The 71,087-nt window shown below is 50.3% G+C and overlaps 1 protein-coding gene across 2 annotated transcripts; it reads left to right on the forward strand.

The window, feature by feature from the left end:
* Positions 1–16,160: 16,160 nt before the first annotated feature.
* On the forward strand, positions 16,161–60,036 carry CAPN9 (calpain 9). Of its 2 annotated transcripts, XM_078434234.1 has the most exons (20): positions 16,161–16,448; positions 22,636–22,705; positions 26,714–26,832; positions 28,301–28,434; positions 32,742–32,910; positions 33,806–33,889; positions 38,859–38,944; positions 41,267–41,344; positions 43,314–43,474; positions 44,489–44,646; positions 44,803–45,011; positions 47,929–47,965; positions 49,008–49,088; positions 50,810–50,867; positions 52,382–52,446; positions 52,922–52,990; positions 53,311–53,389; positions 54,502–54,618; positions 57,254–57,312; positions 59,848–60,036. In XM_078434234.1, exons 1-20 carry the CDS (start codon positions 16,236–16,238, stop codon positions 59,872–59,874), a joined length of 2,073 nt encoding a protein of 690 aa, XP_078290360.1. In that variant the 5' UTR covers positions 16,161–16,235; the 3' UTR covers positions 59,875–60,036. The 2 variants fall into 2 exon arrangements, with proteins under 2 accessions (XP_078290360.1, XP_078290361.1); XM_078434235.1 differs by lacking the exons at positions 53,311–53,389; positions 54,502–54,618; positions 57,254–57,312; positions 59,848–60,036 and having other exon boundaries at positions 52,382–52,491; positions 52,922–52,982.
* Positions 60,037–71,087: the final 11,051 nt, after the last annotated feature.

Consider the following 71,087-nt stretch of genomic DNA (forward strand, 5'->3'; position numbering starts at 1 on the left):
TATGGATGGCCCTAAAATATTTATTACCTGGCCCTTTGCAGAAAAAGTTTGCGGAACCTAATCTATGTCGTTAATTCAGATCGTCAGTGACAAAGGTAATAGATCTATACTTGTCTGTCATCCTTTTCTTTGAATATTAGCGTTGGAAACATCTACTGTGCTTACAGCACCTATTTTGTGTATAATTTTATTATTTTATGCCGGCATGAATGGAGGACTATCCAGAAAATTCTGAACAAAATGACTCAAAAAAAGTTGGATGACCTATTTTATCCACCCCATGATGAAAAGGACAGGTAGAAAGGATTTACATAACCTATCCAGACGATGGCTAGGACTCCCCATTACAAACTTTGTCATCGACAGAAAATTTTTAAAAAATACCATTGGCAAATTCAGATCTGCCTGAGACATTGGACTTGACCAAAGGGTGAGTAGGGGAGAGAAAAACAAAAGGGAACTCTGGGTAGCAGCTGCCGTAATCAAGACAATTTGATGAGGACCAGAGCGAATTGATTAATCCGCTCTTCACGATAAATTTTAAATGGAAAAGAATTTATCCTGATGAAAATCCCTTTTGAGAAATAAAAATGGAAAATGTTTCATTAACTTAAGAAAAATAAAGATGATTTAACGATGCTATATAATAGAAATTGATTAATGAATTAAAATTAATGGCTTAATGGAATAAAGCCATTAATGGAATAATGGAATAAAATGATTAATGGAATAAAATTAATGGCTTTTATTCCAGAAAATATGTTTTCAATGAAAAGTCGCCAGTAGTCACGGCAGTTTGACTACAGTATTCTTATTGAAGAGGGAACATTCTCGGGTGTCCTAAGTTTGTTTTGTGGGCTCCTCTGCGTTTCGGAGATGGTTCTGGACAGGCTCCGTTTCTGTGTCAGTAGACGGAGGTACCATGAACGAACATACAGATGGTATTACTTTCTAAGTCTATTTTCTCCCTGCAGACCGTCTTGCGCCTATGTTACTGCAGCGATGTGGCCGGACTCCAGTGTTTCTTTTGGCGCCCGTGTGGCTGGGAAAAGTCTACAGAACCCAGTACTGCTCCCCATTTAATAAGTTTAGATAACGAATGGCTGTCCAATGGAAAAATGTTGTCACCCTTTTCCCACCAAAGCGCCAGAGCTATGATGACAGAAATGCTGTCCTTCTGGGCCTGAGACTATCTCTTGCGAAAACCGAGTGCCAGAAATAGTATTTGCTTAATGATCAGCTTTTCTGCCATGGAAAACTTTGCAAAGAAATTTGGGAAGAGAACGATTAGGGAGCGACTTCCAGCTGCAGACAGGAAGGAGGGGAGAAGTCAGAGTGTGCGTGGGGGGGTGGTGGTGGCGGGGGAGTCAGGCACTGGAGGAGCGTGGGCAAAGGCTGCTGGCCAGAGCCAGCCCTACAGTGGAGGCCGGGACCCCTGGGTCACCACTGGGGCCTCCCCCCAGCTGTCGTGGAGAGAGCTAAACCTCCTTAGGAAGAGACGTACCCACCGCAATTGCTCTGCCCATCTCACCAACAGCGGGGCCAGTGGCCTTGTAAAAATAGCTCCCTGGCAAGTGGTCAAGCTGTCTGGACATAAGGGCTGGGTATAAGATGTCATGCGATGAGCCAAAGAAGAAGAGGGTTCGATCTGGTTTGTACTTACAATGTTTACAAACAAACAAACAAAAACATTTCGCTGGGCGGACCATTTCCATTACTTTGTTGTATCCTTAGTCAACAGAAGGGAGTCGGACAGGTGCATGAATCTCTTCTCACACCCTTTCCAAACATCCCTGCTCCATAACTCAGTCAAGAGTCATCTGTGTCTGTTCTTCAGACTGAAGGAATCACAGAGCTCCAAGCAATCCCCAGGACCAGCCATCTCGTTTTCCCTCTTGTCTTCAGGTTTCCTCCCCTGTCCATTCCACAGAGCCTTACTGAGGGAACTCAGCCACTGTCTCTCCCCCATCCTTGTTTTGCCACCTCATGTCATTCCCTTGGATCTCAAGGTGTTTTCCTAGAAGACGCCATGGCTGTCCAAGCAAGGGATAAGGAATTTGGATCAGGCATCCGGAAGTCCTCCCTTCTCCCTTTCTCCTAGATGGTCATGACAGTGGCGGCCTTCTGGAGTCAAGGTGGCATTGTGACTGATGAACGGTCGGACTTTCCGGCAAAGTTGCATGAAATCGGCACCCCTGTAGGCCTTGGAGGGCCCTAAAATCCCACTGTGGTGCTCAGGTATGACTCTGATGCCCAAAAGAGGATGATCTCTCTTCCTCAAGATGGTAGGCCAGAGAAAAATACAATTCTCTTCAACTCCTTGTGCCAGTCTTCATGATCTCCTGTTCCAAGAACTGCTTCTCATACCTGAACCGGTTTCAGTGATTTCCCAGGCCAGAGCAGAAAGACCATCACATAACACCAAGCATCCAAGCTGTGAATCCCAGATATCTTCCCCCGGAGACAAATACCCAACTACGCTTGCTGGGTTCTTCCATGATCATAAGCCAAAACTATCGATCAGACTGTCAGTAAATATTGACTGAACACATATAAACAGACTGCAGTTACAAAGGACATTAGGAAATTGAGAGAGAATACTGTATAAGGGTTTATGCCCGGAAGCATAAAAACCTAAGTGATAATGACAATTCTCTAGCAAAATTCAAATAATCAATACAGGCTCGAGAAGTAAGAGAAACCTTAAGTAAATAACTGAGGAGGACATACAAAGTTCTGTTGAATTTTATCCTCCAGAAAGACACCATGCTTTGGCAGGGTGGCGGGGGGGTGGGGGGGTGGGGTGGGGTGTGGGGGGTGTGGGCGAGGAATGGCAAGTTCTAGCCATTTCTAAGGGACCAATAACCCTCATCCTTTGTGAACAACTATTGAGCACGTATTCTGTATGAGGTCCTGACCTGCCACTGGGAGGCACAATACAGGAAGTTCTTCAGCCTTCAAGGGTCTTATGTCAGGCTGGCGAGGTCCTATTTATGCACAAAGATGTCACCCGTGAATCATAGCAACAACTCTAAGATGTTGCTGCTTGCTAAGCACTTTTAATGTACAGGTCACCCTTCTAAGACTTCACATCTGCCAGTTCATTTCCATGATCCATAACAGGGCACCTGGTAAAAGGATAGAGCATATAATACGTGCTATGGCGCTTTGGGCACCTGCATTAGTCTTGCTCTCGTGTCATATACTCTTTACTTAAGGTTAGGGAACATAGCAGGCTGATTTTTACATCCTCTGCCGTCCCCAGTAGAAAAATTCCTATCTCAAGAGTCGTAATGAGGATGAAATGGGCTAACATATGTGAGTGTTAGGCACGCAGTGTGCTACCAATCATGAAAGGGCAGCTGGGGATGTGGTTTTTAAGCCAATAGGCTGGAGAAGGAGCTAACTTGGCTGGGCTGGCTGCAAACAGAAACGCAAAGCCAACCTGACCCTCTATCCGACCCGGAGCCCTACAGGGCTTCTGTCTCGTGCACTTTGCCCACCATCTACCTCGCTGGGCTCCCACACTGCCCTTTGACCTCTATTTTCCATCTGTCCCTGGACTTTCGTCCATAGCCAGCAAGAGCCTGATGGCGCCCAACTAGTCCGCAGCCCAGCCGCCCTGCGCTCCACACACCGAGGGCCCTGTAAGGGCAAATTCAGATTATAAATAAGAGACCCCATTCTCCCTGCTGAGAATGGGAGAAGAGATCTCCCCACCATCTGTTTTCTAGAAAGCTTGTCATTGCCAACACTTTCTCTTCTTTTTGAAATGCAAACATTAAGGGCCACAGAGCCCTGGTCTCCCAGGCCCTGTGTGCAGTCGGAGACTAACGTGTGTGGCGCCTGGCTCCACGTTATGAAATTATCTCCCGTCATACAGACGTGAGAAGCGTGTCTTTCCTTTGGATAAAGCCACTTAGCTAGCACAGATGGTCACCCCAGTTACCAGGGAAAGTTAGATGAACTCTGCGTGACCAACAGTGCCAAGTCCTCTTACTTGAGGACCAGTTATCGTCTGTCTTGAGAACATGTGTGTAAATGGTCGTGTCTGCTCGGCAATCTTTTCGTGGATTCCCTGCGATGCCCATCACATTCGGGCTTAATGCCTATTCTCTCATCAAAGTATTTTCTTTCTCCACTGCTCTGCGGAGAGAATTTCTGGGTTGGGAGCAGACCCTGTTTCTGATTCAGTGTCCCCAGTGGTGCCCCATCACCGCTGGTCGAATGCATGCATGGCTCCCCCGGAGGTCCCACCGGCCACCTTCCTAGACTCCCTGCTTCCTGCCATCTGTTATTCACACGGCACGCAGTGAGTTCTTTCTTCCGTGTAAATCACATCGTATTCGCTCGAGGAGCAAGACTCTCCAATGGCAGCCCTTGCATTTAGTGACAAATCAGAATCCTTGCCACGCGGAGCCATTCACACAACCTGACTTCTGCCTTCCTCTCTAAGCCCCACTACATGCCCCACCTTGTCCTCTGGGCTCCAACCACTCTGACCTCATTCCTGAACCCCTGGACACGGAAACCATATATGGCCCGCTATCGAGCATGAGGTCTCCGTGAGCACCCCAGAGAAGCACCCTGGCCCCATACGTCCCTCCCCACCTTATCCCACGACACCTCTTTCCCTCCTTTGTACCAATAAGCATCACATGAAACTATCTTGTTTGTGTATTGCTTTATATATGATGAGCTCGCCGAGCATTGAATTTGTTTGTTGCAATATCTCCAACACCTAGAACAGTGTCTGGCCACAGGGAGGTCTTAAAAATCAGTGTGCTCACCAAGGGGGATCAGCCCTGGCTTTCTCGGTGGACAGAATGAGCACAAGGAATGCAGGGAGGTACCTAAAACCACCCCGGGCGTGGGTGGGCTCAAACAAATAGTTGGCCTATTAAAATTCAGCCCTTTTTTGTGAAAATTCCTTCTGATTGAAATGATAGGATATTTCTGCCAGCTCCTAAACCCAGGTCGTTACTAGTTGTTTCCAAGCACACTTTTACACGTTCACCTAGTTTAGTTTAGTTTTTAAAGTTTATTTATTTATTTTGAGAGAGAGAGCGAGAGCACGCCTGGGGCAGAGAGAGAGGGAGAGAGAGAATCCCAAGCAGGCCCTGCGCTGTCAGCACAGAGCCCGAGGTGGGGCTGGAACTCGCAAACTGTGAGATCGTGCCCTGAACCGAAACCAGGAGTCAGATCCTTAACCTACTGAGCCACCCAGGCGCCCTGTACGTGCTCACCCAGTTTAAAACAGACAAAAGATCTAAAGGCTAAAGCTTGTGAAAGCAAGTACCTGTGAAAAAATACCATCAGGAAACCCCACGAGCCCCTTTGGTCATAAGGCTGTTGTTCTTACCAGGAGATTTGTTTGCACCCGCACCCCCAAAAAGCTGTCTCGTTTGCTACAAGGTAATAAACCCGGTCATGCCAAAATGGCACCTTTACTATTCTGTGAAAATAGGAAGCATTTGAAGGACTGACTTCTCCTCTGGAAAACGTGGCAACGAGGCAAGACCGGGTGAACTCTTCTGATCACGTGGATTTCCACAACGGCGTCACCCCAGGCTCTGCCCGCTTGTGACATCTGGTTTGGTGGGGCCACTGGAGGGCCACTATGATGAAGACTGGAGTCTTCATCTTGGCTGGCCTCCCACTGGGTCACCCCCGTGCCCTGTCTTCTATCTTGTCTATCGGAGTCCACCTTCTGAAGACTTACTCTACCAGGCATTCAGGGACACCACCCTCCCCCGCGAGGTGAGAGACAGGGCTCAGGCAGCAGCCTGGGATCCACTTCTATGGAGCTGAACTCAAATCCGTCAAAGCTTCTCATCCCGTCTCTTACACACGCGGCCCACGATTTTTCTATTTCTCTCATACGGATGATCCTTCGTCGTCGTATGGATGACCTCTGGTGGGGTCACAGGCACACACTGGACTTTGTGTATGAGTGTGTTTGCATTATGTTTGTTTCCTTTATATTCCCTGTGCTTGGTTCACAACAGCCAGCAGGCGAAAGCAATCCAGGTTTCCACCGATGGATGAATGGATAGGCAAAGCGGGATGTATGAGCAATGGAAGATTGCTTGCTTTCAAAAAGGAAGGAAATTCTGACATAGGCTACGCATGGATGGACCTTGAAGACATCGTGCTGAGTGAAATACTGTCATTCACCAAAGGGCAAATACAGTGTGATTCCACTTATACGAGGTCAAGTTCGCAGTAACAGAAAGCGGGATGGTGGTTGCCAGGGCCTGGGGGAGGGGGAATGGGGAGCTGTTGTTTCATGGGCACAGAGTGTCAGTTTGGGACGATGAAAAAGCTCTGGAGGTGGATGGGGGTGATGGCCAACACGGCATTTTGGATGTACTTTAGTTTGTTTGTTTATTTTTGAGAGAGAGAGACAGAGAGAGCAAGCAGGGTGGGGCAGAGAGAGAGAGAGAGAGAGAGAGAGAGAATCCCAAGCAGGCTCTGCACTGCCGGCATAGCCCGAGCGGGGCTCGAACTCACCAGCCACGAGATCACGACCCTCTGAGCTAAAACCAAGAGTCGGATGCTTAACCAGCTGAGCCCCGCAGGCGCCCCCTGGTGAATGTACTTTAAAGCCACCGAACTGTACGCTCAAAAATGGTTAAGACAGTAACTTTTATGTTACACGTATTTTACCACAAAGAGTCTCCGGTGAAGAATGTAACTCTTACATTCTATAAACAATCCGCTAGGCTGTTTCTCCTTCGTAGAGCAGACCCAAGGCGTAATTGCTTACCTCTAACTAAATGATTTCTAAGCCGTGTTTACTAATTTTAACTTTTTATTTTAAAATCATTGTCAGAATTCATCGACGGTCCTTTTGAAAACCTCAGTACAGAGGTTACGTGAGGGGAAATTGCCACCCTTGTCCCGCTCGGCCCCCCACCCAGGCCCTGCCCCACTGTCGGAGGCCCGAACCCCTTTGAGCCATTGGGTCTTGGGCTGGCTGATCCGGTTGTCCCTCTAGATGGACTTTCCAGCCTTCGCCGCCCTGCTCTGTCCCCCGGGAGGCTGATCTACATGGATGGTGTCACAGGGCTCCCTTGGCCAGGCTTCCAGTTGGTCGTTGCCAGCGGGGGAGATGATCATTATTTATCCTGCCCACCACCCCCATCCTGGAACTACCCCCCTACCAACCCCCCCCCAGATGTGGAGGTTCCAAAGGTGCCCCCGCTGCTCCAAGGTTGAGCCCCAGCTCAACCTATTGTGTTTTCCCTGCCCACATCTTGGTAAATAGTTCATTGATTAAACTCTTCTCAGTTGCCCCATTGGGTATATTGCCTATTTCTTCCCAGGACCCTGACTTTACCATTTAAAAGAAAAATGCCACGGGGCGTCTGAGTGGCTCAAGTCAGTTGAGCATCCCACTTCGGCTCAGGTCATGATCTCACGGTTCGTGGGTTCGAGCCCCTCGTCGGGCTCTGTGCTGACAGCTCGGAGCCTGGGGCCTGCTTCCGATTCTGTGTCTCCCTCTCTCTCTGCCCCTCCCCTGCTCGTGCTCTGTCTCTCTCAAAACTAAATAAACATTAAAAAAAATAAAAATAAAAATGAAATAAAAATGCCTCATGTACGTGTAGGGGAGTTTGGAAAAGGGTATCAAAACTCAAAGAAAGACGATACCCTAAATCCAAAGGTTTTGCGTATCTTTCATCTATTGATGCAGCTGAGAAAACATGTGTGTTTAGTAATACTCAGCCCCTAAAATAGTTTTCTGCCTCCGAACTCTGAAACACATTCTTTATATGTAAAGGTTTAACGCAAAGTTGTTGTTTTTTTTTTTTTAACTTGATTGATTTCTCATTGTTTTGGTCTCGATCAGAAAAATTATTTCAAACATTTCTGTTTCCCCAGGATTTTCACCACATCTGGAGCATGAACACTGGTCCAAAATACAAACAGGGGCTGAGCAAGGAGGGAGTATGTTACTCGCGTATTCAGGGTTTAATTAAATGTTTTCTCTGCTCCAGATTTATTTTTCCTAAGTCAGCCACATGCCTCTACACTATCTAATGGGATTCTGTGAGCAGTACTTTGGGGCCAGTACTTTGGGGCCAGGAAGCTCTATTTCCTGATGGGGCCGCAAGGTTCGCCCTGGACCGAACCAAAAATGTCCCTGGAGACTGCAGTGTGCTCCGGTCTCTTTTCGGCACCCGGACCCCTGTGGTTCTTTGGTAGCATCTGGAAGGGTCTTTAGTTGGAAACTCTGCCCTCCTTAGGCTAACGGGCAGTCATCTGAAGCCTGAATCCAAAGCACAGGGGTGTGAACGGTGGGGACAGCTGGGTCCCATTCATCCCGGCTTCCAACCCTGCTTCGAGAATGTTCCTGTTCCCTGCTCTTGGATCTACCCCACCTCCTGCTCACCTCTGTGTTCCGTTCTTAGTTTTGCCAGCCATTGTCTATTTTCTTGGCTTCCCGAGCTCTTCTGGTAAACGCTTTTCTGCCTGATTTACATGCATTGATCTGCATAACTTGAAGGAGAATGTACAGGACTGCGTGCAGGGGATGGCCAGGAATCCTATGTGCTGGTTGTTGCTTGTACCACTTTTACTGTTGTTATTAAAACCTAAATCACATTTGCAGCACATAACTTTATAAAACAGTATCAGGGGCAAAATGAAGCACAGAAGTCACACACACCTTTCACAAACGGCTTCATTGAGATACAATTCACACATTACACAATTCACCTACTTCAAGGACACAATTCAACAATGTTTATTAGGTATGTGCAACCATCACCACAGCCGGTTTCAGCACATTCTCATCACAGCAGAGAAACCCCGGATCCTATAGTTATCACCCCCACCCCCTGCTCTCCCCTAGCCCTGGGCACCCGGTAACCTATTTGCTGTCTCTACAGATTTTCCTATTCTGGTCATCCACAGGAACGGAATCCTAGAATATCTTGGTCCACTTGGGCTGGTAACAAAAATGCCGCAGACCGTGTGGCTTGAACAGCAAACGTTTCTTTGTCACAGATCTGGAAACTGAGAAAGTCCCAAGTTCAAAGCACCGCCAGATCGGGTGTCTGATGAGAACCCATTTCTTGGTTCGCAGATGACCGTCTTTTCACTGCGCCCCCAATGGTAAAGGGGACGAAGGAGCTTTCTGGAACCTCTTGCAGAGGGCAGTGATCCCATTCATGAGGGTTCCACCCTCATGACCTAACCATCCCCAAAGGCTCCACCACCAAATACCATCGCATCGGGGGTTAGGTTTCAACACATGAATTTGGCAGTGGGGGGGCGGGGGACACGCAGACGTTCGGTCTATAGTATATAATATGTGGATTTTTGTGACTGGCTTCTTTCAGTTGGCACAACATTTCCACGGTTTCTGCAGTTGAGCATGAAGTGTCCTCACTTCATTCTTTCTTATGACCTGCTCATATTCTACTGTGTGGCTATACCACATTTTGTTTATCCATTCAGCAGTTGATATGGATTGTTTCTACCTTTGGGCTATTGTGAATAATATGGCTATACCCACTCATGAACAAGGTTTCGTGTGGACATATATTTTCATTTTGGGGGGGGGGAAGATGCCTAGGCGTGGGGTGGCTAGGTCCCACGGTAACTGTGTTTAACCGTTTGTGGAACTGCTGGACCATTTTCCGAAGTTTTACGTCCCCAGAAGCTCACGCATTTTTTAATTCCCTAAGTTAAGCAGGAACCTCTATTTATAAATCAGACATCGTAATCGAACTTGTTACCGTGGCAGCTCCTACCACAGTACTCTGATGACAAGAGCCCCATCAAAACGAAGCGATTATTATATTCTTTTCTGTCCTTATAGCTAGGACTGACAGTCAGCGACTTTATAAATTATCTTTCCAGGGGAGCCTGAGCTAATAAATCCCCTTTGCAAGTAGGAGCACAAGGATTGCTCTGAGATTTTATGAAGGCCGTTAGCTCAGAGGAGACAAATAGTTCTTCTCCTGAGCCATTCATCCTGCGCAAACGTGGCATGTGTTTGCTGCCTCATGGTGCCCTTCCCAACGTGGGAGAAGACAACTTACGAGAATCTGAACACGATGTGTCAAAAGACGAAACGAAAAGTGACGAAAGATGAGACGCAGGAAGATAAACCTCTACCACGGAAAGAGACGGGAATTAAATCAAATCCGTGCCAATTACTAAAGATGCAGCTGGGTGTGTGATGTAAGAGAGGGCGCAAATGGGGGTCTTTTCAATTAAATTAATTATTTTAATAAACGCGGCAGCATTGTGGAAAATGTGCAAATGCCTACGATGAGAGGATTTTTCTTTTTTTTATTCCTTCCCTTTCAGCTACAGAAAAGCTACACGAGCTTTGACCTCTGGTAGCAAAAAACCTTGTTTGTCAGCAGTAATTCACAAGAATGATGCTGTGGTCACTATGCTCCTGCTTCTCTCGGGCCATGATTTCATCAGTGTTCCCTGTAAAACAATAAATGCCCAGTCATATGATATCGTTGATAATACTAAGATAGATGTGAGGCGAAAGTATCTTTTTGGTTCTGATTATTGTTTTGTGTTACTGATTCTCAAAAATCACAACAGCAGTAGATGTGGATGCCACATTGGAGATGAGTGGTTTTTAACTCCAGGGAAACAAGCTCATTGGGGAATCCGGTGAAAACTGGATTTTCTACCTAGAAAAATGAGCAGGGACCATAGATTATTTCGGGGTTTCCGGTTTGGCGTCCCTGGGCCAGCCTAGCCGGCAGGGTTGCGAATGACAACCAGAGAATCTTAGCTGTAGATTCTCACACAACAGATGTCTTTGGACTCTGCTGACTGGGCAGAAAAAAGTCCCAGGTGACAGGAACCTGTAGGACAGGCACGAAAATCGCCTCCGGTGGTGGCTACGGGTGACTGTCCTTCCTCCTACACGATGGGAGATGCTTTAGGACATTCCCGACTCTGCATTATTCATGCCCAGAGCCATGTGACTTGTTCTCAAAGTCCCCTGGGGCTTCGGGCCTCCCTAATTCCAATCTCCCTAAAAGTGAGCTCAAAATAAAATCAAGGTTCATGATGTCTGATGTTCCAGTAAATCCAAGGGCTCCTCAAAGCTAAGCTGGACGCATCCCAGGACCCTGGGACAGGCTGTGTAAGTAATGGTGAGGCGTCCTGGATTTGGGACGATCGAGGACAGTTGAGTGTTCTGCCTGGATGTTCTGGGATAATTCCTCTGGTGCATCAGAGGGTGCCTGATGTGGTGCTTGGACTTAGGATAGAAGGATCCTTCAGATCCTTGCAGAGCAAATCCCCCATAGTATCTCTGGAAACGAAGGAAGGAATCTTCCAGACTCACCCCAATCCAGGTTTCCGGGGGGGGGGGGGGCGGGGATTAACATCTGAGATAAGGGATCTTATGCAGAGGAATTAGGGTCAGGACAATTTACACCCTCACAGAGCCAAGGGGATCAATGCCACAGGGGAGAGTTTCTCTAGCTCTGGCGGTGACTGCCCTGAGAGACCCCCAGCCCTCCTGGGTCGACCTGTGGAGACCTTGTACAACCCTCAGCAGAGCCCTCCCCAAAACGAACTGAGCTGACCTTTCTCATCAGTTCTGCAGACTGGGAGCTCAGACCAAATTTATTTATTTATATAATGTTTATTTTTGAGAGAGAGAGAGAGTGAGCAGGGGAGGGGCAGAGAGAGAGGGAGACACAGAATCCGAAGCAGGCTCCAGGCTCCGAGCTGTCAGCACCACAGCCCGCTGCGGGGCTCGAACTCACGTGAGATCATGACCAGAGCTGAAGTCGGACGCTTAACCGGCTGAGCCACCCAGGCTCCCCAGACCAAATTTATCCGATTTAGAAAATGATGCGTAACAGGGATTTTTCAAAATTATTTATTTACTTGTTTTTTTTCTTTAGCTAGAGAAAGCGCATGAGTCAGGGGGCGGGGCAGAGGACGAGAGAGACGCGGGGCTCGATCCCACGCGCCTTGGGATCGTGACCTGAGCCAAAATCAAGAGTCCGATGCTCAATCCACTAAGCCACCCAGGCGCCCCCAGGGATCTTTTTTTCAACGCTAAATCCCAAACCAGTGGGTGTTTACCCCCCCCCAGTCATGCTGAGCTCCTGGCTACCTCAGGATGACGGCCCCCATATTTATTGTTTCCTGGGAGGTGTATCAGTTAGCTTTCGCTGCATAACAACCCACCTCCAGCTGAAGGGCTTTAAACAGCACATGGTCCTTCATGAGTCCGTGGTTGGTGTTTCACATCGGGCTCAGCCGGGCTTCCTGCTCTGGGTGGGCTCTGCTATCTCCACCAGAGCTGGCTCGGAAGGGCACGACGGAGCTGGGATGGCTCTGGACAGCCGAGATGGCTGGACCCTCTCTCCCCGCGGCCCCTCGCGCAGCAGCACACTGGCCAGGGCTTGTGGACACGGTGCCACAAGGGTTCTCAGGACCGGGCAGAAGTCCCAGGGTGTCCAGGGGCCCAGGGACTCACACGTCAGTGCATCTGCAACCGTGTCCCGGTGCAGACTAGCTCGCAGGCCGGGCCCAGACTCAGGCTGGGAACACAGACCCTCCTCTTACCAGAGCGGCTGCAAAACCTCCGTGGCCACACTGACAATCACCTGACAAGGACAGAAGCCAGCCAAGGGCCCAGCCCTGAGCTCCCAGACAGAGATTAAGTCCACAGTGAGGAAACAGTCTGAAGCTAAGCACATTTAGTCAGTTGAGAAAGCATTTTCTCTAAACTTCCCGAGCTACCTTACTTACCCAGAACCAAACCTGGCATATTAAGGTCATCGAGCCCCCTCTCTAAGTCAAAAAGTCCAAGAGAAGGAGTGTAAGGGCATAAGAAAAGTTCCCACAGGGCACGGAGAGGAAGTGGGAAATGTTCCTGGCAATGGGGTGGGGTGGGGGGTTGGGGGGGGGGCGGTGGGGAGAAGTCAAAGGTGAGAATGAGTTCCACCTCTGAAGTCATTGCCTCCACCCACCCAACCCTCCTCTCGGTTCAACCTGCAGACGGAGAGCAGTAGAAAACCCCAAACGTTTGTAGGGGACTCTGCCAACAGTGCTCTCTGCGCCGGGTGCCGTTTGCTTCTGTGGGAGCAGACAGCTTCACAGGGGGCCTGTGTGGGTACCAGACAAGAAGGGGCACCGAGGCTGTTCAAGCACAGGGGGGCCTGCGAGCCCACCCAGGTTCCGGGACCCGGATACCACGTGCAGATAAGCCAAGGGTTTCCACCGGCCCCAGGATTCCTAGTTGCAAGCCACAGCGGCAAAAGTGGGGCTCCTGGTGGGCTCGGACGGTTAAGCATCCGACTTCGGCTCAGGTCATGATCTCGCGGTCCGGGAGTTCGAGCCCCGCGTCGGGCGCTGTGCCGACGGCCCGGCGCCTGGAGCCTGCGTGGGACTCTGTGCCTCCCTCTCTCTCTGCCCCTCTCTTGCGGACGCTCTGTCTCTTTCTCTCAAAAATAAACATTTTTTAAAAGTTTTTAAAGGAAAAAAAAAGCAAAAGAACGTTGGTGAAAGGGTACAGGGAAGCCAGAGGCCCAGAACAAAGCCGGATGCGATGGCCAGCGCCATCATGAGGCTTCTTTATAGAAATGTCACTGGCTGGCAGAGACCTGGTGTCGCAGGCCGACACGCTGGAGGCTGACACAGGATACCGAAAGCTTGCCGCACACAGGCCATCAGGCCCAGAATGCCTCCACCAGCGCCTTGCACCGACAACACCCATAAAACAAATTCCTTCTCTCCTGCTTCTCCACCTGTCGCTCGGAACCAGTCTCTCCCGGGGTGGGGGGCGGGGGCGCATCTGAGGTGCATCTGTGCTTGAGTTACGTAGCCTTGGGCAGCGAGGAAGACCTGGGAATCGGGTCCAGGAAATAGGGTTTCTAAGAGGGGAAACTCCCTAGTTGCCAGAAGGGGGTTCCAATGACGCTGGACAGCCCGGCCATGACCGTTTCCACGGCTGAGAAGGAAGGGTCACCTTTGCCACCGAGGCGTTGCCCTGACCAGGGGTGGAGGCGGCAGAGCCGAGAGACCGGCCAGGGTTCGAGCCCCGCAGACGGTTCCGTGCTGACACCGTGGAACCTGCTAGTCTCTAAAGTCAACAGCGTGGCGGTGAAATGAATAAGCGGGCACCGTCTTTCCCTTTGCATGGGTGTGGGTCTATCTGCTGGAGAAGTTGCTAGGAGGAAATGGCTGGCTCAGGGGGTCTGGGCGTTTGTAATTTTTTTTTTAATTTTTTAAATCTTTATTTATTTTCGAGAGAGAGAGAGAGAGAGAGACAGAGCACGAGCAGGGGGTGGGGGGCAGAGAGAGAGAGAGACACACACACGACCTGAACGGGGCTCCAGGCTCAGAGCTGTCAGCACAGAGCCCGACGCGGGGCTCGAACTCGGGAACCGGGAGATCATGACGTGAGCGGAAGTCGGCCGCTCAACCGACTGAGCCACCCAGGCGCCCCCTTTGATGGAGTTTAATAAGCCACAGTCCAAAGTGCTTATAACAGTTTACGCCCTGCACTCCCACCAGCAACAAGGAGGGCATTTTCCTCCCATCGCATCCAAAGTTTTGAACGTCTAGGTCTACCCCTCATCCGTTCTTGTATTCGGGTCGGGGTCCCAGCACCCCACGAGGAAGGCCTGACACTACTAACCCTCCGAAAAGAACCTGTCCCTTCCCACCAGTCCCTCCCACCGCCCCTGGCTGGCGCAAGCCACGCCCCTCCCACCTGCACACTGGGCATGCACCCCGGCTCACCTGCCGTCTGGTGTCTTCCTCCACCCTTCCCCACACAGCAGGTGGCCGGCCCTGACCGGCACCCATCGCCTGCTGAGCCAGGCGCGGAAAACAGGACAACCCCCGGTACAGGATCAAATCTGTTTTGTGCACTTGTGACGAGTTTGCCCTGCGGTAATGTCCGAGCCCACTGGAGTCCGAGGACCAAGTGGCTGCACCCGGGTGAGGGTTCAGACCGTTGGTTCTTGAGTTTTGCCCAGAGGCGTCACAGACACCCCCCCCCCCCCCCCCCAGATATGATCCTTGCATCCCTCTGTCCCATGCACGAACACCCGGGCTTGCTCTGGAGAAAGGAGAGCAAAACGTATTCGTTGCAGGCCACGTGTGCGGAGGGAAGGACTGGAAGGCCCCCCGAGGCCCCGCTAAGGATCAATTAATTTAGAATTCACTTCAGCAGATTGTTCTGCCAAGGGGAAGGAAATACAGCTAAAATGACGAATGGGCCCTGTGAGGCCTACGGGGCTCAGAGCCACCCGTGTCTCTGGGCTGGAGACCAGCAGGCAGAACTTATTACAAGAAACGTACAAAAAAACCAAAACAAGACAAAAAAAACCCCAAAAGCAAAAAACTGGTTCTTTCAGTCCACGGGAGAGATCCAGGCGAAAAGACCCCTGTCCAGAGATCCACGTAATGGGAATGGAATAAGGACCCAAATTCCTGGCGCGTGGGGAAGGCCCCACATTAAATGGCGTGGTCGGTGTTGAATTTCACTTCCCCTGGGGCATTTGAAGGGGAAATTCTCAGAAACCTGGGCTGGTGATCATTTCCTTGACAGAGGTGCCACCAGAAATGGATGACCCTCATACTGTCACACCTGTCTGCCTGGCTGTTGTCCTGACTCCGAGGAAACAGGCACGGACTGTCCAAGGTCACCCTAGGCAAAACTGGAAGTTCAAGCCATGCGTCACAACTTTGAGGTCTACACATTCCCGGTACAGCAAGAGGCAGGGTCCACCCGACAGAAAGTGTGTGGAACTAAGCTGAAACTCCTGGGAACTGGGGGGTCCTGTAAAAACCCTCGTCCCAGGCTTTTAACGCAAGACCCTGTGACTCCAACGCCGACCGTGACTATATCGAGAATCGCAGAGAAATCCTTGTAAAGTGTTTAGAAGAAGAGCAGGGGCTTCACGCAGCGGCCCTCTTGCCCTCTTTCCCCATAACGCAATCCTCTCCCACGGGGTCTCCCCGGTGCATGAAGCAGAATCGGCCCAGGCTCACTGCTCCCCCTGGGTCTTCAGGCGCCCTGGGAGGGAGGGCAGAGAGCCCTCTCCACAGTTTGCCATCAGGGTGTGCCTCCTTTCCGTCGTGTCGGGGAGGTTCCCAGGCAAACAGGTGGAGGCCAAGGGCCACTCAGCCCAGGTGTCCCCGAGCTGGCTCCTTCCTGGCTGACACAGTCGCCTTGCTTCTTCCCACCTATCGGGAGCCCACCCGCCAGGGGAGCAGCCATGCCCTACCTCTATCGGGCCCCAGGGCCCCAGAAGCACCCGGTGCCCAAGGACGCCCGCGCCACCCACTCCTCGGGCCAGAGCTTCGAGCAGCTGAGGCAGGAGTGTGTGCAGAAGGGCATCCTGTTTGAGGATGCAGACTTCCCAGCCGACAGCTCCTCTCTCTTCTACAGTGAGAGGCCCCAGATCCCCTTCGTGTGGAAACGGCCAGGGGTGAGTACAGCAGGAACGGGGGGTGCAGGCAGGGGTGGGGCTCAGCAGCCCAGGAGAGGGGGTCCTGGGAGGGGGGGCTGCACACACACACACACACACACACACACACACACACACCTGCCAGGCACATCGGCCGAATCCACTGTTGAGATGCTGGGCGGTTTGCACGGGAAACGACACACAGGGGGCACATATGGGCAGGTCAGGGATGCTCCCGGGTGTCTGGCTACACCCCACCCCCAGCTCTCTGACTCCCACCCAGGGGAGCCCGGGACTGGGGCCTGGCTCCAGAGAGGGGCCTGTCAGCCGGCCGCAAGTGGGGATCAAAGCGTATCCAAGCCAACTCTCCGGTGACACGTTTTCGCCGCATGGGCGCACGTGACGTGCCTGTAGCTTCTGGCCACAGCCGGGGTGCTCGGTGTGGATGGACAGTCGCTCAGCAAGCAAGTGCTCAGTAAGGGGATGCACGGGACGCACGGAACACAGGGCTTCTCTCCCCGAACCACGCATCTGCCTTCCCGGAGGGGAGCCGGTGTCTGAGCTGCCCCACCCCCAACAGTCTGGAGGAGATGGTCCCCAGGGGCGCCAGCACGAGGAGTCAATATTTGCTGTGCTGGTTAGTCAGGCCTTGACCTCTGCCCGGGCGCCGCTGGCCGTCATTCCCTCCAGGCGGGGACTGGCCTGGGAGCGGCTCCCGTGGGGACGGGTCGCCACGGGCAGGGCGAGCACAGAAAGGGCTGGGCTGAGACGCTGGGTGGACCCCCGCACAAAGAGTGACCGCAGGACATTTGTCAGTTTATCATGGGTGCCCTTGGGGCCAACACCTGTGGAAAGACGAGCAGGGGTGGGCGGAAGGAGCCCCGGGGGGCTGGGATAGGGCCCCACGAAGGCCTCGGCCAGCCGCACGGGACGCTCTGGAGCTGGGATGGGCTCTTAGAGTCGCCTGGTGTGGGGGTGACCGGCCCACCTGGGTCTGTGCCCTTCACCGATGAGTCACGGGATGCGGTACCCCTGAAAGCCATGACCTTGGAAGAGGCAGCTTTTTCAGCACCCCCAACCGGGGGAACAAGACCCTCCTGGCTGCTGGGGGGTCTTTTGTCTTCCATAGAAGTGGGGGGGAGGGTAATGATGCCACCGGGACCCCCGAGGGATCCCAGAGTCCCAGAGCTCAGCTCTAGGAGCTAGTCGTCTTTGCTACCGATCTCCCTTGGGATTGCCCCAAATGACGGGTGAGGCCGCCACCCACAGACCAGAGCCCCCGGCACACCCCAGCCCCTCTGCCCTCGGCCGAGGGCCCCAACGACGTCTTTATTTATCTTAACTCAGGTCGACTGGATTGCTGTCCTTCCTGTGGACTCAATCTCAGAGTCTGTTCTGCCTTTCACTTCGCGTGCACCTGAGACAGACCTTCCCTTCTGTCCTCATTCCCAGAAACACACCTCTCTGCTTCCTCTCCGAGGGGTTTTGCAGACTTCTGTGAAATCGGGAGCAAGGGCCTGGGTGGGGGGTGAGGACTGATATTCCTCTTGCTGGACGGAGGTCCAGGGTCCCTGGCACAGGGCCGGGGGCCGGGGGGCAGCAGGGAAATGGCAGCAGTGTCCCTCCAGAAGGCCTGTGTGGCTGGGGTGCCGTTTGCATTTCCGCCCTGCACTTAGGTGGTGCCTGCTGGGGCTGCAAGTGCGGAGCTGCCCAGGGGGACCGTGGGGCGGGGTGCCCTCCCCAGCACCACCTTCTTGTCAAACACCGCTGTGCTTTGCAGGCCGGGCATGAACACAGGAGCGGCCGGAATCAGAGAAGCCAGAGGGCGGTCCGCAGCCAGCCTTGCCCTCCAGGGAGCCCAGGGCAAGGGTGCACTGAAGGGGATCACCTGGGGGCCCGCAGTGGGGGGGGGGGGGGTGACACGTTCTGCTTGGGGAGAAGGTGAGATCACCTCCAGGGGGCCGTCTGGAAAGGGCCGTGGGTCTGAGTGGGGAGGGGCGGGTCTCCGGCACGGAGGGCCACGGTGCAGTCAACCAGGGGCCTGTCTTCCCAGGCCCCCGCAGCCCGACTTCCTTAGATGACAAGAGTCTCATCTGGCCTTTTTCTCCTCGATTCCTTGTCTGCCTGCGTCCATCTGCTTTCTTCTATGTGATCCCCTCCCTCACTTCGCAGCCTAAACCCCCGGCCGCACCTCCTTGTAAAGATGCCCACACCCCTCTAGCTTGGGTACACTGTGGCATGGGGCCATGACTGCCCCGCCCAGGCGGCTGGCCCCTACCCCTGTGCCTCCAGAGGCCGAGGGCTGTCCTGAGAACCCCCCCCCCCACCAACCCCGTGTCCCCAGGTACCTCCGCGGCCCTGGGGAGCACGCCCCTGTCAATCATAGGGCCCGGCCTCTCCGAATTTGTTAGAACTGTGACTTTGCCCCTTTTTAAATTGATTACTTGGTACAGAAAAGTCTATGCTGGGGCTGAGCCCCTGATGATGTACCAAGTGAACGAAACAGGCCCCGAGCAAACATGCCTCCGGAACGAACCCCAGGCACACAGGCAGGGCACCCAGATACACACAGAGCCAGCACGCGCCTGAGACATGCACACGGGCCATCTGTGCCCCACGCCTACACGGGTCGCACACGTTTCACACGCGTGAAACTCACATCCGTCAACACGTGCGGTCACGTGGCACATGGCATCGAACACTTGGCCGCGCGGCGCCCCTTCTTTGGGCATGCGCATCCTCAGACCCTCCAGGACGGCGCCCGTACCGCCCGACCCCCGCCGCTCACGGGCACCCGGCAGGGACCGCTGCCCCGGCCGCGCATCCGGGGACCCCCGGGCTTGACACCGGCTGGCTGATGGGTGTTCACTTGGTGACAGTTTCTGAGTCTTCTCCCTTTGTATTTTCCTCCATCAAACCACAGTTTGGATGCAATTCGATAAAAGTCTCCTGGACAACAACAAGTGATTGCAAGATGCAGCCCAGAGGCCGCGGCAGCTGCGGGCGTAGTGGGTGCGGGGGGGGGGGGGGCGGGGGGGAGGATGGGCCGGCGGGAGGCGGGGGAGGGGACGGTTGAGAGAGGGAGCAGGCGGGGCCCGTCGCCCACGGCCCATCTGGCCTCCAGGTGGCCCGGCACCTGCCACAGCCTGCTGGGCAGAATCTGCCAAGCTTCAGTCCATTTTGCATCCACTATGGGAGTGAGCCACCGCGGCAGTGGGGGTCCTGCTTGCTGGGGCCCTATAGCGCCCCCTGAGGGCGGCTGGCTGCGCAGGGAGCGCCGTGGGAGGCCCCCGGGTGCCCCTTCGGGGCAGGGGCTCCAATACACGTTCCGTACCTGGCGCCGAATGTCCAAGGTGGAGGAGGGCGGTCTGTGTGTCGCGCGACAGAGGCTGGAGAGGTTAGATGGCCTGCGCCGAGCCCCTCTGCTGATCGGGGAGGGCTACCGCGGGGACCTCACCTTCCCACGGCCCGGCCCTGAGCCGCCTGCAAACCCCCTGGGGAACTGGGCTCACGGAGGGGACACAGCGCGTGTGAGAGGGTCCCCACCGGCCTGGTTGAGGAGCTGTCCCCCACCACGTTGTGCTGCCCTTCCTGCCCTTCCGGAGATTAGGGTGATCCAGTGACAGCCCCCCCCCCCCCCTTCAGCCCGCCTGGAGCTAAGGACCGGACTGGAGGGGACTGCATTCTGGATGTTGCTCAGACCTCTGCTAGGCCTGGCGAACCCATGGCACGGTGTTCAGAAGTTCTCCTGGCCCGAGTTTCCTGAAATATTGGAAAATGAAGCCAAGCGGCGCTCTCTGGGCAGATGTTCTGGGGGTTGTCACTGTGCCAGGCGGGCGCATCCTGCGGTCTGCAGAGAGAACACCATCATTGTATACTTTGGCTCTTTGCCTTGAGAAGTCCTCCTCCCGGCAAAGAAATCGCCGTCCTCTGGTGATTGTTTGGGACACGGGCCAGAGGAGCAGCAGGGTCCCGGGGAGCTTGAGGAAACCCCTTCAGAGCAGAGCTGTCCCCTGAGGCATCCACCCTGGGACTGGTGAGGACCTCTCCTTCCAGTCCTGTTTCTGGAAATAAGCAGGAAAGCCCCTTACTCAGCCTGCACTCAGATCCAGTTAAAATGACCAAGCGTCTGCTGTATGCCAGAACTTTCCTCTCTGTCTCATGATTTGTTGTTTCCTCTCCCTGGACCTTCACCCGACTCCCTACTCAACTGCCTGCTTCTCGGAGACGCCCTCCCTGACTGTTCCAGCTAAAATAGCCTGCACCTCACGCCATCATTTTCCTTCCCGGTGCTTAGCGCTCCTGAACTTGTACATCTGCTCGCTTGTTTCCGGTCTGTCCCCCCTCACTGGGCAGGGGGCAGGGGGTTTCTCTGTCTTGGTCTTTGCCATAGTCCGTGCCAGGAATGGAGACTGGTGCCCCAGAAAACTGGAAAGAATATATGAGTTTTATACAATTGCTTTCAAATGCCTTTTTGTTAATGTTTTATGCGTATCTCTCTGTATATATAAGTGTATGTATAAATAACTATGTATACACAATAATATAATATGTGAACTATATAATAGAATATATATAATGCACTGAGGTAAAGTGACATGAGAGATATATGCACATATCTCCCACTATATAGTGTGTATGTGCATGTGTATATGTGTGTGTGTGCATATATATATATATATATATATGGTAAAACCTTGAACTGCAAGTAACTTGTTCTGTGAGTATTCCACAAGGTGAGCAAACATTTCTAATAAATTTTAACTCTATAAACCAGCAATGTCTTGCAATACAAGTAGTACGTGATGCCCAACGTCACATGACCACAACTGAGCCAATGGTTCTCTCTCTCTGTCTCTCTCCCTCTCTCTCTGTCTCTCTGTCTCTCACCGCAGGATTGTGGGTGATCATCTCCCATGCTCAAACGCTCAGTCTCAGGCCATGGTGTTTGGCAGAAATCAGAGATTTTTCAGGATGTTGGAAAGTTCCCGCAACTGGGACTCGTGTATTTTTTGTCGCTTCTAAGCACCTAAGGACAGTCCTTTGCTTTTCCATACAAGAGTGAGCTTAGGAATGCTTTGCTTCATTCTGGGTCATTGGCTAGGTTCCTTGTTAAAGTTGCACCAAAAGAAAAAGATGCCATTGAACCAACAAACAGCCGTGATTCCATCAGTGATAGTGAAAGTCGTCCTACACAATAACCCTCCTCTCTCTTGTCTCCCTCACACCAGCCACGAAGCTTTTCAAAGGGAAGTACAGGTTAATTTGTTTATTTTTTCTTTATATTTTGCATTTTCCTTATTTTGTTATATCACAGTATTGTAATCATTCTTATATGAATATTTTTGGGTTGCAGAACGAATCATCTGAGTTTCCATGATTTCTTATGGGGAAGTCCGGTTTGATATACAAGTGCTTTGGATTACAAGCATGTTTCCAGAACGAATTATGCTCGCAAACCAAGGTTTTACTGCATATATATATACACACAATACATATTTTAAAAAAGAAAGAAGCTGGGTGGGGAGAGTGGAAATTTGTATTTAATCCTAGACACCAGTGTGTGGCGTATTACCCCATTAAAAAAAAATTTTTTTTAATGTTTTTATTGATTTTTGAGACAGAGAGACAGAGCATGAGAACAGGGGAGGGTCAGAGAGAGAGGGAGACACAGAATCTGAAACAGGCTCCAGGCTCTGAGCTATCAGCACAGAGCCCGACGCGGGGCATGAACTCACGGACTGTGAGATCATGACCTGAGCCGAAGTAGGACGCTTAACCGACTGAGCCACCCAGGTGCCCCTGTATCACCCCATTTTAAGATGAGGCATTTGAAGCCCACAGAAGGTGTAATGCCCGTAAGCCGGGAGTCAGGATTCGAACTCATGCTCCCCCTAACTCCTAGCCCAGGGCCTGAGTGGCAGTGAGAACCTTCGGTTCCTGGTCCTGCTTTGCAGCCTGGCATGGCAGGAGTTGTCTGACCAGAGGACTGCACTGAGGGACCGCGCAGAGGGTAGGACCTCTCCCCAGGGGATGAGGGATGTCTCCCAGAGACAGGCCCAGGTTTGTGGCGTCCCTCCGTAGGAAAAGAATCAAATACAGGAAAGAGCCCTCTGCTCCCAGAACGGAGAGAGACCCTGCAGCTGCTCTAAGCACACCGGCCCAGGACGTGGTGGGCCTCACTTCAGTATCGCCTTTGTTCTTCCAGGAAATAGTGGAAAACCCAGAATTCATCCTTGGAGGGGCCACCAGGACAGATATCTGCCAGGGGGAGCTTGGTAAGTGGGGGAGATGGGGCATGGAGAGAGGGGGGTTGGACAGAGCACCCGTAGGGGCCAGCAGGAGAGGGCCTCTGAGCTGCCTCTGTGACAAGGGCAGCACAGGACCCTGGAAACCCAAGGGGCACAGGGTTTGGGGGAACAGCACTGCTGCCCCCTGCTGCTTCCTCCTCTCCTCCCTCCCAGTCTGCCAGTCTGTGCCCCCAGATGGAGCCCAGAAGACTCTGGGCGACTTGTACTCTTGTTCCCTGGGGGTGGGTGTGCCTACGGTGTGGGGCTCGCGACCCAGGAGTTTACAGAGAACAGAGATGCCCGGTGACGCCGGTCTGGCTCCCTGCACCATGACACAGCTAATGCATTAACTCATCACCATGTCAGCCTCCCAGTGACCTTTCCAATTTTATAAATGAGAACCCGAAGCTGAGGGAGGCTAAGTAACATGAGTCACAGGAGCGATAGCTGGGCAGTCGGGATCTGAACTTGCTCTTAACCATTATGCCGCCCAGGGGCTCAGACTTTGGGGCACCCCCCCCCACCCCGGAGCTTCACAATCTCCTTCCTACAATTGATCCGAGAGTGCCCCCCAGTCAGTTACATTGGATCTTGCATTTCAGGATTTAGTCCAAAATTGGACTGGGTTTACCTTTATTCTATTTATGGAAAAAAAAAAAAAGACCTTCTAAAAAAAAAAAAAAATACCAGTGGAGCTGTAAGCTTATGAGGCCCGGATTCACAGCTGACCGTGCTCAATGACCCAGCTACCCAAACATTGAACCCAGACTCACAAACCTAGAGGGATGTTAGTTGGTAGATAGATTGATAGATAGATAGATAGATAGATTGATAGATAGATAGAAGATACATAGACGATAGATAGATAGATAGAAGATACACAGATAGATAATAGATAGATAGATACATAGATACATAGAAGATACATAGATGATAGATAGATACATAGATACATAGAAGATACATAGATAGATGATAGATAAGATACATAGATGATGATGATGATGAAGATAGATAGAAGATACATAGATGATAGATACATAGATACATAGATGATAGATACAAAGAGAGATACAATGATACAACATGAGTCCACTTACCCATGGATTTTTTTTTGTATAAATATAGTATTGTACTGCCAATGGATTTTCTCTTCCTCATGACTTTCTTACTAACATTTTCTTTTTTCTACCTTAAAACTTTTTTAAATGTTTACACTTAACATTTCAGAGAGACAGAGCACGAGCTGGGGAGAGGCAGAAAGGGAGAGGGAGACACAGAATCCGAAGCAGGCTCCAGGCTCCGAGCTGTCAGCACAGAGCCCGACGTGGGGCTCGAACCCACGACCCGTGAGATCATGACCTGAGCCGAAGTCAGACGCATAAGCGACCGAGCCACCCAGGCGCCCCTCTGGCTTACTTTATTGTAGGCGTGCAGTACAGGATACATATAACATTCAAAATATGTGTTAATTGACTTATCACTAAGGCCTTCAGTCAACAGTAGGCTACTGGTTGTTAATTTTAGGGGGAGCCAGAAGTTATACATGGATTCCCAGTTGTGCCAGGGATCGGTGCCCCTTACCCCCATGTTGTTCAAAGGTCAACTGTACATAGATGATAGAATTAGACAGCCTTGCTAGAACTTTGACCTTCCGAAACTATTTACATTCAGATTGGTCTTCACTTGTTGAGGGTAAGCCTTCTCCGGGAGACTCTGTCTGTCCCTTCCTCATCTTCTCTCTCATCTCACCCCCAAACTCTTCCTCTATCTCCCTTCACTGCCCCCTCGCTTAGAAAGTCATCGTACAGGCTTCTTTGTGTTTCAAAGTTTTTGTTTGTCACAGGAGTGCAAACACCCATTTGGAATTACAACTGCATATTTAACCTTAGCTGGTGTTGATTGTAACTATTATTTTGTTTTCTTTATTTTTTTAGTGTTTATATTTTTGAGAGAGAGAGAGAGAATGAGGGAGGGAGGGGCAGAGAGAGAGAGAGACACAGAATCCAAAGCAGGCTCCAGGCTCTGAGCCATCAGCACAGACCCCGACGCAGGGCTCGAACTCACAGACCGCGAGATCATGACCTGAGCTGAAGTCGGATGCTTAACTGAGCCACCCAGGTGCCCCTGTAACTAGTACTTTATAACAATTTTATTATTTCCAAATACTGTACATATGTGTGCACAATGAGGGCTAACAATAAAATGAACAGCTGTGAGTCTGCCACCCAAAATAAAAGCTAGAACATCACCATCTCCCACCTCTCCCGGTTGGCGGCCCCCTGCCTGCTATTGTCTGTTCATCCGGCTGCCCAACAAACTGACCTTGAGAGGGTACCCTTATTCTGGGCATAGCGCTGGGATAAGCAATACCCTGCATCCGTACGGGCCCAGCAGAGATAAAGCAATATTGCTTTGCTCTTGAGTTTTCCCCTTTGGTTTAAGTTGTGTGAATAGCCCGGCTTCTGAATCTCCTCCTTCAAACGCTCAGGGCATTCCTGGCTGAAGAGACACGATCTGCCACACTCTCAGGAAAAGAAAGGCATTTTCCTGCACCAGGCAAAGCCATAACTTGGAGAAGAGTGGGGAGGAGGTCAGCCCCACAGCAGGGGCCCCTCCATCAGACCCCAGAACTGAAAGCAGGGACCGCCTCCCAGGAGGCACTCAGTCAACCTTGCTGAACAAATGATCCTGTGTCCTTTCTCATTACCATCTCCCCAAGGCCGGACCCCAGGCTGCCAAAGAGCGGCTGAGGCATTCGAAACCTGTGGCATGTGCCCCCTAGGGAAAGCCAGAAGCAGAGCGACTCTGGGAGTCGTTTCCCTGATGCTAGGCCTTCTGTGAGTCTCTCCTGCCTGTGCACAACAATCAGAAAGGGGTCATGGGGTATATGGTCTTTTCCAGAAATGTGAGCCCCGGGGAAGCCCGGCTGAGGGCGACGGGGTCTTGAATTCCAACGACGGTGGTGGTATCTATGGCAAACAGATAGATCTGGGAGAAAACAGAGGGGTTCCTGTTGGTTAAATGGATACTTCCAAATATCTGCTCACCCCTAGTTCCCAAGCAGCAATGAAGAGAGGGGCTCATTCCATTCTCAACGCAGGCAAGTGGCTGCGTCCGTCTGGTACAGCGCAGATCACTATGGTCTGAGATCTGACTGCACCTTGCAGTTGTCCTCTAGATGTGTGTTATCATGAAGACATCGCTGCAGAAATCCTTAGATCAGTCAGCAAACCTTGACAATGAAAAATAATTGGAGGCGCGCCTGGGTGGCTCAGTCGGCTGAGCGTCCGACTTCGGCCCAGGTGGTGATCTCGCGGCTCGTGAGTTCGAGCCCCGCGTCGGGCTCTGGGCTGACAGCTCAGAGTCTGGAGCCTGCTTCGGATCCCGCGTCTCCCTCTCGCTCTGCCCCTAACCCACTCGCATTCTGTCTCTGCCTCTCTCATAAATAAACATTTTTTAAAAAGTTAAAAAATAATAATAATTGGAGCTACTGCGATCTCTAACTACACTGAGTCTGGGCTGTGGGGAGGCCTCGGTGCCGTAAATATACTCCCCAGGCACTTGCAAGGGCTATTTCTGAGGGCCCCCTAATTTCCTGGGCTGCGCTTATGAATTGCCTATTTACCCAGCGCATGCTGACACGGACATATGGAGGCTTCGCCCTCTGGAGGGGAAGTCTCTGGAACTGCACAGAGCTGATGCATAACGGAGCATATGTCTGAAACCCAAGTGAGCGTATCCTATAACGCTGGCCAGCCGACAACAGCTGTGCGTGATAAACCGGGCAAGGGAAGAGCCAGGAAGGGAGGCAGAAGGTGGCAGGGGCGGGGGGGTGGGGAGCAGAGGTCTTTGGTGGTATTCTGTCCGTTTCCTTAAACGCGGAAAAGACGCGGCCACATCTGGAACGCCCCCACTTCTGCTTCTGGCGTAGAGTTTCCCAGTTTACTGTGAACTGGGCGATGAACACTGTGATTTATGGCCTTCATTTCGCAGGCGACTGCTGGCTATTAGCTGCCATCGCCTCCCTGACGCTGAATGAAAAAGCTCTGGTTCGAGTCGTCCCCCAGGACCAAAGCTTCGGACCCGGTTATGCCGGGATATTCCACTTCCAGGTAAGAGGGGGCCTTGGCCGGTAGAGCTAGGTCTTTGGGGTCCAATGTGACGCCACCCGCCTCTTCGGCTGCTTGGTAATCCCGGGAGGAATGCGCCCCCATCTGTGGGAAAGCCGCACCCCAAACTGGGCTTTGTCAAGGGCTAACGTCTAAACGCACTCGAAGGACCGCGTTCGGAATATATCCAGAACTTTGGCAAGTCTGCAGGCCCACGCTACAGGTTTTCGTCTTTGGAATATCTTGTGCGTTCAGCGTAAATGGCCTAAAACCTTATACCTCTCAGGGAGTGGATTATTTCTCATATTTTTCTCAAACCGAGAGATTCTCCTTATTGACGAAACACAGATTTGGAAACGTGTGTGAGGGTAAGAAATAGAAACAGAGAGAAGCACTGAGACGTCACCTGCTGGGGTCCTGGCAGGACACGCGTCGCCCCCGTGGGACCCGCGCAGAGCCTCACGTGGGCACGGCCTGCCTGGGAATCCGTTTGCAGTTTTCTTTCCACTCTGTTCCCTGTCCTCTCCCCACCTCTCCCTGTAGTCCCTGTGCAGAGCTGCCCACCCACGGATGCCCGCCCATCCCTGTGCCTCTGTGGGTGACCTCAGGCAGATTTCCTAGGGACCCCGGCCTTCACAAGCTGTCTGGAGAAACAAGGACTGATATCGAGCTCGTGGGGTGTTCACAGAACTAAAAGGATCCGATGAAGGGGGCAGCACGGGGCAGGCACGCATTTCTGTCCCGACACGCCTGGGCCAGCCCCGTCCCCTCCGTCCCCAAGGCCGGCAATCTGAGTTCTGACATGGATGCACTCACACACGTGTGCATGCATGCACACGAATGCACGCGTACACGTATGTGAACACATGCGCTCACACACGTACCTGGACTCGCTTATAGGTACGTGTGTGAACACACAAGAACGCATGCGCACGTACATACGGGTGCACGCACGCTCACCTGGTGTCGGCACACGTGGCACGAGTACGCCCCACCACAGCCTCTCTCTGCGTGTGAATGGCCAAAAGAGATCAGTTATAGAGTTTCCGCCCCCGGGCAAGGAGGCAACTCAAGAGGCAGGGACATCCAAGACAACCTGCGATTGGCGGAGAGAGGGACATGGAGAAGCGAGCTGCACAGCAGCGGAGCAAACCCCACACGACCCCCTTCGCTCGGGAGAGAGGAGCTAACTCGGCCCACTGCAGTGTCCACGTGTGACCCTGGCTTTGATGGGTCGACACTGGGTCTCCAATCCGCTGCCAGCGGTGGGGTGGGATGCTTGGTGGACAAAGTCCAGGGGACCCATCATGGAACCCACGTGTGAGTTTCCTCAAGACCCTAAGGGAGGTTTGGTCGGAGGGAGGAAGTGCCAAGGGAGCCCGGGGTGGGAGAAAGAGCCAAGCCTTTACAGATGGGGCTGGACCTCCCCTGTGCCTCACCCCCATGGTTTCCATCTCCCTCCGGCCAACAGTTCTGGCAGCACAGCGAATGGCTGGATGTGGTCATCGATGACCGACTGCCCACCTTCAGGGACCGCCTGATCTTCCTCCACTCGGCCGACCACAGAGAGTTCTGGAGTGCCCTGCTGGAAAAAGCCTACGCCAAGTGAGTGCCCCCTGCAGGGCCAGGCCAAGGGCCAGGCAGGTCCAAGAAGTGGTCTCTATCCCCAGAGCCTTTTCAGAGAGCTTCAATGACCAGGGACACAGAGTTCACAGGTGTGGCCCCGTGTGGCCAACCCTCTAGGGGCTTGGTCAGGCTAGGAGGTGGAAAAGGAAAGTGTGGATAGTTTTCCTGTCATGGCTTAGCTGTGCCCATTCTTGGGCAGAGTGGTGACACACGTCCCTCTTCTCTCCCTGTGTCACGAATCTGGCCTTCCGAAGAGCTGGGAGGGGAGGTGGAAGAAACTCTGGATGTGTTGACAGATCTTGGCTCTCCCGACTTCCCACCGAGCGCTGTTACAGCTCAAACATCTGGGCTGTGGTAAAATTTACCATTTTAATCCTTTTTCAGTATACAGTGCCGTGGCATTCAGTGCCTTCACATTATTGTGCAACCGTCACCTCCAGGGGCCACAGCCTGTGCTTTCCAGGGCTGGGTGAGCATAGCTTCCTTCTCGGTGAGCCCAGCACAGGGAAATCCTCCCCCAGCAGCCCTGGAAAAGGCTTTGGGTCAAGAATTCCAGCTGGTAGGAGTCAGTGGAATATGAAGGGTATTCACTCAAAGAGTGAAGAATAAGTTTCCTAAAAAAGAAAATCTGTGTTTAGTTTTTGGTCATTAGAAGAGGCCCAAGATGATTGGGATACACTTCACCAAAAACATGGACAGGGGGCAAATAAACACATGGAAAGATGCTCAACATCATTTGTCACTGGGAAACTGTAAATTACAAACAATCGCGAAATACCACCACACACGTACAGCATCAATTTCTGACAAAGATGTGGGCAACAGGAACTCTCATTCATTGGTGGGAGGAGCCATTGAATGGCCATGGGGGGAGCCATGGTGGCCCAAATGGGTCATCCATTTTGGAAGACAAGTTGGCAGTTTCTTACAAAACTAAACACACTCTTACCTAATGAATCATCAGTCACATTTCTCGGTAGGTGAGTCAGGTAAAAAGTCATTTCTACCCAAATGACTTGGATACAAACTTAGGTCCACACAAAAACCTGAACACAATTATTCGCAATTGTCAAAGACTGGAAGCAGCCAAGGTGTCCTTCAAGATGAATGGGTAAATAAATGTGGTACTTTCAGGCAATGAAGCATTATTTAGTGATTTAAAAAAATGAGCTATCAAGCCATGAAAAGAAATGGATGAATCTTAAACGCATATTGCAGAGTGAAAGAAGCCAATCTGAACACACGACATATTGTATGATTCCAACTGTATGACATTCTGGAAAAGGCAAAACTATGGAGACAATAAAAAGATCAGTGGTTGCCAGGAGTTCAGGGGGAGGGACAGAGAGGAGTAGGGATGAATATGTGGAGCACAAAGGATCTTTTCTTAGGGTGGCGAGACTATTCTATAGGATACTGTAATAGTAAATACATGATGCCATTCATTTACCAAACCCATAACCCTTTACGGCACAAACAATGAAGCTTAATACAAGAAGATTTAAAAATCATCGAGAAAGGGGGCGCCTGGGTGGCGCAGTCGGTTAAGCGTCCGACTTCAGCCAGGTCACGATCTCGCGGTCCGTGAGTTCGAGCCCCGCGTCAGGCTCTGGGCTGATGGCTCGGAGCCTGGAGCCTGTTTCCGATTCTGTGTCTCCCTCTCTCTCTGCCCCTCCCCCGTTCATGCTCTGTCTCTCTCTGTCCCAAAAATAAATAAAAAAACGTTGAAAAAAAAAAAAAAAAAAAAAAAAAATCATCGAGAAGGATGAAGAATCCCAGGATGAAATGCAGGCTATGCATTTCATTTAACTATATCACAAATTTATGAAACAAACTCACTGGAGGGTAGGAGAAAAGGGAGATAACCTGAGTAACGGTGGAGATGAGTGGGGTCTGTAAGATTAACGGCAAGAGGAATTGTACACGAGCATTCTACTCGGGCTGATAAAGTTGTTTCTCATGGGGCACAGGACAACATTCTGATACCATTATACGTATATAATTGTGTGTGTGTGTGTGTGTGTGTGTGTGTATGATATATGTGCTATATATGTGTGTATATATATAATACATATATCATGCATATATGTATGTATCATATATATGTTTTGTAATATATATGTTTCATATATAATATATGATACATGTATATAATTGTGAATTGAACAATTAAGGCAGGTGGTCGAGCTAGGTTCTTCACAGTTAGGAGGTTACAAAGAAGCAAGGGGAGGAGGCTGGAATAATGCATGTTGTCATGGGTTAGGACTGGTGACTCAGGCTGAACTCACGTCTTGTTTAAAAGAGATGGTTTCATAAAGATATATGTATATATACAGGGTCAGTGTATATACATTATTTCCCCGCTTTGTCAGCAGAGATGGCCTAGAAACAATGGCAGCCCCACAGCAACAAGCACTCCTACTTCTCGGGTCTTGGTTTCTAAATACCATTTTCCAATGAAAGGAACCAAGGCTCCGTGGAGATAAGGCTGATTGTAGGACAGGGGTGGGAAATTCATAAGATGAGCCTAGAGCATCTTGCAGTAGTAAGGAGTGAGAACATGTTTTAGACACACATGCACACACACACGCACACACACACTGATGGGGTTATGTCAAAGGGACCCAGGAGCCAGCTGGAGAAGCTGAAAATAGCCAAACCTAGAACAGTGTGAGGAACAAAATAAGTAAAGTTGTATTGGATTATAAGCCAGAGTACGAAGCAAATACCCATGAGTCCATTCTGATATAAACAAATGACTGAATACATAAATCGGAGAAAAGAATAAATCTACCCTGTAGAAGAATTGCAAGTCATCTAAGGTTGAGCAAAACTCCCTGCTCCTTAGCTGCACGTAATGACATCCTTCCAAAGGGGACGGCGTGGACAGGGGGAGAGAGAGTAACTATCTAGTGGAGAAACCTAACAGGCATGACCTCACCCAGGTGGTCAAGGCACCATGGGCAGCGATAAGTCATGGTGACATCTGGGCCCTGGATGTGACGTGATGAGAAGGACACCTTACTTCTGTGGTCTCCCTCCCCCAAACCCATAACCCCGGTCTAACCAATAGATAAACAACAGACAGATCCTAATTGAGAGAGATTCTACAAAACACCCGACAGTATTCCTCGTAATTGTCAAGGTCATAGAAAGCAGGGAAAGTCCGAGACACTGTCACAGCCAAGGAGACATGAGGACTAAGTGTGATGTGATATCTTGGATGGGATATCCTGTTCTTGGAACAGAAGAAGGATATTAGGTAAAAACTAAAGACATAAGAAGAAAGTAAGGACCTTAATAATAACAATGTATGGGTTCAGTCACCGGGAACAAGTACACCACACTAACGTAAGATGTTAACACTAGGGGAAATTGTGGGCGGGGGGGGAGATGGGAACTTTCTGTACTATGTACAATTTTTTCCTTAAATCTGAAACTGTTCTAAATGGGAAAGTTTGTTTTAAAATTCAAGCAGGATGCCTATATGTGTGTGTATGTGTGTGTGTGCACGTATATTAATTATATTATATTATATTAACTTATATGAATATAAGTTATTATATTAATAATATTAATAAATATACAACTAATATTAATAGAAATTAACATAATAATATTAATATAAATTTATATATAATATATAAGCAGGCATAGGGCTTTACCTGATATGAATTTATATTAATAAAACTTATATTAATAAAAAATACAACTATGAGAAAAAAGGTTGGGATTATGCAAGACCAGAAAGGAAGAAAAAGATCTTCAACTTTGTCTCAGGTCTACATATAGCTGACACCTTCATGGTCAAGCCCTGTTCTGTGTAAGATGAGAGAGAAGGAGGGAGGGAGAGAGGGGAGGAGAGAGAGAGAGAGAGAGAGAGAGAGAGACTCATTTAAACCTCACAGCAGTCCCAGGAGGGAGCATACACCACCCATCACTCCCATTCTGCAAATGAGGAAACTGAAGCATTGGGTAAGGGAGGTGTCCCCAGAGCGCTCAGCTTGTACATTGTGGATCCAGCCCTTGAACCTGCAGCCGGTCAGGGACCAGAGTCCACGCCCTTTACCACCACAGCCAACTGCCTGTCTCACAGAGAGCCTGGATCCTTGGAGCTCCAGGGAAAGCCCTATGCCTGCTTCCCATCTTCCTTCCGCACCACCCAGCCAGGGCAAGGCCCTGAACGACGGTCCCTACAAGTTAGAAAATCTTTGGCCGAGGGGCGCCACCTGGTGGTCTTCCTGGTTCCCTGCAACGGTGTCCGTGCTTCCTTGCCGCCCTTGCAGGCTGAGCGGTAGCTATGAGGCTCTGAAGGGAGGCAGCGCCATCGAGGCCATGGAAGACTTCACCGGGGGTGTAGCAGAGACCTTTGCAACTAAAGAGGCTCCAGAGAACTTCTATGAGATTCTGGAGAAGGCCTTGAAGAGGGGCTCTCTCGTGGGCTGCTCCATTGATGTAAGTCGTTCATTGGCTTGTTGACATGCCCGCCCCTGTCCTGGGGCTGGGGATCTGGGCCAGCTGCCCTGGCCTCGTGTGAGGAAGAACATAACTTTCAGGCAGTGGGAGGGTGGTGTCAATGTTTATTTATTTTCATTAAAACAGAGGTTTTAATTTCATGTTTTCCAAATTACAAAGTTGGGGTGTACTTACTGTAGCCAGTGGGACAATCGTGCGATCTATAAAGGCAAATCCCTATCTCCCTCCCCAAGTCCCAGCCCTGTGACACCGGGTGTGTGCCCTTCACGCCTCGCTCTTCTTTGTACACACAGGCATGCGCATACATACACAACCACAGCAGAAGTTTAGTTTGGTTTTACTAAATGGAATCTTACTTTATACTTGCCTGAATTTTTTTTTTTTTTTTTTTTTTTTGCTTCGTATATCATTAAAAAATTCGTATCTGTAGAGAGGACTCTCAATGTCTTCATGCGTGCAAACACACACACATATAATTTTATCCCAGCTGGTTGTTAGAGTCCTGTTCAAGCTTTCTGTCTCCTCTTGGGTCGACCTTGGGAATGTGTTCTTTGCTACTAAATTATCCATTTCGTCTGTGCTTTCAGGCCTGTGACATAGGGTTGTCTACTGTTAAATGCCGGCTATCCTCTCTTGGGTGTATGGGATCTTACTTCTATCTTGTGCCGTGCTGCATGATGGGGGCGGTCAAGTTGCTCTGTTTGGGGGCAAAAAGTGAACTTGTCGCGGGGTTCAGGGTCTCCTCACCCTGGCGCGAGGCTATGCTTCAGGCACGTGGCTCGAAGGGGCCAGCCCCGGCCTGGAGCTCGGTCTGGGCAGGGAGGGAAGGGTTAAGGTCCCCAGTGGGTCCAACGGTGCTCTTTTCGTGTTCCAGATCCGAAATGCTACAGAGTCTGAAGCCCGGACACCTTTTGGTCTCATTAAGGGCCATGCCTACAGTGTGACAGGAATTGACCAGGTAGGCGATGTGAACCCCTGTGGACAGGGTATAGGAATAGCCTCGGTCGTGCTAGTCCCTTGTACTTATTTAGTGTGTCACATTATATATATATATATTTTTTTTAATTTTTTTAAACATTTTATTTATTTTTGAGACAGGGAGAGACAGAGCATGAACAGGGGAGGGTCAGAGAGAGGGAGACACAGAATCTGAAACAGGCTTCAGGCTCTGAGCTGTCAGCCCAGAGCCCGACGCGGGGCTCGAACTCACGGACCGTGAGATCATGACCTGAGCCGAAGTCGGCCGCTTCACCGACTGAGCCACCCAGGCGCCCCTATATTTTTTCTTTTTAACATGGTTCCTCAGACACTTAGGCAAAACGTTTTGGAGGATGCATGCCCAGAGGTGGGACTGCGGGATCTGAGGCATGTACTTAATTGCCTAAATAGTGCCAGATTACTCTCCAGAATGGTAGCAACACGCTGCGATTCCACCAGGACACGTGTCAAATTGTCCCCTCCTCGAATTTCTGCCAACAGCCGGTCTTTGCATTTTGCCAAACAAACGGGTATGAGGTGATCTTGCATCATTGTTTTAATTTGTATGTATCCGACTGCCAATGACTTCGAGGGTTTTACATTTTATTTTATTTTTTCTGTTTTTAATTTAAATTTTAGTTAACATACCGTGCAATATGGGTTTCAGGAGTCGAATGCGGTGATTCCTCACTTACATACAACACCCAGCGCTCATCACAAGTGCCCTCCTTAATATCCCTCACCCATCTGGCCCATCCCCTCCCTCCTTCCCTCCCTCCCTCCATCAACCCTCAGCTTGTTCTCTGTCGTTAAGAGTGTGATCTCGTTAAGAGTACCCCTCCCATATTTTCATGTTTTGTTTCTTAAATTCCACATATGAGCGAACTCATATAGTATTTGACTTTCTCCGAGTGACCTATTTCACTTAGTATAATACACCCTAGCTCCACGTCGTTGCACATGACAAGATTTCCTTCTTTTTGATGACTGAATAATATTCCATTATATATATCACATCTTCTTTATCCACTCATCAGCCAATGGGCATTTGGGCTCTCTCCATAGTTTGGCTATTGTTGATAGCGCTGCTGTAAACATTGGGGTGCATGTACACCTTCCAATCTGTATTTTTCTATCCTTTGGTTAAATACCTAATAGTGCAATTGCTGAATCATATGGCAGTTCTATTTTCACTTTTTCGAGGAACCTCCATACTGTTTCCCAGGGTGGCCGCTCTGGTTTGCTTCCCACCAACAGCGCAAGAGGGTTCCCGTTTCTCCGCCTCCTCACCAACACCAGTTGTTTCTTGCGTGGTTAATTTCAGCCACTCTGACAAGTGTGAGGTGACGTCTCATTGTGGTTTTGATTTGTATTTCCCTGATGATGCCTCCAGGTTTTTTTTTTTTCTTTTTCAGGATGGTTTTCTTTTTCAGGGGTCTTTGTGGTTCCGTGCAAATTTTAGGATCGTTTATTCTAGCGCTGCAAAAAAATGCTGGTGGTATTTTGATAGGGATCGCATTAAATGTGTAGTATTTATTTTGGGTAGTATTGACATGTTAACAATTTGTTTTTCCAATCCATGAGCATGGAATACTCCCTGTTCTGTTCTACACATTCAAATGTCTACAAAGACATGGAATACTTTTCCATGTCTTTGCGTCCTCTTCAATTTCTTGCATAAGTCTTCTGTAGTTTTCAGAGTAAAGATCTTTTGCCCCTTTCGTTGGGTGGATTCCTAGGTATCTTATTGGTTTTGGTGCAACTGGAATTGGGATTGATTCCTTGATTTCTTTTTCTGCTGCTTCATTAGTGGTGTATAGAAATGCGACACATTTCTGTAGTTGATTTTATATCGTGCAACTGCTGAATTCATGTATGAGTTCTAGCGATTTTTTTGGTGGAGTCTTTCAGGCTTTCTACGTAGAGTATCATGTTGTCTGCAAATAATGAAAGTTTGATTTCTTCCATGCCGATTTGGATGCCTTTTATTTCTTTCTGTTGGCTGGTTGCCTGGTTAAGACTGGTTAAGACTTCCAGAACTACGTTAAATAGTAACAGTGAGAGTGGACATCCTTGTCTCGTTCCTGACCGTAGGGGAAAGGCTTTCAACTTTTCCCCATTGAGGATGATATTAGCTGTGGGTCTTTCATATGTGGCCTTTATGATGCTGAGATGTGTTCCATCTATCCCTACTTTATTGAGGGTTTTTATCAAGAATGGATGCTGTGTTTTGCAAGTGCTTTTTTTTGCATCTATTGACAGGATCATATGGTTCTTATTTCTTATACTTTCTTTTATTAATGTGGTGTATCCTACTGATTGATTTGTGAATCTTGAAGCAACCCTCAGGGCATCACAGTCTAAACCACACTTTCAGATATTTTTGAGGATGTCTCATCTAAAGGATGAGAGACAGCTGGAATTCAAGAGCAAAATAGGAGAGAGAGGGGGAGAGAGAGAGAGAGAGAGAGAGAGAGAGAGAGAGAAACATGTGATTCCACCAGAGTAACAACCTTGTTTAGCTGGTATGGGAGCCTGGGCTTTGTTTTTTCTTTTTTTTCTACCCTAATTCTACCAGTCTTGTACTGGTCATAGTTCTCTAGAGAAACAGAACCAATAAGATATAGATAGATGAGGGGTGCCTGGGTGGCTGAGTCGGTTAAGTGCCCAACTCTTGATCTTGGCTCAGGTCATGATCTCACAGTCTGTGCTGACAGTACAGAGCCTGCTTGGGATTCTCTCTCTCCCTCTCTCTCTGCCCCTCCCCAGCTCATAGTCTGTCTCTCTCCTTCTCTCTCTCTCTCTTAAAATATACTTTAAAAACAATTTTAAAATATAGATAGATGATAGATAATGAGGAATTGGGTCACATGATTATGGAGTCTGAGAAGTCCTGTGATCTGCCATTTGTAAGCTGGGGATGATGTTCTGGCCCAAGTCCAAAAGACTGAGAACCAGGAGAACCAAGGGTACATGTCCTGGTCTCAGAGCAAAAGAGGACCAAAGTCCAAGCTCAGCAGTTAGACACAGAGTGAATTCTCCCTTTCCTCCACCTTCTGTAGTTCTATTCAGACCTTCAAGTGATCAGATGAGGTCCACCCACCCTGGGGAGGGCCATCTGCTTGACTCAGTCTACCTATCCTAATCTCCTCTAGAAACACCCTCACAGACACACCCAAAATGGTGTATAACCAAATATCTGGGCACCAGTGGCCAAGTCAGGGTGACGCATAAAATCAACCTTCAAAAGTCCTATTCTCTGCAGCTATAGTCCAGGGTGGAACTGATTCCTGGGGGCTTCCAGACCCAGCGGCACACCACCCTGACTTCTAGTGAGTGCTTGGTTTGGACAAGCGCTCCTGGGGGGACACGCGGGAAAGAGAAGCAAAGGGGATGACCTGGAAGAGGAGGACAAGAAGCCAAGGGCTGTATCCTCTCAGGTTCAAGTTCAACGAAGTCCGAAGGCTTGTCTTTGCCCACTTCATGCTTCTGTTGGACAAGTCTCAAACCCGGTTTCTAGAGGACACCGGCACTTCTGGTCTCCTCCTGTTGCCACCCATGTTTTGAGAAACCCAGTCCAGAGGAGTGGGAAGTAAGGAGTGCAGAAGGAAGCCGGTCCTTCCTCCTCACCAGGGGATACAGTTGCATTCTTTAGAATTAAAACTGTTTGCAAAGTGTTCTTACCCCCTCCTTCCCACCCATAATGCCTGGCCAATCACTCACTTGGGTAGGCAGGTGGTTTTTTTTCTTTTTGGCAGGTGATTTTTAATGTTACATCTTCCAAATATTATTTTAAGAAATAGAAACCTTTCATCACATCTGTTCAGTTGTTTTTCCTTTCTCTCCACCTATAAGGGATTTACCTTCCGTGAACAATTCTCTTCATGGACATCTTACATGATGAGCTACGGGCTGCATCTTGGACCCTGGAGAGGTTACACTAACTTAATTTTTACACGTCAAAAATATAATTTGTGCCCAGTGCATGAGGGTAAAGAGTTTTGAGCTAAAATTTCTGGTTCACTGATGAACAAAAGTCATTTACTTCTACTCTCTTTCCTCCGAAATCTTTCTAAATGCACTGGCCCTCTCTCCTGGTCCAGGGCAGAGCATGAAGGCCATGACTGCATCATCCTTCTTTACCGGCCCAAGGGTTCTCCATATGGACAGCAGAAATCTTCACCTGACACCTGAAAGTGGGGGAAGATTGGGTTCAGAAGGCTTGCAAGTGGTTTTTGTTTATTCATTGTTTACATTTCCAGTGTGTGCTTGCATAATTTTCACTGATCCATGAGTAAGATGTTACGGATGAAGAAAACTCACTCCATGAGTACTTCTGGCCACTCTTTACCGCTCGCTGTGCTAGACGCTGAGGGTACACTGATAAATAAGACTTGGTCTCCGCGTCTAGGGAGAGTCCAGTCCAGACAGAAAACTCGTTCATCTGAAGATTCGTGTGGACTAGTTTCTTGTTATTTATAATTCTACGTTATTTCCCAGCTGCAGTGCAACCATCGTGGGTGATTGATATAACGGTGTTGGTAACGCTAGCCATTATGTTCACTAGGAACTAGAAAATTCCAAGGGCCAGTGAAGAGTTGATGAGTTTCGGGGCGCCTGGGTGGCTCAGTCACCAGAGCAGCAGACTCGGACTCAGGTCATGATCTCGCGGTTGACGAGTTGGAGCCCCGCACCGGGGTCTGTGCTGACAGCTTTGGATTCTGTCTCCCTCTCTCTCTGCCCCTCCCCCACTCATGCTCTGTCTCTCTGTGTCTCAAAAATAAATATAAACATTTAAAAATTAAAAAAAAAAAAGAATTGATGAGTTTGGACATGGCTTTAGCGTGTCACAGTCAAGAGGCTTTCAGTAAATCCAGCCCGGGCTGGAGGTGAAGCACTCTGAGGTCCACATGTGAATATATAATCTCCCTGGTGTTTTTCCCCTCCAGGTAAACTTCCAAGGCCGGAACGTGGAGCTCATCAGAGTCCGGAACCCTTGGGGCCAGGTTGAGTGGAACGGGTCCTGGAGTGACAGGTCAGTCCCCACCTCCTTGCCTTCTGGGGCACAGAGGGGCCAGCACTGGTTTGTGCAGACGTATGAAGAAGGGGCCCTTGGTCTACAGCTCCCAGTTCCCTCCTGACTCTTGTTCAGGGTCCTGCTTCTGGGTGGCCTTACTTCCTCCCTTTTTAGCCCTCTGGTCCATCATATAGTCAAAATGGAACACCCTTATAATGGCTTAAAAATTTTTTTTAATGTTTATTTTTGAGAGAGAGAGGGAGAGTGGGCGAGGGGCAGAGAGAGAGGGAGACACAGAATCTGAAGCAGGCTCCAGGTTCTGAGCCATCAGCACAGAACCCACAAACCGCGAGATCATGATCTGAGCCAAAGTCGGTCGCTTAACCGAATGAGCCACCCAGGTGCCCCTAATGTCTTTTTAAACTTTCCAATAATTGTATTTATGTCAGTGGATGTATTCCCTCCCATGGCAATAGTTCATATCCCCATGGTATTGTGAAAGGCTTGATCTCCAATTATGGTAGCTTTGATATTTGGTATGTATGTGTTTTGGGTGGGGGTGGGGGTGGCAATGAGTATTTTGGGTGTGAGGATCCCTGAAATATCACCAGGCAGGTCATTCCAGGGTTCTCTCTCATTGGTCAGTGACCACTGGCCAGAGGCCCGGTGGCCCAGTGGAGAGACAGAGGAAGCGCGACAGGAAATTCATCCATTACAGAGCAGTCAGCCAGGGTTCTTTATTTGGTCCCCAGTTATAAAGAAAGTTTTGTTTTGCAGGTGTGTGTCCCCTCCTTGTCCCTCGGGAAGCGGCCCAGGTGACGGGGACCAGGGAATGTTTAGATATGCTTGGGCGGGGCCCACCCTGCCCCTGCCCCTGCCATCTTGGGGTCCTGCTGTCCCAGCCCCGCCCGCTCATGGCTCGTGGGGCCCTGGGGAGACCTCCGGCAAGTCTCGAACCTGAATAGATCTTGAGCTCCTGTTTGTCCTCTGCTCACAACAAAGCCACCGCGGCACAATCGTCAGCGCGTCTGTGTCTCCGTTAACTTGACTCCAGCCCGAGGGCACAGCACACGCCCCCGCGGAGGCCAGGCCTCCCATTGCTGCTCTTGTCCCCCTACCTGCCGCCCCGGTTCGGCTCCTGCCTCCTCAGAGCCCGGGAGCTGTGGCCGAGATGGATTCACACCGGAGCAGCATCACAGGAGGGAAGAGAGCGGCCTCCCTCTCCTGGCAGAAATGGAAAGCACAGAAATACTGAAACCCAAATGAACGAGACGGCTTCCTATCCTGCGTAGACTCATCCCGTCCTTCAGTTTAGAGAACACGCGGCGTAAAAGAGTGAGGGGCCCCTTTCTCCTTCTCCTGCGAAACACGCAGAGGGCGAAATAAGGAGAGTGCATTTACTGGGGTCAAGGCCGGACGCTCCCGCTCAGCCTTGGGGTGATGGAGGGCAGGTCCCCATCCTGATTCCTGATCCTGACCCCCTGTTACGACAGAAGTGCTGAAAGCGCTCCTTAGCCAGTCTGACCGCTATCAGGGGGGTGAGCCCCGTGGAAGGTAATGGTTCAAAAAGAAAATAATGGCTCTTAGTTCCGCTGTTCCAACCCTGGCGGGCAGGACCTGGAGAGGGGCTCCTTCCTCCTGGGAGGGGCCCATGCAGGGCGTGGGTGAGGCGGGCAGCCTTGGCTGAGCACCACACTGGTGGTGACTCGGCCTGAACTCTCTGGGGGTGGCTGCGGGGGTCGCGGAGACACAGCGAACTCGGAGGCGAGGTGGAACTCTTGGGTTTGGAGGCGGGTGGTGACGGCTGCCCACCTGGGTGCCCTGGTCCACAAAATGGGCCCGTGAACCTCACAGAACCCCACCTGGCTTCCTAGCATGGTCACGTAAAGAAGGTGTTTGACGTGTGGAATCTCAAGCCCAGGTGAACATAAGGCATTATTACCATCACTTGTCAAAACGTCGCTTACAAACGAAGAGGTGAGGCCAGGAGGTGCTCCCGGGCACGCATTTCAGTCCACTCGTGGCTTCCAGTTGGAAGTTTCTGCTACCCTGCTGGTGTTCAACATCCTATGACGGCCCCATGAGAATCCCCCATGGAGGAGGTTCAAATGACCCCAAGGGCCTTTTCCATCGGCTGCTTTTGGACGCTCACTTTTCAACCAGCCTCCAGCTCCTCTGGGACATTTCTGGGGCCCAGGGAGCAGTCACTGACCGGGACCATTCCCCACATGGCCGCATACCCTGCCTCCCCAGGAGGGACACTCCTCTCCACCAAGGCCAGTGTTGTTTCGGCCGCTGTGCAAGACCCTCCACCTAAAGCCTGACTTTGCTTATCCCTAGTTCCTCCGAGTGGCTTTCGGTCGGGCCAGCTGAGCAGAAGCGCCTGTGTCACACCTCTCTCGACGACGGGGAATTCTGGTACAGTGCTGGCCTCTGTTTTCCTTTCTGTATTAACGACATAACGGGTATGAGAGCGCCCTATGGCCCTTGGCTTACTTGCATGTTTCCCTTGTCTGTCTGTCTTTGTTTGATTTCTCTGGTAAAGCAAATGCATCCGTCTCAACCCCCTCACATTCACCCAGGTTGGCAGAGATTTTGATTTGTACGTGCGGCCGAGCCTGGGTCTGCAGCCTGGCACCCCTCCCCCAAACTACCCACCAACCGAGTTTGCACCATGAATTTGAAGGCAGGCAGCCCCACTGCTCCCAGGGGCTACCCCTTCACCCCACTTGATGACAAGGACCTCTGAAAGCAGCGACCTTGAGAGCTGAATATAGACTGAAGTGGGCACAAAACATTCCTAATCTGGACTTTCCACAGGGTAGAATCTCTTTGCGTAACTGAAAGGTTTTTTTTTTTTTTTTTTTTTAACGTTTATTTATTTATTTAGAGAGAGCACGCACGAGTGGGGGAGAGGCAGAGAGAGAGAGGGAGAGAGAATCCCGAGCAGAAGCTGCACTGTCAGCGCAGAGCCCGACGTGGTTTTCAATCCCCCGAAACCGTGAGGTCATGACCTGAGCCCAAATCAAGAGTCGGACGCTTAACCGACTGAGCCACCCAGGCGCCCCTAACTGAAAGTTTTTAATGGACCTTCATCTCTAGAAGCTTTTTTTTTTAATCGTATTTCTTCCTGTGGGGTTCAGAAAACAGTTGGCTCTTCCCCTGTGTAAGACCACACATTTCGGATTTCTAGCTTTATTCCCTGGTGAGCAAACCAGTCAATTCTTACCTGAGCTCACCTCTTTCTTACATACCTTCTTAAACACCCTAAGCAAAAACCGGTACATATGAATATTCCAGCTTTTTCCATTCTCTTCCCCTGGAGTACAGCCTCTGTCTTCCATATTTTTACAGTTTTTTTAAATTTATTTTTTTAACGTTTATTTATTTTTGAGACAGAGAGAGAGACAGAGCATGAACGGGGGAGGGCCAGAGAGAGGGAGACACAGAATCTGAAACAGGCTCCAGGCTCCGAGCTGTCAGCACAGAGCCTGACGCGGAGCTCGAACTCACGGACCGCGAGATCCTGACCTGAGCCTAAGTCAGTCGCTTAACCGACTGAGCCACCCAGGCGCCCCTATTTTTACAGTTTTAATAAATATATTGCCATTCCTAACATGAATATCTATTTTCTATCTCCAATATGTCCTTGAAACCTGCCCATATGCTAAGCTGATATCACATATTTTAGAATTCGGTCATGGCAGCTCCATGCTTCAAGGCACCAATGACTTAGGGTAACACCAGCTGCTGTCACAAATAGACTCAAGATGTATAAAGACTCAAATTCAATACAGTTTATCTCTCACTCATTATAACAGTCCAGGAAGACACCCTTATTCTGTGGGTGGCCCTTTCTGTGCAGTGATTCAGGGACCCAAGCCCCTTCTTCTGTATGGCTCCCCCCTCCCCTGGGGTCACACAGTCACCTGCAGGAAGCCAGCAGAAGAGGAAAAACAGGAAAGGTTGGAGAAGACACCCCCACTCCCAACAGCCTTGACCCACACATCACTGCTTACACCCCACTCTAGATGGAAGGAGTGGGTTGCAGTCCTTGGCCCCGTTTTGATGGGTGAACTTTGGTGGCCTGCTTCAGGAACCATGCGGTCATGAGTCAAAGAAATTTGTGGAAAACACATAGGATCCACAAGCTTGAGAGATTAACAAGCCATTCAATTGGAAATTAGAGATGCATTTACCTTGAATTTTGAGTACAGAGGCTCTGGGTTTTCCTTACCTTTGTTTGTGCATTTTCTGTCTGCCCACACCTGAGTCTTGAGGACAGATGCAGACACTCACTAGTGGTCGGTTAGATGATTAAGCGATTGAGTGGATCATGGCATCACCATCACCTCCTACGCCTTGGTGTCTCTCCACCTTGTTGTAGGATGGCGTTTAGGGACTTCAAGACCCACTTTGACAAGGTAGAAATCTGCAACCTGACTCCTGACGCCCTGGAGGAGGATGCTGTCCACAAATGGGAGGTGACGGTCCATCAAGGAAGCTGGGTGCGGGGCTCCACCGCCGGGGGCTGCCGCAATTTTCTAGGTTGGTCGTCCACCTGTCACTCTCTGTCATTGCCAAGTGTCCAGTCCAACCTGGGGTACATCAGTGGATCAGGGCCAGGAACCTGGAGAAAGCCTGAAGTGTAGAGTTTAGACAGTAAGATTTCAGAGATGGCCGGTGAGGGCTGCAAAGAAAGAGCAGGAAGTTGGATAAGAATTGCTCAAGGAAACTCTCTTGTTTTCCCACTTAGGTTCTTTTCCATCACAAATAATAGAAAACACAACTCACGCTAGTTTAGCAATAAAAAGGGATTTTTCCCCTACATAACTGAAAAATTCAGAGGAGAAGCGGGGTGGCCTTCAGGCATAGTTCTGTCAACGCATTGGTTTGTAATCCTCTGCTCTGCCCTCTTCCCTCTGTTGACTTTTTCCTCAGTCTGGATTTCTTGAGAGTCACAGGAGGGCTGGCAGCAGCATTCAGGGCTTTCTGAGCCCTTGTTTGCATGAACAGTGAGAGCTCCCAAGGGTCATCCAACAGTAGTCCTCAACTCCCTTCTACTGGGAATTCCTTGAACCCATATTGCCTGGTGAATGCTACATGCTGGTTGGCTTTGTTCCAGTTGTCCGAGGCAACAGGGGCGAACATAAACCACTCAGTGTTCACCCTTGGAGCCAGAGTGGGGTGGCTTCTGCTCAAATTGCATAACTCCAAGGGCACCGCACTCTCCTTTGAAATACCACACGGACAAAATAAGATGGAATGAACTGTAGTTGAGTAGACCCAGAAGAATGTCTTTTAAAAGTTCTGTGGGAAATGGTTCAAGAGAAGGTGGAAATGAAAAGGGAGAGCACTTGGCATTCTCACTGGGATTATGGGAAGTAGGGCACGAGGGCCATCAGAACAGGGAGAGAAGAAATGAATGACTTTCTCAGGTTTGGGAGGTTGTGGTGGGGGTGGATGGTGCGTGTGTGTGTGTGTGTGTGTGTGTGTGTGTAGGGGGGTGTCCTTTGTGTTTTTCTAAAGGAAAGCAAAATAATTCACTTCTTTCAATGGCAGATACCTTCTGGACCAATCCACAGATAAAACTGTCCTTGATTGAGAAAGATGAGGGTCAGGAGGACTGCACTTTCCTTGTGGCCCTGATGCAGAAAGATCGAAGGAAACTCAAGAGGTTTGGTGCCAACATGCTGACCATTGGCTATGCCATTTACCAGGTGGGTAGGAACCAAGCTGAGCTTTAGAGCCCACCGCCTATGTCCTGGATTCTCAGCCACATGCCCGAGACTCAATGGTCAGTCCCCAAACTGTGTCCAAATACCCAAGACCAGTGACCCTCCTTATAGAACCACCCTCTTACGTTCCCACTGCAGAGCCCCCGCAAAGACGAACACCTGAACAAAGACTTCTTCCGGTACCATGCTTCCCAGGCCAAAAGCAAAACGTTCATCAACCTGAGAGAAGTCTCCGACCGCTTCCAGCTGCCCCCTGGGGAGTATATCCTGATACCCAGCACTTTTGAGCCCCATCAGGAAGCTGATTTCTGCCTGAGGATCTTTACGGAGAAGAAAATTATCACCCAGTGAGTAACAGGTTCAAGAATCCCTCTTCATTTAGTGGTTCAATCCCCGAGAAGTCACCAGGGGACTGTTGGAGCCTTGACCCCTTTCTTCTCTTCTCCACGATGCACCTGAGACAGCAGGCAGGAAGGTCTCTTAACCCATTTGCAAAGTGGGATACATTTCTATTTTGGTTCTGCTCCTTCCTTCCCTCAAACAGGCCACTGAAAAGCTGCTCTCTCCAACCACTTCCAGAATCATGCTCACCAGACCCCCTCGGGTGGAGCGCTTCATTTTCCAAACTCTATGTCCAAGAAGCTTCTGGAGCGGGACCCACATTTAGAAATGCTAGGACTTATTTCTGAGCAAAGTGAAGGGGGGTGGCTATTACAATGACCAGTTCCTTCTAGAACACGTTTCTAGAAAGTTTCTAGCATGACCTGCTCTTTCAGCGTCAGTTAATAAATATTGCCAAGTTGTTTGGGGTCGTCGGTCTCAGCCTAGGGACAGTGATGCCATCAGCTAGGAACATCTGAGGGCACTCTCCTGGGCCTGTACTCCCTTTGGGGAGCCCCCCCAGACGGTTCCCCAGCTGGAGCCAACGTTGAGGGCAGACGCATCTCAGCAATGACCCAGGGAACCTGGAAAGGACAAGGTTTATTGCTCACAGGTTCTGGAAGATACACAGCACCCCTGGAGTCACACAGCAATATCTTGAGGGGAGAGAGAGAGAGAGAGAGAGCGAGCGTGCGCACAGGCCTGGGGTTCTGCCTTTATTGGGGTCGAGGGTAGGAGCCTAGAGTTTCAAAAAGGGTCACTATTGGTGAATTAAAATGCTTGAAGGCAAAGGAAGCAGTGGGTCAAATGGTCTACCGGAGCTTTCTAAAAAAAGGGGCAACCTCATGGGTGGGGTAGCTGGGCTTTTTATCTAGCCATGTCGCTCACGATGTGTTTATTTGAGATGAGGGTCTTTGAAATGGATGCCTCGACAGTCCAGAACGTAATGTCAGGCGCTTACAATCACCAAAGCCAATGGTCAAGTGCTTACCTGACCCAAGGCTGCCCTCCATTTTATACACCCGACTTTCTGCCGCCTCCCCTTTGCAGCGTCTTAGCAAAAAATTAGACCATATCAGATACTTCTAAGAAAAAATTTCCCGTTGCTGCCCTTTTCGCCATCAGGGCGACGTTCTAGCGGCATTCGAGGGATCGCAGAGAATTCTGTATTTGAGCTAGATGCACCCCCCCACTGAGGACCGACCTGAGAAAACAAGATGGAGTCAGCGGTGACTTCGTGGCCTCCGGTTTTATCTTGTTTCGTGGCATGGAGTTGGACTGGTGGCGGGCGTTGAGAATACTCTCAGTTCTCAAGTCTGGCTGGGTTTCCCGAGCTGATTACAAAAGGCGTGGTTCTTTCCCATCAGCTAAATAGGGGCAATAAGATTTTAAATTTTTTTTAAAAAATCCTGCTGGAGAGCTGTCCTCCGGCCTTCTCCCAGATGCCAGTGCAAGCTGAGGGTACATTTCCCCGTGTCTGTTTACGCAAGAGCACCTGTACGAGCCCCGTGTCTGTTCACGCAAGAGCACCTATACGAGAGGCGTGAAGATGGGCGATTTTTGTGGGCAGCCATAACAAGAGAGGGAAACCAGGCTGTGCCCATCCCTCATTTTATGCTCCCTGCCCCAGCAGTGGGGTGAGATCAGAGCCCGGGCATTCATAGAAGCCTCACACATGGCAGAGCTAGGGTCCATACTCACGTTCGCCCTGAACACAGTACTTGAACTTTCTTTTTAAATATTTATTTATTTTTGAGAGACAGAGAGAGACAAAGTGTGAGCAGAGAAGGGGGAGGGAGAGAGAGAGGGAGACTCAGAATCCAGGCTCCAGGCCGTCAGCACAGAGCCTGACGTGGGGCTCGAACTCATGAACCGTGAGATCACGACCTGAGCCGAAGTCGGACGCTTAACCGACTGAGCCACCCAGGGGCCTCCAAACGAAGTACTTTCGTCTGCTGTGATCTTGAGCATACACACCAGCTCCGTAGCTCAGTAACTGAAGAACCACAGTGACCTCTACTGCCATTGGCCTCGTCCTCTTGAGAGGATCTTAAACAATTTAAAAAGTTCTGGAAGGGTTCTCTTGTGTATGCCCAGGGGATGGCCGGGACCCCAACGGGGTCAGGAGTCTGGCCTCCTTTGTCGCTCTTATCTGCAAAGTCCCACTAATTTAAATTAGTCCTTCCAGACTCTTCCCTGAAGAGCCTTCACAAGGACTCAGTCTGCAGTTCCTAATGCTACAGGCAGCGGCCAGTTCTGCCCCCCCCCCCAATCTGGGCTCCATTTTAATGTTTGATTATGGGTCTTCCCTCTGAATTTTTAGCAGTTTTCCTTGGGGAGTGCTTCGAGTTTCCTCTGTAAGATTGGATTCTCCCAAATGTTTTCGTCTCACTAAAAGCTGAAGCCCCCTCCTGCTGCCAATATTATTGCTTTCCAAACACTATTGGTTCCCCTAAATATGTGAACAGCAACCTTTCCATTAGTTCTCCTCTTTTCCCCAAACATAGGCACGTACACACACAGCCCAACCCTCAGTTCATAAATATCCCTTGCGAAAGCGCATCCAGGAAACAGGCGGTGGTAGCTGGTAGTTTCTTTTACTTCTAGAAGTCCAGGATTTACGAGTTCTCCTTGGCTGATGGCTACACTGCCTCCCTCTCATTTTTGTGCTGGGCAGGGTCTGAGTGATAGGGGAGAGAGAGGGAGGTCAACGCAGGGGGTCTGCAGACCCTGTGACACATAAACATCATGGAAAAAGAAGGGCTTCAATGGGCCAGAGCCTTCCAAGCCCTCTGGGGCCCCGTTAGTGCTGCAGATCCTAGGGAGGAAGTGAATCCACAAGTGAGTCGGTGTGTTTTCTGCCCCCCTCCCCGCCCCACCCAGGGACATGGATGGAGATGTGAACATTGACCTTCCCGAGGTGAGCCTTCTCATGTTACTCTGGAGGGTGGGATTCAGTGTCTGTCCTGAAAGCTTCTTTCAGTCACAGCATCATTCAAAACTTCGGAGTTTGGGGAGTGTCTTATCTGCGATCAGGTAAGTACCTCGATTCTAACCTCCTGGAGAAGAGGCTTTGTACCTTCTAAGTCTTTCGTATGCCTCCAGGACCAGGCACGGGGACGAGGTAGGTGCCCGGAAGGAAGCTCTGTTTGGATCGATCTTTCTCTGTGCTAACCAACTCGCTCTGTTCCCTGAGAGGTGGCTGCTGCCTCCGAAGGGGATGAATTATCTTTAAAGCGCGTTCAATTTAAGAAAAATAAGCGATAAGAAGAAAACGAGAGTAGCTGGTGGATTCTTTCACAGCGGACTTAGGGCAACATGTTACTTCTTCCTGACGATACGTGGGTGGGGAGGGGGAGAGGGAGGGGCGGGTTTTATACTTGTCCAAGGGCTCTAAGACTTTCGAGAGGTGCTGAGGTGTAGCCGGAACAGTCTGACGCTTCCCAAGTCAGCTCGGATCCGCACAGGACAAAACACCCAAAACATTTACTGAGCTCTTTCCACGCACGAGGCCCTGGGCTCCCGGCTAGAGACAGACTCCTGCCCTCAAAGAGTTTACCACCTGTCAACACAGATGGTGAAGCAAGTAAGAGTCAAGCAGTCAAGAGTGGTGAGGGTCAGACGGGGGGCTGTGGCCACCCTGGCCGGGACCCCAACTCGGTCAGGATTCTGGCCTCCTTTGTCGCTCTTACCTGCAAAGTCCCACTAATTAGTCCTTCCAGACTCTCCCTCTCAAGAGCCGTCGCAAGGAATCAGGCTGCCGTTCCTAATGCCACAGACGGTGGCCACTTCTGTCCCCCACCCCCACCCCGCCCCACACAGCAGCGAGGTCCCAGCGTATCCCACGGGGCCACACCGTCTCCAGGGCGGGCCTCTTTTTCTCTTGCTATCTCTTTGGGAAAGCAAATGCCAAGTTCCTTTCTCGTGGGGCCCAACGTGAGTTCCTCTGGTTGCTTTTTTAGCCTCCGAAGCCGACTCCAGCTGGCCAGGAGACAGACGAGCAACTGCAGTTCCGGGCCCTGTTTGAACAAGTTGCCGGCGAGGTAGGGCTGGCCGCAAGCTGCACTCGGCCTTGACCCTCTGCAGAGCTCAGGGGCCTGCTTTCCTCCGCCCAGGGATGCAGCAGGGTGCTGGTCAGCAACGCCTCCCGGGGGCCTGGTGGGCCTAGTTCCAACGTGAGGCCAGCCCAGGTCACTTGGAAGACCAGCCCCAGTCCCTTGAGAGGCTCTCAGGACCGCCTCCCCCACCGCACTCTCACGCCGGTCTGCCACTGTCCGTGGGGTAATAGCACCCAAAGGAGCTCAGCCCGGCCCTGAGGCGTTCCGTGAAAGGCTAGAGACAGCTTGGAAGATGTGGCCCATTGAACTCTACCCATAGACCACCGCCATTAAAATGTTCTCTCTGCTCCGGGGGAGGGTGGTGCTGCTTGGACGTCACCGTTAAATTACAAACATGATTTCTGTCCAGTGACATCAGCAGCGTGACCGGGTTTGGCAGCTCGGGCCGGGGCCAGCCACTGGGGAAGGAGAGGATCTGTCCCTCACCTCCCGCTCTCTGACCCCGACCCCATCCCTGCCCCCTCAGTACTTAGCTTGTTTGTTGGGGGCCCTGGGTATCTCCTGGCCCGGCCTCCTCCGTTCTCCTAGAAACTGTCCCCACCTGTGTTCCCTGGTAGCCATAAATAGAGTTAACCATTTCATGGCCGGTGCTAATGACCTCATTAGCTTCCTGCTCCAATGGGTCTCCTGAATCGTAAAACCCGTGTGACTCCTGCCCCTGGGGTCGAAGCCCTAACAGTGGGATTTCAAGCAGTGCCATAAACGGGAGGTCAGGGAGACCTGGGGACAACAGTCTGGGTGGAGAAAAGTGGGGGCCCGTGCAGGCAAAGCGGCCATCCGTTCTCCTTCCGGGGCTGATTGGCCGGGTGGGGAAGGGAGTGAATGGTTAACTTCCGGCATCTGATGCCATCCGGAGGACGGGCCTGGGTGAGCAACCCCTCCCAGAGTAGGAGGGACAGAAGTTGCTGGAACTGGAGATCCGGGTTGGAAAGGGAAGTGAGGAATGTTGCAGGAGATTCTCTCAAACTGTATTGACGACCAAAAAACACCTGGGCCTCAGAAGCTCCGGGGTGGAACCTGGGCAGGTGTGTGCGGAAGTAACTTCACAGGTGATTGTTTCGCATGCTGGTTCAAAATCCTGGACAGAAGGAGCCCTAAGTCCACGCTGCTCAGTCACGTACAGACACATCGCCTGAGCATCCTGGGAAAATGCAGATTTCCTCACCAGGAGGTCAGGGGCGGGGCCTGGACCTCCCCATCTCTAACCAGCTTCTCAGTGTCCTCGATGCCGAGATTTAGCGCACTGAGCACACGGCCTTAGAGAAGCGGTTCTGAAATTCACCCTGGAGGTTTTGAAAACAATCCATGGGAATAATCCATGCCCGCATTTCTAATACTCTCCAGGCGGTTCTGCTGCACAGAGGCTTGGAGAACCAGACATCAATGTGCTCTGACATAAGCACCTGGGAACTTTAGCTCAGTGGGGAAGCTTGCCTTGTGGGGCCCAGCCTTCCCGTCCTTTCTGGGTTGGCCATCGTCCCTGAGAAGTTCAGCAGGCTGCAGTCACTCACGACGTGGGCACATGGGCCCGTGGCAAGGTCCTTGAGGGCCGGGCTATTGCTTGAGCCAAATCAAGCTCAGAACTGGAAACAACTCACAAAGAAGGTGCTATGGGCCATCAAAAGCAATTGTCTCCCCTCCCACAGGACATGGAGGTAACTGCAGAGAAACTGGAATATGTTTTAAATGCTGTGCTGCAAAAGAGTAAGTGCTCATACCCACCACCCATCGGGGACCCCAGGGCTCCTATGGAGGGGACGTGTGACCTGTGACTGCATACCTCCTGGCTCTCCTCCAGCTCTCCCAGGTTCCCTGCTTTCCAGGGCTGGCCTTAGGTAGACTTTAAAAATAGCTTTTGTTGTTTCTTTCCTGATTACAAAAACGAAGCCAGTTCTGGCAGAAAATTCTAAAATATTCAGAAAAGCCCCACGACAATGACCAAAGCCACCAATAATCAACTGCCCATAAATAAGCACTGTTAAGATACGTGTGTGTATCTTCATGTATGTGTATAGTGTATGTCGTCTGTATCTCTCAGTGTGTGGATATATGTGCACACACATAATTGTCATTAAATTATAGATCCAATTTTCATTTATTTTTTATTTTTTTAATGTTTATTTATTTTTGAAAGAGAGAGAGAGAGAAAGAGAGAGAGAGCGCGAGTGGGGAAGGGGGCAGAGAGAGGGGGGGACACAGAAACCGAAGCAGGCTCCGGGCTCTGAGCTGTCAGCGCAGATGCGGGCTCGAACTCGTGAACCTCGAGATCATGACCTGAGCCGAAGTCGGATGCTCAACCGACTCAGCCACCCAGGCGCCCCTTGACAATTTTATTTTTTAATGTCCCACCTTTGAGATATAATTCGCCTACTATACAATTCACCCCCGACGGGTTTTAGGATGTTCGGAAAATTGTGCGACCACCACCAAGTTTGGAACGTTCCATCACTCCAAGAAGAAACCCTGTACCCAGTAGCTGTCACTCCCCATCGCCCCCATCCCATGGCAACCACCTATCTACTTTCTGTCTCTATTAGGCTGGCCTGTTCTGGACTTTTCATATAAAAAGAATCCTGTGGGGCGTCTGGGTGGCTCAGTCGGTTAAGCATCCGACGACTCTTGATCTCAGCTCAGGTCTTGATCTGAGGGTCGTGAGTTCAAGCCCCGTGTTGGGCTCCACGCTGGGCATAAAGCCTACTTAGGAAAAAAAAAAAAATCATGTAATAGGGAGTCCTTTTTCATGGGTTTCTTTACTTAGCATAACATTCACAAAATCTATCCACATTGTAGTATTTACCAGGATCACTGCATCCCTTTTTGTGGCCAGATAATGTTTCGTTGTAAGAATATACCAGGTGTCGTTTATTCCTCACGGGGAGACATTTGCATTGTTGCCCCTTTCCGTTCTAAATGTTTGCCATTATTAATGACCAAATGATAAAAAAAAAAAAATCTTAATTTGTAATTCTTTGCTTGGGAGTCTTAAAACTAGGATAAGGAATGGAAAGATATTCCCATTTTTAAGGCATCTTTTTTATATTTAGCAAATTTTCCTCACAAAGGGCCCTGTCAGTTTCCACTGTCACCAGCATCCTGGGAGTGACCACGTGTCCCCCTCACCAGCCCCAGATCTGACCACACCGTAGGACTTCCAGCAGCTGGAAATAGGTTTATCTTATCACATGTCCCATGAATTCTGCTTTCGTGTGTGATTTCAGAAAAGGACGTCAAATTCAAGAAGCTCAGCCTGATTTCCTGTAAAAACATCATTTCTCTAATGGACGTATCCTTCCAAATTCATGGGCAGAAATAGCTGTGCTTTCCTGCGGTGCGGACCTTTCTAGAATGTGGCCTCCTTCACGGGTAGGATAGGCGTCTCCTCGGGGAACAACCCAAGATGGCCGCCCCTAGAATTGGAACCGAATCAAGAGGCCCGAACTGGCCAGTGGGGGGAAGGTTTTGAAGGGACTTGGGGATCTTGTTACCACTTTGGGGTCCCCTCTAAGAGAATAAAGGGAGTTTTTTTTATAATGTGCTTTTTCGAGCCTTCTGGTGCCCTCCCCATCTCACCCCTGCAGTTTTCATTCTTCAGAGATGCATGGTTTGTAATTAAGCCGCCTCCCTAAGAGCCCTGGATCTGTGTCCCCAGTCCCCCGGGCCAGCCCCTTGCCCCTTCGTCTCTGGAGTCCTACGAGGCACCGGGTTGAAACCCGGCTCACCTGCCTTCTTCCCTTCCTTCCTTAATGCTCTCGGCACAGACCAGCGGCAACGGGAAGCTGGAGTTCGCGGAGTTCAAAGTGTTCTGGGACAAGCTGCAGAAGTGGACAGTAAGTAACCCGGCCAGGGCCTGGCCTCTGGGGATTGCGCGAGCCTAGAGCAGGAGGGGGTTCTAAACGGTCAAGGTGCTGCCGGCCAGGAGAGGGCAGAAGGGAAGTAATTATGGTGGAATTTCCATTCCCAAGATCACGTCTCAGGCTTAGCAAAGTACCACAGCGCTGGCGCCCAAATTGAAAAGGGAAATCACAGGGACCCGCCTGCATTGAAGGCCTCACCCGACCCTGTGAGGAGTCTGTCCTCCCTCGAGGGCTGTCACTGGCTGGCGCCCCTGGGTGCCCTCTGGTTCTCAATGCCTCTGTCCTCCCTGTAGAACCTGTTCCTTCAGTTCGACGCTGACAAGTCTGGCACCATGTCCTCCTATGAGCTGCGGACCGCCCTGAAAGCCACAGGTAAAGAAAAACCTAGAAGAGACTAGAAGCCACTTGCTTCTGGTGCCCTAGAGGGTGGCCGGTCTTTAACCTGAGTTCATGCTTCTTTTTTTTTTTTTTTTTTTAATTTTTTTTAATGTTTATTTATTTTTGAGACAGAGACAGAGCATGAACGGGGGAGGGTCAGAGAGAGAGGGAGACACAGAACCCGAAGCAGGCTCCGGGCTCCGAGCTGTCGGCACAGAGCCCCACGCGGGGCTCGAACTCGCGAACCATGAGATCGTGACCTGAGCCGAACTCGGAGGCTCACCCGACTGAGCCACCCAGGCGCCCCTGAGTTCATGCTTCTTAAGAGCACAGCCCTGTCAGTGCCGGAGGCAGGCCTCGGGCTCAGGACTCGCTCCCGCACACCGGGACCCGTGTTTTAAACTGCTGTGCAATATTGGAGTCTTTCAAATGTACCCACTGGGGCTGAACTTAGCCTCACCCCCTCTCTCAGCCTCTGGCCGAGCTTCCTGGGGGCTCGTGTGGCCCTTTGGTGGCAGGCCGTGGTGCTTCCAAGCCTCTAATTGCACTTTAGGACAGTGATTATCATGGACGAGGCAGGGCACGCCGATCCCACGGTTGGGGGTCACAGATTTCCTCCGCCATCTGCCACCCTGTCCCTGGCTTTGTCACCAGCAGACTGAATCCAAACCAGATGATTCAGTCCTAACATCTACGAGCTCCCTACGCAAAGGATGGGATCCAGGGGGCGTCTCTCATCCCCCCGCAGTCCCCACCATGGCGGTCTGAGTGTCTGGGGTTGGCCGTCCTTTGCACGTAGCCGTGGCCTTGAGGCCACTGCAGCCCACAGCCCCTGCCAAGCTGCGTGGTGCTTCTCACAGAGCATGCCTCACAGACAGGCCCCCCCCGGGCCCTGCCAGAGTTTTTAATGTGGTTCCCTCCCAGGTAAACCAAACATCCAGAAACATCGTCAGCTAGTGGAGACATGCAGTGTTTGAGGACGGCGGCCCCCCGCTGGGCCTGAGAACCCCCACTTTGCGGACAGAGCGCCGGGCGCTTCCCGAAGGTGCGCCTGCCCGCGGGGCCCGGCCTTTGACGGGCTGGGGTCTCCTCGCTCTTGCCCGCAGGCTTCCAGCTGAGCGGTCGCCTCCTGCAGCTGATTGTCCTCAGGTACACAGATGAGAACCTCCAGCTGGGCTTTGATGACTTCCTCAACTGCCTGGTCCGGCTGGAGAACGCAAGCCGTGAGTGTCGTCGGGGCTGCGCCCCCTGGGCCCCCAGGAGGGGGGCCACGACCCCTAGGCTCCCTTCCAGGAGCTGGTGAGAGATTACCTGCCAGAAATCCTGGCGAGGACAGGCCACAGACGGCTGTCATCGTGTGATCTCTGCGCTGCGTGTGGTTAACTGAGGGGTGGGGGTGGGGGCGTCTTCGTGCACGACCCGTGGGTTATGGGCCCAGCACATTTCCGCTTGCTAAGAGCCATTCTCCTTGCGTGCATTCACAGTGTCCTCGTGGGAGGACAGGGCCACGGGTGGGGGTGGGGGGGGGGCTCCTGCCTCTTATCTGAGGAAGGCCCCATCTGAGGTCAAATCTATCACAGCACACAGAACCAAGGGAGTCCCTCCCCTTCTCCCTCTCCCTCCGTCCCCCTCCCTCCACCCTACCTTTGTGTCTTGTACTCAACACTGTCTTGTCCAAACACTTGTCTGAACGCTGACCCAGTTACCCCAGACAAGAGTCGTTACCTCAACAGATTATGTGCAGGGGGTCCTTAGGGCTTACGGTTTCTCGTCACACTGTCACAAAGTTGAAGCTGAAAGAAACGCATCCGAGGGCTTGTAACCCAGGACCGGGGTGGCGAAATGCACTGGCGCACAGGGCCCCGCACCCCTGAGGAGGCCCGCGCTTGGTTTAATGCTTTGACGTCGCCATCTTGAATTTTAATCATTTTTGTACAGGGGGCCCCATGTTTCCGTTTTGCGCTGGGCCCCACAGATCAGGGCCCCGTTCTGCTTGGCATTTTCTAAAGGGTGCTCGCTTAGGTGACTTCAAGGCACTCGTTAAACCAAGGCAGGGTCCGTGCTCCTCGGTTCTAGGGCGCTGGGGCTCCCCCCTCGGCTTCTTTTGTGCCACTTAGGTCACAGGTGATTCCCTGCTGAGGCCTGTCTCCACCAGGCTGTCATCCCTGGGAGGGCTGGGCTTAGTAGACAAGCAAGACACTTCTGCTGGCTGATCGTGGTGCTTTGAGAGAGGCAAGCAGGTCCTTGGCCTTGTACGCCAAGCCGGGAGGTTGCGCCTTCTGTAGGCGGTCACAAGCAGCTGGTAAGAGGTACATTTTAGGAAGGCGTCTCCCGAAAGATCGTCACTTAGTACAATTACGCAGTGGCCAAAACCAACCTAAAAATAATGAGGCTTGGTAGCTTCTCTTCTCTCAACTGCCCCTGTCCTGAGTCCCCTTGGGCCGATCCTTCCCAGCAAGGGGTGCTCAACGTGTTCTTACAACGGAGGACTATTAGGGAGAAGGTACGGTTGCCCCAACACCCTCGACTCTGGGATCCTCGTTAAATTCACCATCTGGAGACCATTTTTAAAATATCAAGGCTAGGGTTTTACCCCAGGATCATTTAAACTTTTTACTCTAGAAATTTTTACTCATACATAGGTAGAAAGAATGACAATCGGTCCCCATGTGCCCTGCACCAGTGTTTCCAAACTTTGCCACCCACTACAAAGCCCCTCCCCGCCCCCGGGGAAGGGCTAGCATTTTTTGATGACCTGGGAGTGTGGGGGCGGGGGGGGGGGGGGGGGGGGACGGGCACAATAGGAGAAGGGGATTAAAAGAAAAAATAATGTTTTGTGATGACCAGGCTGCCCGGGAGGCCAACTGAATAGAATCCGGGGGGTGACACACAGTGTCAGTATTTATAAAAATTCCCCCAGGGAGTTCTAGGGCCTTATACCAGCTTCAGCAACGATCGTTCTGCTGATCTTTCAGACGTCCTTCTAACGCATCCTTTTTTCCTGAATTATTTAATAACAGACCTCAGAAATTGAGTCCCTTCCCCTGTCGATATCTCTGACAGGTAGGCTCTCAGCGAGCCCTCAACCTCATCTAAGACCTGGCCCCTGCTCAACTTCCGCAGGCCGTCTTTCCACGTTGGCTTGCCGGTCTCGGGATGTACCCAACTGCATTGGGCTGTCGGGCCCTGTCTGTTTTGTTCTAGGACAGCCACCCTTCCCCCCTTTTGCTGTATTTCTCAAGTTCCCGGGTGACTCTCAGGGGAAGCCGGGGTTGAGTGGCTCGGCCACTTTGACTAAGATGGGGAGTCTGAGGCCCAGAGAGGAAAGTAACCCCCAGGTTACTCGGCGCGTTAGCCATGGCGCTTAGAGGGCTCTCTGTCCTACCTTTGCTCCTATGTGTGGGAGCAGCTGGGGGCTCATGTTCTTGTAAGGGGCTCATGGAGGCTGAACGGCTCTCAAGACTCAGGCAAAACTTTACGTACGTGTGTTCTTTCTCTGGGAAGGAGGTCCATAGATTGCAGGGGATCGGTAGCTCCCCAAAAAGTTAGCATAGGGGAGATGTTTGGGGCCCGGGAGCTGGCCGGCTGACTGGCACATTGTAGATGACAACAGGTGCCACCCAATGGTAAGGCCACCAGCTCCGCCATCCCAGGAATTCAAGAGCCTCCCCCAGGCGCGAGAGATCCCCGCGGAGTCAGCCTGAGTCTGGCCTGCTGTTCTAGAAGACCCGTGCTCACCACCAGATGGAGCAGTTCCTCCACCAGCAGCCCGGCAGGCCCCAAGGTCACAGGAAATCCTTGAACCTGTTGAAGCAACCGTCCCCACAATGATGCCTTTCTCATGTCTCTCCCCGTTAGGGGTGTTCCAGGCGCTCAGTACAAAGAACAAGGAGTTCATTCATCTCAACATAAACGAGGTAGGAACCGGCCAGCGCGAGGCAGAGCCCATGCTGTGTAAACGTTTGCTGAATGCGCGACTGAATGTGAAGTTTACACTGAGCCACGGGGGCAGTGACAACAGTAAACTTGCTAATATGTTTAGGGACCCGTCGGTTAGCAGTCCATGCGATCATTGCCATAGCCCTGGGAGCTAAGGATTCATAGCATCCCCGTTTTGCAGAAGTGGAAACTGAGGCATAAAGAGCTTAATCACCTGAACAGAGTGAGCCAGCAAACCTTGACTTCTTCTCTGCCTTCTGCCATACGGGTTCCTCAGCCTGTCTGCCTTCCAGCCTCCAATTTGTTCACTCCCCTTGCTCACGCTGTCCTGCGGGTCTCATGATTCTATGCACACGCGCGCACACACCTCAGAAACCCTGAGAAGGACACAGCTTGTGCCAGTGACAGGGGCTGACCACAGCCAAAGCGATGGAGGGCAGAACACGGATCAGAGTTTCAGAGGCTCGGAAGGGGCGCCCCAGGTGTAGACAGTCCTCTCCCCGCTGCCCAGAGCGTGGTCTGCCGACCCGCAGCGTGGGCATTACCGAGAAATGCAGAGGACCAAGCCCCACCCCCGACCTGCCGAGTCAGATCTTGTTTTAGGAGGATCCCCAGGGATTCCTACATGTACTAAGGTTTGCGAGTGCTGGCTGGTCATCCTCCTGCCCCAAGGCAGGGAGGGAGAAAATTATGGAGCGCTTTCCTCCAATGGTTCCCACGATTTTTATTTCCCGTTATTTTCCTTTCTCTCCCCGTGTCTTCCGCTCCAGCTCTGCCTTCCCTTGAACTTAACAGTAGCAGAGGAGGCAGCCTGTGTCTCCTTCCCATCCTTGGGCCCTTTCCCTCCCCTCCCTCTTTCACATTCACACCGGAGACACCCGGCTCCTTTCCAAATTCAACGGCAACTTTGGATTTGGGTTGCATTTTACTGACTATCAAGATGGAGAGGTTGATGGCCGTGTGGGCCGTGCTTTGACGCATTCACCTGCCCTGTGCCTCAGTGTCACCATCTGCAGAGAGATCAAGGCCTCAGCCTGAGGATTCCAAAGAAAGATGTGCATACTCACCCTGTGCGTATCACACAAGAGGGACTCCTAGACAGATTTCTCAGTTTCGTCAGGGTTTGGCCTCTGCTAAGCCAGGGACACTTTCCGCCTGTCCCCAGTGCGGGAGGGAGAGTGGGCAGGTGTGGTACTCAATACCCTCTTAGCCAAAGGCCTCAAAGCCAAAGGCCACCAGAAGCATGATAGAAGCATCCCACTGCCTCAGCGTCAAGGCGTCATTTCCAAACCGAGCGACCACAGGTGTGGGGGCTGGAACGAGCTCTCTCTCCTGTCTGCCCTCCCCTCTGCAGACCCAAGCCATCTCGTGTAAGTTCCTGCCCCCGGCCCCTGTTGTTCACCTCCAAGACAACAGGGAGATGTCGAAGATCTTTGAGTCTTCTCCCTCTCTCTCCCTTCAAGCCCATCATCCTCAACTCCAGCGGCACATTAGCATCACCTGGGGGAGATTTCAAAACCCCAGTGGCCTGGCCATGACCCAGACCAAATAAGTCCAAATCTCTCGGGGTGGGGCACAAGCATTGATACATTTTCTTAGAGGGTGGGGGAGGGAGAGAGAGAGAGAGGATGGGAGAGGGGCAGAGGGAGAGGGAGACAGAATCTCAAGTAGGCTCTACACTCAGCACGGAGCCTGAGGTGGGGCTCGATCCCAGAGCCCTAGGACCATGAGATGCTTAACCGACCGAGCCACCCAGACATGCCCAAGCATTGATATTTTTTAAATTCCCCGATGAGTCCAATATACGGCCAAGTTCAAGAGCCACAATTGGGATCCCCCCTCCCATCCACCTAGGTAACGATGGATCCTTGCCCTGCCGGGTTGGCCCCACCCACAGTTACTCTGCTAACAGAGCCTGTGCGTCATCCTTCACCAAGCCGCCTTCCCTGACCCTGGCCTCGGCACGTGCTTGCCCAGGAAGAGGGGCAGAGAGGAGAGAAAACAACGTCCCACACAAGCACGGTCCCCCACGTCACCATGCTGTGATAGGAAAGCTGGGCTGGGGGGCGGGGAGGCAGAGGCAGGATGGAGGAAATGAGAATTGCATGCAACTTCTCCACCAGCTCACTTGTAAAGAGCCCGGATGCTGAGCCCGCAGCCTCCACATGATGGAGGACCACCTGTGTCCTCACCTCGAGGGGGGCCCTCGTCCAAGAGGAAACGGCTGAGGAGCCTCAGGAAGGCTGTCTGCTTTGCCAGGAGAAAGCACACTTCCCTCTCTCTCTCACCGTCTGCACTTGACTTGAGCCAATTCAGAACTCAGGACCTCTGGGAAAACAAAGTGCTGAGGATTCTTTTTTTTTTTTTTTTTAATATTTCATGTCGAAGCAGAAGTCCATACTCGCAGGCAAGGCAATCGCATAGCAGAGTTGCCATGGACTCAACAAGCCAGTGCTGGCGGGGACCTAGAGGGATAACCAGCCCTTCTCTTTCTTTCTCCTTTTTGTTCCCAGTTCATCAAGCTGACAATGAACATCTGAGGCTTCCCTGGCAAGGACGCACTCTGTCCGGCTGAGTCTTGACTTCTGGACCACGAACTTCAGAACGTTTCTTGGTGTAGAGCTCTCCTCTCATGACCCAACCTTCTCCTCCCCCTGCCCCACCATCTTGATCTTGGAAGAATGAAATGGACACAGCTCTGACCTCGGATTTTATGCTATTTCTCTGTACAATCACTTCCCGAAGATGGCTGGTGCCTTACCTTCAGGTTCAGGCATTCCCCCTTCCTTCTCCGAACCTCTTCCCACTACTAATTATCCCAAGTGTAACTTGGTGCATAGAACCCTGGCTTCAACGGAGCATCCATCATTATACTCAAACATCCGACACAGGACAACGTTTTGGTTTTTGTTTTGTTTTGTTTTGTTTTCTTTTTAAGCTTATTTATTTTGAGAGAGAGAATGTGTGCGCATGCACGAGTGGGGAAGGGGCAGAGAGAAAAGGGAGAGCAGGCTCCACCCTGTCAGTGCAGAGCCTGATGCGGGGCTTGAACTCACAAACCCTGAGATCATGACCTGAGCCGAAATCGAGAGTCAGACACTTAACCAACTGAGCCACCCAGGCGCCACAGGACAATGTTTTTGTAAGTACGTTGGGGCCTGAGATGAGAAGGGAAAGGTGTGATGTCATAATTAAGCATTTTCTTCATCCTAGGTGTGTTTGCTTACTGGGGGCAAACATCAGGGAATTCCGGATGCTTACTTGTAGGAGCGAACAACACGAAAATCTCGATTTCCTCCTCCAAGAGGTGGTAACTAATTCTCCATCCAGTCCAGACACTCTTTGTGTCTAAAGCTTTTGGGTCAGAAACGCCAAAGGCAATGTTATTTCTTCTCAGGAGTCCAGATTCAGGTCAGACTGGATTGCATTCATTTCCACCATGATGGGGGAAGAACAGAGTGGAGAAGCCTTGTTTTAGCTCCCTGACCCTGCATACGAAAATCCCACCAAACTGGATCATGGAAAATAACATGATAAGATGTTGCCTCGGTAAATGCTAGGTCTCGCTTTCTTATTTATATACCTGTGGCAGGTGAGGTGGCATGGAAAGGTGTTCAGAGAGGGAAGGAGGAAGCATGGTTGGGATGAACATGAAGGTAGAAACAAAACCTCATCGAGAGCCCTGCCCCCTGGCTGAAGGTGTCAGGGCAACACGGTCTTCTCTCTCGCTTCCCAACCCTTCCCTGAGCTCACCCAGCAATGGATGCAGGACAGGAGCGACGTGCAACAGCCATATTTTCTAGTTTCTGCACTTGATCGTTGACACATTGAGGCCTTGCTGACCCTGGGGGGACTGCCCCTCTCGGGGCTAGTCAATTCCCAGAGAGAGCAAACAACTTGCATTGACAAGCCACCCAATCCAGAGCCCACACCCCAACCATCTCCTCTATGGGGCTTTCACACTCTAGGCCTCTACCCACCCCCACCCCCAATCACCACGGGGCCAGGTGCCATACAACTAGGGGCACCCCTATGCCCCAGAGCCTGCTGAAATTACTCTGCCTCACTCATTCTTCCCATGGAAACCACAGTTGAGACTCTTGCCCATGTTTTCCTCTTGCTCCCTCCACTTCCTGAGCAACCCCGGGGGGTCTCTGTATGGTCCTACATGGCAGGGCCCCTCCTCTTGGGATCTGTGAGTATAACAAGTTACCTTTCAACAGCAACTGTCTCCTGATCTGTTGGCCTCACACCACATGATGACTCGACTGTGTCAGGAGAAATGAACAGCACTACAAATGGTATCTGTGGGCAAAGATAGAAGACTATACATATATGTTTTCTCTTTTCTCTTAATTTTGTTAAAAGACGTAAGATTATATAAAACGATAATTGTAACACTATATCCTTGGGTTTATAGCATTCTTGGAGATATAATAATTACACAAAAGAAAGGGAGGAAATTGAGATATATTGAAACAATATTGCTATATTTTACTGAAATTAAGCAAGTATTAACCCGAGGTAGATGGTATAAGTTATATGCATATCTTAATCTGTAAAGCAACCTCTAAGAAAATAACAAAAATGAAGTAAAGCAACAGAGGAATTGAAATGGCATACCTAGAAAAAAGTTGTTTAGCACAAAAGCAGTAAGGGGGAACACATTTTAAAAATGAGGAATAGAAAACAAAATGGCAGACCGAAATCCAACCACATCAATAATCATATTAAATGTAAATGGATAAACACTATAATCAAAAGGCAGTGATTATCAGAATGGATTAAAAAAAAATAAGATTCAATGGCTACTGTCTACATGAGACACACTTCACACAAAAAGACACAAATAGAAGTAAAATGATGAGGAAGGTATACCAGGCCAATGGTAGCCATAAGAGACCCAGAGTGATTATATTACTATCAAACAAAATTAACTTCCAGAAAAAAGTATTTCTAAAGACAAGGAAGGATATTGCATGATCATAAAGTGTGAATACATTAGGAATATATAACAATTATAAACGTAACACTACCTAACAGTAGAGCCTCAAAATTTATGAAGCAAAAATGCATAGAATTGAAAGAACAGACAGTCTAACAATTAGATATTTCAATATCCCACTTCAGTGGGATTGATAGAACAGCTAGACAGAAAATCAGCAAAGATGCAGACACTTTAATAACACTACCAAGCAACTTGACTAATAGACATTTTAGAGCACTCTATCTAAAATAAATACACATTTTTTCAGAAGCAGATGGAACATTCTCCAGGTTACATCATATACTAGGCAATCAAACAAGTTTCAATGCATGTAGGTAATACTCCATACTAAGAGAATAAAGGACAAAAGCTTCATGATCATCTTAACATTTGCAGAAAAATCTCCAACAAAAGCCAACATCATTCATGATCAAAACTCTTGAAAGACTGAGAGAAAAAGGAAACGTTCTCAACTTTATAAAAGGCAGTTAAAAGAAACCCACAACTGTCATACTTACTGGTAAGAGCCATGGTAAAAGACTGAATCCTTTCCCCCAAAGATCAGGAATAAGGCAAAGATATCAGTGCTCACCATTTCTGTTCAACACTACACTAGAGGCTCTACCCAGTGTAACAGAGGCAAGAAAAAGCCATTAAATGCAAACAGACTGTAAAGGAAGGAGTAAACCTATTGACAGATTCATAGATGACCTGAATCTGTGCACAACAAAAACTCCTGAATATTGTGCATAAAATCTACCTAAAGAACAAAGTAAGAATACTTACTCTGCTTGATTTCAAAACTTAGTATGAGCTATAGTAATCAATAGAGTATGGTTTTGGCTTAAAGACAAACATGCAGATAAATTGAGCAGAAGTCAGGAAATAAATCCCTCCATTTATAGTCGACTGATTTTTTACAAAGGTGCCAAATCAATTCCATGGAGGAAAGGATAGTCTTTTCAACAAATGGGACTGGGATGATTGAATATCCATATAGCTATATACAAAAACAAAACCAGTTAGACTGTCATGTCATACCATATACAGAAATCGACTCAAAATGTGTCATACCTAAATGTAAGAACTAAAATGATCAATCTTTTAAAACAAAACATAGGAGGGGGCGCCTGGGTGGCGCAGTCGGTTAAGCGTCCGACTTCAGCCAGGTCACGATCTCGTGGTCCGTGAGTTCGAGCCCCGCGTCAGGCTCTGGGCTGATGGCTCGGAGCCTGGAACCTGTTTCCGATTCTGTGTCTCCCTCTCTCTCTGCCCCTCCCCCGTTCATGCTCTGTCTCTCTCTGTCCCAAAAATAAATAAAAAACGTTGAAAAATAAATAAATAAAACAAAACATAGGAGTCATTCTTTGTGATCTTAAATTAGGCAAAGATTTCTTAGATATGGCACCAAAAGCACAATTCATAAAAGAAAACTTTGGTAAATTAGACTTCATCGGAATTAAAATGTTTGCTTTTCAAAAGACACCATTATAATAATAAAAAGAAAAGCCACAAACTGGAAGAAAACATTTGCAAATCAGACGTCTGACAAATGATTCGTTTCCAGAATATGTAAGGAACTACAACTCAATAGGGAAACAAACAACCTGACTTTCTAATTTTTTTAAATATTTCTTTCTTTTTGAGAGAGGGTGGGGGAGGGGCAGAGAAGGGGGCACAGAATCCGAAGCAGGCTCCAGGCTCTGAGCTGTCAGCACAGAGCCCGATAAGAGGCTCAAACTCATGAACAGTGAGATCGTGACCTGAGCTGACATTGGATGCTTAACCAACTGGGCCACCCAGGTGCCCTCCCCTTTTTAAAAAAAAATTTTTTAATGTAAACAACCCAATTTTCTAAATGGGCTAAGATTTCACTAGACCTTTCTCTGAAGAAGATACGCCAATGGAAATAAGCACATGAAAAGATGCTGAATGTCACCAGTCATTAATGAAATGCACACATTGTCACATTGAAGCCATAGTGGGATACCACACAGACCCACTGGAATGGTTATCATGAAAAAGACTGACAACACCCAGGGCTGGTGAAGATGTATAGAAACTGCAACCCTCATCCATTGCTGGGGGGAAAGTAATGTACCATTACTTGAAAAACGGTTGGGTTTCCTTTAAAAGTTAAACACATACTTACCATGTCCATCAGCAAATCCACTCTCAATGACCTACCTAAGAGAAATGAAAATACATGATACACACACAAGACTTGTATATGATGCTCGGTAGAAGGTTTACTTATAAAGCCGGAAAGAAAAATGAACCCAACACATCACTGGGGAATAGCTTAACAAAATTCATCACAATGAAATGTAAATATTGTAAAATAAACTGTTGATATATGCTTTTTCAATTTCGCATGTGCATAAAACTCTTTTGAAAGGCAAACCCCTAGAGACAAAAAACAGATCTGCAGTCGCCGGGGGGCTAGAAACAGAAGTGAGGATTCACCTAGAAACGGAAGTGAGGATTCACGGAATAGCATGAGAACAATGTGGGGTGATGGAAATATTCTAAAATTGGATCGTGGCGATGGTTGTGAAACTCTATACATTTACTAAGGAGCATTTGTTTGTATTCTTACAGTGGGTGTGTTTTGTGATGTTTAAATTATACCTCAAGAGGGGCGCCTGGGTGGCCCAGGTCATTCAGCGTCTGACTCTTGATTTCAGATCAGATCATGATACCAGAGACGTGGGATCGAGCCCCGAGTCAGGCTCCACACTGTTTGTGGACCCTGCTTAAGATTCTCTCTCTCTGCCTCTACCCCTCCCCTGCTCGCATGTGCGCGCATGGTCTCTCACTCTCTTTATATATATATAAATAATAAATAGTAAAATAATAAATAAATAAATAAATAAATAAATACCTCGATAAAGCCTTTAGTAAAAAGTACATGATCTGTGAGACCAGAGAGAGACCTGAGAGAGAGCATAAGCAGATAAATAATATTGAATTAATTACCATCGACCTTAGTGACTGGTTTCTGTTAATTCAGTCAAAATGATGATGCGTGTTCGTGTTTTTTTCTTAGTTTCAAGAATACTTGCTTTCACTCATCTTTGATGGGACAAGAGTTCTTAGGGCGGTAGCCATCAATTTCACAAAACACAGTTTGAGCTGAGTTTGAGTACATTTAAGTAGGCTAATCTGTCCGTTAATTTCCAACTTTTTAATAGTAGAGACATCAGCTTGGTTGAGTGAAATATGTATATTTCTAGACAGGTCCCCACTCCTTCCCTGACTGTGAGGGTGATACCCCAAATCATTAACAACCACATGGACATTTGCTTGGACCCCCGTGTTCAGTGGATTCAGCTTCAGATTGCTCATCTGAACCTTGGACAAGACATTTTAATTACTGTATGGAGAGTGTGTTTCTTAACCTCCAATGCCAGCTGATTTATTACCTGGGGAAGACCAGTGACGGCAAGAGGCCCACCCGACTTCTCATCCAGGGTCGGGGATGAATGAGACCTAGTCTTTGAATGACAATGAAAGACAAAAATCAGGTTGCTTTCTGGGGCACCTGGGTAGTTCAGTCAGTCAAGCGTCTGACGCTTGATTTCGGCTCAGGTCATGATCTCACGGTTCGTGAGTTCGAGCCCCGCGTCAGGCTCTGTGCCGATAGCGTGATTCTCTCTCCTCTCTCTCTGCCCCTCCCCCTGCTCACACACTCTCTCTCAAAAATAAATGAATTCATTTAAAGAAAGAAAGAAGATTGTTTTCTGATTTCACCCTACTCATTCAAAATATCAAGTCATACTTTACAAAGAGCTCATTTAATACTCAGGCAACCCTACACATTTGGTTTTCTCATCCTGGTGAAACAGATTTTTAAACAACCCAAACCGGGCAGCTGAGAGTGATGAACACAATCCTGACTGCTCCCTGTTTGAGCAGAAGCTGAATAAAGATATTCAAGTCCTGGCTGGAGGAAGTGGAGTCCTTCTCAACCTTGAGATTCTATCATGCTATCAAGTAACCTGAAAATTATTCTTATAATAGTATAAATGACTAATGACACTTAAAAGGTATTATCATCTTGGGGCACCTGGGTGGTTCGGTCGGTTAAGCGTCCCGCTCTTGGTTTCAGCTCAGGTCATCCATTATTCATGGCTCGTGAGTTCGAGCCCCATATCAGGCTCCGTGCTGACAGTGCAGAGCCTGTTTGGTATTCTCTCTCTCTCTCTCTCTCTCTCTCAAAAATAAATAAGTAAACTTGTAAAGCAAGTATTGACATTTTGAAGCACCATGAGAGCTTTGAGCTTAAGGAGTGATGTTCCTCGGTGAGACTTCAGGTCCAGAGAGGAGGGTACATATTATCATGCAGCGAGGACTTCCTCCCCTGCGTGTGAGCAGCTGCCTGCTGACCTGGGCCAGCTTTGCACACGAAGGGTGGCTGTGCCCCGAGTATTTTAACTCTGCTGGATGCAAAGTCTACAACGGCCGATGGACTGAAATTCCTGTACATGACAGCAGTGTTTGATGCGTTGTAAGCCCTCAATAAAGGACAACGTAAGGGGGGGGCGGGTTCTCTAAATAAAGACGTGCATGGGCTCTGAGGGAGACCTCAGAGAGCAGAGCTGACCTACCTCCCCACTGTCTCTGCTCACAGGGCTGCCCGCACCCCCCTCCCCCCCAGCCCTGACATCAGTTGCAGCCCTGTGGTCACATGCAAAGAGCTGCACGCAACCCAGAGAGTGAAAATCTTTTCCCATAGATCCTTAGACCAAACCCCTCAGACCCTACCGGGAGGGAGCTGCGGGCCAGAGACACCTATATCTGAAACGCTCCAGGCTCTTCTCTGCCCTGCCCTGTGTGGAGCCACGCAGTGCCCTGAGGTGCCGGGGCTTCAGAAAGTACCAGAGCAGGATGCCGACTGGCACAAGTCCTGGGGTCAGTGGTGCCAGCTCGACTCAGTACTCCGGATCATTCATGGTAACAAAGCACCATTCTACGGCCAGCCAAGACGGCCTGCCAAGTGCCAGTGTGGGGGCTGTGGGGGCACCACAGCTGTGAATCAGCAGGAGGCTGTGCTTGCCACTGATGCTCGCCTGGGGCACTTTCCCAGCCCCGCAGTGCCTTTCTGGAAGGGGACAAAGAGCCGAGAGGACAAGAGAGGGAGAGGGAGCGCGTGAGAGAAATACAGATAGGGGAGAGAGACTTAGAGACTCTTCCGCCATCCCTGAATGGTGGCCCTGGATGGAAGAACACAGCCCAGTGATGTTCTCAAGGAGGAGCTCTCTCTGTGCACCACCAATAGAACTCCGCCAGGAGGGAAATCGCTCTTTCCAGGGGCAGGCCGCTGAACCACGTGGAACAAATGTAGGATCATGTGACGCAGTGGCATTGGATTTAAAGTCTGGAGACCTGTATTCTAGTCTGCAGTTCACCTCCAGCTAGCTGTGTGATTCTAACCCTATCACTCAGCTTCTCTGGGCTGCCTTGCCCTGTGCAATTATGTGATTCCTTCTCTAAATCTGGGGCTTTGAAGGCAAGTCACATGTGGCTCAGTCCTGGTCCAATGGGGTGGATGGAGAGGCCGGTAGGATGCAGATGAGATGGGGCCGGTCAGCCTGAGACTTCACTGATCTGATTTTCCGACAAAGCCCAGCGTTCGGAGAAGAAGGAGACCGTCCAGAGGAGTCTCTCCGGGCCCCATCAGGACCTGGCTTCTAGGAAGTTGCCTGTCCTCCTCCTTCCTTTCAGCATGTCAACATGCTCCTCTGTCTTCCAAACTCATCAGAAGCCAACCATCCATACGATTTAGCTTCCTCTGTCGGCCCTCGCAGTTGACCTTCTAGGTTCTACAAAGACAGTCGGCCACCCAGAAGGTCTCCCCTGTGCTCACTTCTCAACACACTGCTGGAAGGAGTTTCCTCCTCCCACCACTGTGCTGGCACTTGTGCTGGGACAGCGCCAGCCCTGGGGACACCGGGGTCTTTCTCCTGTGGGAGGTCTCTGCAGCACCGGAGGCTCCCGGCCATGCCTCTTTTATGAACCCACTCCTTCGCTCTGGGCACGGTTACCCTCTGGCTTTCCCCTGCCTTCCCGGCCACCCTTGCCAGTCCCACGTCCGTGCTCTTCTCCTCTGTTTGGACTTGAACATTGGCGTCTTTGGCACTCAGTACTTTCATCCCACTCTGCACACACCTCATGTTGTGTGCTCGTGGATCCGTCATCATTTCTGCACCCGGCCCCGTGTCCCCTTCCTGGCCTCTCCTGAGCTCCTCGACAGCACACTGCAGAGGAGAATCGTGTCTGCGTGTGCCCCCACCCAGCTCCCAACTATGACAGGTGCTCTGTGACCCTCCTGCTTCAAATACAGTCAGGCCTCCTCCTTGCTCCCGGGAAAACGCCCAGAACTCAGTAGGGCCCTGCTCACCTCTCAGCGTGTTCTCGGGATGCAGCCCGGAGCCGGGTTACTGTCCTCTCACTTGGAACCATCCCCTAGCCTAGCTGGGTCACAGTACTGCCTCTACTGTGCGTGTGCTCCTGCCCACTGTGGGTGTCCCCTGTAGACCAGGAATGACCTACCGGCGGGGACGGGGTCAAGTCCTACCCACCTCTGTGTTCCCCAAGTGCCCAGCACAGCTTCTGGCCCACGTTCATGTTTGGGCCTTCTGTCTCTAACGCATGTGGACCACAAGCAGGGAGGAAAGGAAATCGGACCCAAGATACGTGCTCCTTAGATCCCTTTGCTCGGTCACAATAGGCTTAGCTTTTGTGGATACACAAAGGGCGTCCTGAGCATCTGTCTGTTAGCACGCGATACCAGCTCTCTTTGCTCAAAGAGCATGCACGGTGTTCTGCTCCAAGGGGTGGCAGGATGCCTTCCAGATACAAGAAACTTTGAGCGCACAGGGTGGCCTTTGCTGAAGCAAGGAGCACGATGGTGAAAACCGTTGATAGAAAACAGATGCCAGTCCCTTTTTCTAAATAAAAGGGTCATCGTGCCGTCCACGGAACGTGCATGCTGTGTTCAATAATTACAAGTTTTTAAAAATTACCCTCTCCGAGCAGCATTCAGTTGCTTGGTTGAAAGTCCCGGGCAAAGTCAGAAAAGAGTCCCACAGAAACCTTGTCCCATGTTTATCTCTATTCTTGCATTTGGTAGAAATATATAAAAGTCAGTCTGTTTTTTGCAAAGCCGGTATTTCTTTTGCCAGTAGCTGGCCACTGTATCTGCAGAAACAGAACGTCCTTGAGCCAGAAGCACAGGGACATATGTCGCCGTGGATGGCATCATTATCACAGGGCGTTACGCACAATAATAATTCATGGGGCTCTTGCCGAGCTGTTCCAAGGCTTCTTATAAGCCTTGACATTTCTAAAACCCATTCCAAAATTTGATTTATTTATTTATTTTTAAATGTTTTATTTATTTTTGAGAGAGAGAGCATGAGCAGGGGAGGGGCAGAGAGAGAAGGAGAGGGAGACAGGATCTGAAGCGGGCTCTGCGCTGACAACAGTGAGTCCGACGTGGGGCTCGAACTCACCAACAATGAGAGCATAACCTGAGCTGAAGTCCGATGTCCCACAATCCCAGACGCCCCCTATCCCAATATTTTTAGGGGTTCCGGGGTGGCTCAGCCAGTTGGGCGTCTGACTTCAGCTCAGGTCACAGTCTCACGGTTCATGAGTTTGAGCCCCACATCGGGCTGTCTGCTGTCATCTCGGGGCCTGCTTGGGATCCTGTCTCTCCCTCTCTCTGTGCCCCTCCCCCCTCTCAAAAATAAATAAACATTTAAAAGAAAAACCGTTAGGGGTGCCTGTGTGACTCAGTCGGTTAAGTATCTGACTTCGACTCAGGTCATGGTCTCACAGTTTGTGGGTTTGAACCCCGCGTCGGGCTCTGTGCTGATGGCTCAGAGCCTGGAGCCTGCTTCAGATTCTGTGTCTCCTGCTCTCTCTGACCCTCCCCTGCTTGTGCTCAGTCTCTTTCTCTCTCTCTCTCAAAAACAAACATTAAAAAAAAATTCTTTTAAAGAAAAGAAAAACTGCTAGTTAAAAAAAAAAAGAAAGAAATGAAATCTTAAGGTGCTGAGGGAGAAAGGGGAAAACAGATACTGAGTGTCAAAACAAAAACCAAGTTTGTCTCCCAACAGCTGTTTGTCACTATAACATACTTCCTCCTCCTTTCTCAGGAATTTTGTGTGCTAGGCCTGAGAAATCATGAACCAAAAAAACCTCACTTATTCTTCTCAATGATAGCAGCATATCTTAAAGCAAAATGGACCCTCATAAAAGCATAAATAAATAAATACACTTATCACTCAATAAAAGATACGGAGTAACATCTAAGGTGGGTGACAGCCAAAATGAAACGCAGGAGAAGGTCCTAATTGCCTTGTTATTCGTGAATGAGCTGCCTTGATCATTCTATCCGAGGGGTTGTTTTCTCCCATAAAATTCAGAAATAAAATTCTAGCGTTTCCATAAGTGGACAGAAACGGAAGGAGAGAATTGCGGGAATGGTGGCCTCCCCAAGTCAGGAAACCTCCAGTGGCCCCCTGCAGTCTTAGCGCGAGCTGACCCGAGAGATGAAGGTCAAGGGAGCAAACAGCTCTAGGACGATATCAAAGGGTCGCATTGCCTGCTACTAAGGACACGGAGGCCCTGGTTTGACTCAGCCTCAGTATAAACTCAGAGCCAGGATCCACAGGAGGTAGAATTACCCCTAGAAACTAATGAGAAACATGTTTCCATAAGTCTCGATGGAGATACACGGATTTCGAACTGTGCCCG

Source organism: Panthera onca, chromosome D2, assembly GCF_046562875.1.
Source record: "Panthera onca isolate mPanOnc1 chromosome D2, mPanOnc1 haplotype 2, whole genome shotgun sequence".
Classification (NCBI taxonomy): Eukaryota; Metazoa; Chordata; class Mammalia; order Carnivora; family Felidae; genus Panthera; species Panthera onca.

Coding starts and splice junctions, on each gene's coding strand:
- CAPN9 (XM_078434234.1), top strand. CDS start 16,236: ATGCCCTACCTCTATCGGGCCCCAGGGCCCCAGAAGCACCCGGTGCCC. Junction 43,475..44,488: donor GGGCTGCCGCAATTTTCTAG/GTTGGTCGTCCA, acceptor TTTCAATGGCAG/ATACCTTCTGGACCAATCCA. Junction 52,447..52,921: donor ACATCATTTCTCTAATGGAC/GTATCCTTCCAA, acceptor CTCTCGGCACAG/ACCAGCGGCAACGGGAAGCT.